This window comes from Sorex fumeus, unplaced genomic scaffold (genome assembly GCF_029834395.1).
Source record: "Sorex fumeus unplaced genomic scaffold, SorFum_2.1 ptg000006l, whole genome shotgun sequence".
NCBI lineage: Eukaryota > Metazoa > Chordata > Mammalia > Eulipotyphla > Soricidae > Sorex > Sorex fumeus.
The window spans coordinates 37,557,885-37,629,973 of record NW_026606063.1 but is presented as its reverse complement, the minus strand read 5'-3'; the positions used below and the strand labels follow the sequence as shown (position 1 = coordinate 37,629,973).

At 42.4% G+C, this 72,089-nt stretch overlaps 1 pseudogene; it reads left to right on the top strand.

Moving 5' to 3' along the window:
• The first annotated feature begins 30,536 nt into the window (after positions 1-30,536).
• Positions 30,537-59,946, top strand: LOC130031486 (uncharacterized protein C2orf78-like; annotated as a pseudogene).
• The last annotated feature ends 12,143 nt before the right edge of the window (positions 59,947-72,089 follow it).

Here is a 72,089-nt window from a genome sequence, read left to right as displayed (position 1 = left end):
CCCAACCCCACTTCCAATAAAAATAATGGGAAAAAAGGAACAAGTCTCTATGCCATCTCTGCACTTCTGGATTCTTTCTTCTTCAATAAAATTTTACTCATTCTCTTAGGACTTCCTCTTTTTAAAATGCTTCCATTATAGAAAATAACGTATGAGTTCAATAGGTGATCAAGCTACAGGTAGAGCTAAGGCAAGGAGAAACTATATAAGCAAGAAATCCATGTACAAAACACATCACCTGAGGCTCTATAGCTCTGTTTTCACTTTGGGAGCACAGCGACAAATATACAAAGTGCCAAAACGTTCCAGCCCTTCAACCATTCAAAACTCTGGACTAATGGGAATTCAGTTGAATGTTGGTATTAGAAGCTTCTCTCTAGCTAAAACTTTTAAGTTAATATTGTTCCTCTCAAACGTTGTAGGAAATTCTCAGTCTCACAGATTCTTTTCATCACCCTCTTATTCCTTACAGAAAATTTTAAAAATTCATCTGTATTGGGAATTGCACATTCTCTGCAGCTTCTGCTTCCCGTGGTGAAAAATGCAGCTTCCCTGCAATGACTCCAGAGTATGTGCTCCAGCTGGTAGTTCTGCTTGGCTCCTGCCCTCAGCTTCTGGCATCTCTTTCCAACCACTGATGGGCAGTGCCTATCTTTACCAACATTCTAGCACAACGATGCTGTCTGGAATGTCTGGTCAGAGCCACATGTCCACTGCAGCTGCTTTCTACCCGAGTATTTTGGAGTGGGGTATTGCAGGATTTGCTAAAGAGAAGTCTTCCACGGGAGACTTTACTGATTGTCCTTGACCAAGATACCACTGACTCTTCCATAACTATGGCAGCTTACTATGAGAAAACCTTAGATACCAACAACACGGTGTCTGTGTACCCATTACATTCTGCCAGTCTTGTTGAGAGGACACCATCTCAGGTTCCAAATCAGAGTCTTAGCCTGTCACTTCCCTACCAAGAATCATAGTTAGTAGCTGGCATATATTTTTTCATCTATTCTATCTTTACCCACTATCCTTTTCTGGGTGTATGTTTGCTAGCAGAATACCCGAACCTTAGAGATTTTTGATTGGGGATGATTACTCATAATATTACACCACTTTGTACCCCTAAAGTAAGTAATAGTTTATATTATAATGTATGAATATATAATTTAATTTTATTAAACATCATATAATGTATATTAGTAATAATGTAATGCTATTGATTAACGAGGCAATATAAATGATGACCTAGCAATTTTATTGATTTATTAATAAAATATGTAAGCTCAAAAGAATAATAGGAGAATTTAGCTAACATCAGAGTCTGAGGAAGATGAAACTGTCATAAATGTCCTGTAGGATTCTATCTCCTAACCTCCTTCGTTCTACCTCTCTCTCTCTCTCCAATCCGGTCTTCTTCTTGGGAATCTGACCTCCTTATTGGCTAGCCTCTACCTTTCAACTGTCTGCTTTATGACATCATTCTCCCACCAAACCTACCACCACCTAGTAGAATCTTAGGATTCCCGTGCAGCTGTTTGTAAAAAAACTTGAATCATCTTGAGAAGTGACCAGTGACCAATGACCAATCCCCAGTGACTATCATCAGTACTGGACACTTGTGGTCTTCGACTTCAGTGTTCAGACGTACTCTCGTATCGTCTCCTCTTACTGTCTACCTTTATCGGTATTTCCCCTTCTCTGACCATGTCAGGTAAGGAATAATACTTTTCAGAGCTTTTCATTAGAGTTCTTCTCTCTAAACTTAGTAGTCAAGTAAAGACGTCATGTGATAATGGAAGAAAATATTCCACGAGAATTTTATCAACCTCATTTTAGCTTGACATTGACACTTGCTGTGTGATTTTGGACGTTGACTTTCTTTCTCACATATACAGAATTTGTTCCTCATTTGTTACATTATATTTTAGTGAGAGGTGTCCTGTGACCATGGCCAAACCTAACAGCAAACTTCAGAAAGGTGCATCCAGCAGGACCAGCAAGACAAAGAGCCATGGGCATGAAAAGACAAAAAGGGTCAGAGAAAAGTCTAAGAAAGCTGAGGAGAGTAAGCAGCCATGGAACAACGTCAGGGCAGAAGAGAAGCACACCATTGCCAAGATGAAATGCAAGAAAAGTCAACCTGAGCTTTGCCAAGAGGCCATTCAAAAGCCCCGCAGCTGCCTAGGCATGCACATGCTGGAGACTGTGCAAGTGTTTCACGCTCTGGGGAAGAAGAGTGATCCAAAGCCTGGATTCTCTTCCTCCCGGGTCCTGGGTAGCTCAAAGAAGCCCATCGATTTCCAGCCATCCTTAGCTGTCAAGCCATGGCTAGGTGCTACACCAGATGAAAACGGCCTTGAGAGAACTCAGGTCAAAGCACAGAAACCAAGTAGCAGTGCTGAAGAATGCTCATCTCCATCCCAGTATGAGCTGCCACCTCCTGGGAAGGTCAAATTGGTCCCTTTGCATTTTCTAACCATGGAGAAGCCACAAACTCGGCCTGTTCCTCAGAGACCACAGTTTGTGGCCTCACATCGTCCTGCTACAACTTACCCCGCCAGGCCTGGCTCTACCAATTCAGCTCTGCCAACTGCTGCCAATTTATCCTGGCCAACCAATGCATCTTTGCCTGGTCCTGCCAAACCAACTCAGCCCATTTCGACCACCCCATCTAGACGAGGTTTGCTGAACCCTACTAGCCGATGTTCCTCAGGATGCAACTTCTAAGCCTGCTCCCTACAAGACCACAGCTAGCACTTCTCTCAAGTGGTAGCCGCTTCCCGCCTCTGTGAACAAGCGCCAGTCTCCACCGAAACGTCAGAGTCAGTTTCTCCTCCAAGACTTATGTTACCAACCAATTCTGTGGAGAAACCCCAATTTTCCTGAGCCAGTAATGTCAAAGCCCATCACAAGAGAGCAGAGACCAGAGCATGAGGCTATGAAAAGGAAGGTTCAGCAGGAGCGGGAGAACGCTGCCAAATACACCTCTTTGGGGAAAGTGCAGTTTTTTATCGAGAGAGAAAAAGAGATGGACATCTCTCTATACTATGGCTATGTAATGTGAGTAGCTGGAATGGTTGGTGCCATTTTATTTCCCGATGTTTGCCCTAGACAAACACTAGAAATACCATACACGTTTTATTTATTTTGCTAAAAACATCGAAGAGATGCATTAAAGTTAATACACTGGTAATAAAAGTTCTGAATTTTGAGATGCTGTCTTCCTCTTCACCCCCCCAAGCTGTGTTGATCTTCTCCCAAACCCAGGTCAGTTCATCTGCTGGTACTTGAACCTGGGACTTGGATTTCTCCCTGCAAGCCCCCCAGGCATCCTCTCAGACAAGCTGTGCTGGTCTTCTCCCCAATCCAGTCTTTACTACCCCCCCACACACCAGGTACCCGTGGGGGTGTGGCCTTTTAGGAGTGGGTGTGGCCTCTGTAATAGTGGGCGTGGCCTAATTATCATCAGGAAAATGCTCAAGCGGCTGCAGGTAGTTTAGCCATACCAAGGAACCTAGTCCCCAAACCTACACACCAACATGAGAAAAAAAAGGCAAATCGACACAACATGGGGAGGACAATGAAAAGAATCCAGAAGCCTCTGTAGATACTGCTCGCCTAAGGGAACTCTCTGACAAGGAATTCAGATACAAAGTCATGAAGATGTTCAATCAACTCAATGAAACAATCAGACAGATAACCAGTAACATGACAGAAAAAAATCGACAAATTACGGGAAGAAATGAGAGCAGAAATTTCATGAATAAAAGATTCCGTAGATGAAATGAAAAACTCAGTCTGTGCCTTCAACAGTAGAATGACCGCAGCTGAAGAGAGAATCAGTGAGTTGGAAGATCAGCTGCACCAAGCCAACAGGCATCAACACACAGTGGCAAGGGACCTCAAAATAGATCGACAGAGAATCAGAGTCCTAGGAGATGATTCTAAGAGGAACAACATTAGAATCATTGGAGTACCAGAAGTTCAGGGAAACAATCCCAATGAAAAAAAACACGGTTAAACAAATCATTGCTGAAAAATTTCCAGAGCTCCACAATGCAGCCATTCAGGTTTAAGGATCCCGATGGGTGCCAGCTAAAAGAGTCCCTAAGAAAAACACTCCAAGATATATCATAGTTAGAATGATAAATGCTGCCGATAGAGATATGATACTGCAAGCAGCAGGGTCAAAGAAATAAATCACATACAAAGGAGCACCCCTTAGATTTACACCAGATCTAACAGAGGAAACTCTCCAAGCCCGAAGGCAGTGGCTAGATATAGTGGAAAAACTCACTGAAATGAATGCTTCACCAAGAATACTGTATCCAGCTCAACTCTCACCCAAAATCGAAGGAATGGTACACTATTTTCTAGATAAACAGCGGCTCGGGAACTTCATAGACTCAAAACCAAACCTAAAAGAAGGACTAAAGGGGCTACTATAGGAGAAGACAAAACCTACAAGCACAACAGACCCTTACAGAAATATGACACAAAACCCCATAACAATAATCTCTCTCAACGTCAATGGTAAATTCACCAATTAAGACACACAGAGTGGCAAAATGGATTCAGAGACAGAAGCCAACATTCTGCTGCCTACAAAAAACTCATCTCAACACTCAGAGCAAACACAGACTCAAAGTGAAAGGATGAAAAACAATCCTGCAAGCAAACAGCTCCCTCAAAAAAGCTGGGGTGGCCATACTAGTATCTGACAACATTAATTTCACGTTGAAAAAGATTAGAAGGGACAGCGAAGGCTATTTTCTCTTCATCAAGGGATTCATACAACAGGAAGAAATCACACTATTAAATGTATATGCACCTAATGAGGAAACAGGTAAATATTTCAAACAACTGCTAACAGATCTTAAGGAGGACATTGCTAGCAACACAATAGTAGCTGGAGACTTCAACATCGACTTCTCACCTCTGGAAAGATCAACAAGAACAAAACTCATCAAGTAAACATTGGCTTTGAAAGAAGAAATAGAAGGGAAAGGGCTTAAAGACCGATACAGGTCTTTACATCCCAGAAAGAGAGAATACACATTCTTCTCCAGTGAGCACAGAACATTTTCCAAAATAGACCATATCCTAGGCCACAAAACATACTTCAATGGTATCTGGAAAACATAAATAGTATCAACAATCTTTTCAGACCATGATGCACTGAGAATAGAAGTGAATCACACACAGGCACGGAGAAACAAATCAAATACCTGGAAATTAAACACACAATGCTGAACAACAAGTGGATCAGGAAGGAAGTCAAGGACGAAATCAAAAGATTCTTGGAAAAAATGAGAATGAAGACACAAGCTACCAGAACATATGGGATGCAGTTAAAGTCGTTTTAAGGGGGAAATTTGTAGCTCTGCAAGCATATCTTAGGATGGAATAAAGGATTCAAATAAACAACTTAACTTCACAGCTCAAGATCTTAGAAAAGGATCAACGGAAGGAGCCCAAATCAGGCAGAGGGAAAGAGATCATAAAACTTAGAGCAGAAATCAATGACATGGAAACCAAAGAAACAATCCGAAAGATCAATGAAACCAAGAGCTGGTTCTTCGAGAAAATAAATAAGAGAGATAAACCACTAGCAACACTCACAAAGAAACAGATAAGGAGAACCCTAATAAATCGCATCAGGAATACAGTGGGGATATCACAACAGAAACCAAAGAAATTCAAAAGATCATCAGAGATTACTTTGAAAGTCTGTATGCCATGAAACAAGAGAACCTAGAAGAAATGGATAAAATCCCAGATTCCTTTAATCTCCCAAAGCTGAATGAAAAAGATCTAGAGTACCCGAATAGATTTATAAACATCAAGGAAATTGAAACTGTAATCAAAAGTCTTCCCAAAAACAAAAGCCCATGTCCAGATGGATTCACTAGCGAATTTTTCCAAACATTTAAAGAGGACCTATTGCCAGTTCTTCTCAACATTTCCAAGGAAATTGAAAAAGCAGAAACTCTCCCAAACAGTTTCTATGAAGCCAATATATCTCTAATACCAAAAGGAAACAAAGACACCACAAGAAAAGAAAACTACAGGCCGATATCCTTGATGAACACGGATGCGAAGATTCTCAACAAAATACTAGAAAATAGAATTCAACATCTCATCAAAATGATCATACACCATGACCAAGTGGGATTGATCCCGCGGATGTACGGATGCTTTAACATTCGAAATTCAATCAACATAATCCATCATATCGACAAAAGAAAAGATAAAAATCATATGATCATATCAATAGATGAAGAGAAAGCATTTGACAAGGTCCAGCACCATTTATGATGTAAACCCTCACCAAAATGGGGATAGAAGGGACTTTCTTCAATATAGTTAAAGCCATCTACCACAAGCCTACAGGAAGCATCATACTCAATGGGGAAAAGCTTAGAGCTTTCCCTCTAAGATCAGGGACGAGACTAGGATGCCCACTCTCTCCACTACTGTTCAATATCGTACTGTAAGTACTTGCAATAGCGATTAGGCAAGAAATAGATATTGAGGGCGTCCAGGTAGAAAAGAAAGAATTCAAGCTGTCACTATTTGCAGATGATATGATACTATACTTAGAGAAGCCTATAACCTCTACCAAGAAACTGCTAGAAATAATAGACTTGTATAGTAAAGTTACAGGCTACACAATCAATACCCAAAAGTCCATGGCTTTCCTATATGCAAATAATGAGAGAACAGAAAGTGACATGAGGTTAAAGAAACTTTGGTACATCTACACAATGGAGTACTATGTAGCTCTTAGAAAAGATGAAGTCATGAAATTTACATACATGTGGTACAATATGGAAAGAATCATGCTAAGCGAAATGAGTCAGAAAGAGAGGGATAGACATAGAAAAATTGCATTCATCGGGGGGATATAAAGCAACAAAATATGAGATCAATACCTAAGAATAGCTGAGATCAACACCAGGAGGATTACTCCATAGCTTAGAGGTCAGCCGGATATTCTAGGGGAAAGGGCAGTTCAGATAGAGAAGGGAACACCAAATGAAAGGTGTTTGGAGGATCCTCCCAGGAGGGGAAATGCATGTTGAAAGTAGACTATGGACTGAACATGATTGCCACTCAATGCCTCTTTTGCAGACCACAACACCCAAAAGGAGAGAGAGAACAAAGGGGAATGCCCTGCCACAGAGGCAGGGTGGGAGGGGGGGTGGGGGGAAATGGGCACTGGTGGAGGGATGGGTATTTGATCATTGTATGACTGAAACTCAAGCACAAAGATTTGTAAATCTACAACTGTACCTCATGGTGCTTCACTAATAAAAAAAAAAATTTGAGAAGAAAAAAAAAAGAAAGTGACATAAAAAAAAACAATCTCATTCACAATTGTGCCCCAGAAAACAAGTACCCAGGAATCAGCTTAACCATGAAAGTAAAGGACTTGTACAAAAAAACTATAAAACGCTACTTCAGGAAATAAAAGAGGACATGAGGAAATGGAACGATATCCCTTGCTCATGGATTGGGAGAATTAACATTGTCAAAATGGCAATACTTCCCAAAGCATTATACAAATACAATGCAGTCCCTATAACGATACCCATGACATTCTTCAAAGAAATAGAGCAAAAACTCCTGAAATTCATATGGAACAATAATCACCCACGAATAGCTAAAGAAAGTCTTGGGAAAAAGAAAATGGGAGGAATTAACCTCCCTAACTTCAAACTCTACTACAAAGCAGTAATAATTAAACAGCATGGTACTAAAACAAAGGCAAAGTTTTTGGAACAGGGTTTTATATACCAATATGCCCCTCAAATATATGATCAGCTGATCTTTGATAAGGGAGCAAGAATGGAAAATGGAGCAAGGAAAGCCTCTTTCACAAATTGTGCTGGCAAAACTGGACAGCTACATGCAAAAACTAGACTCATATTTCTGCCTAACACCATTTTAAAAAGTAAGATCAAAATGGATTAGAGACCTCAACATCAGACGGAATCCATAAGGTACATTGAAGACAAAGTGGACAGAACCCTCCATGACATTGAAGCTAATGGTAGTTTCAAACATGTCACACCACTGGCCAAGCAAGTGAAAACAGAGATAGACAAATGGGACTATCTTAAACTAAGATACTTCTGCACCTCAAAAGAAAGAGTGACCAAAATACAAAGACAGTCTACAGACTGGGAAAGGATATTTGCCGAATAGACATCTGACAAGGGGTTGATACCAAGGATATACAAAGTGCTGGTTGAAATGCACAAGAAGAAAACATCCAACCCCATCAAAAATGAGGCGACTGGGGCTGGAGAGATAGCACAGTGGGTAGGCCGTTTCCCTGCACGTAGCCTACCTGGGTTCGATTCCCAGCATCCCATATGGTCCCCTGAGCACCGCCAGGAGTAACTTCTGAGTGCAGAGCCAGGAGTAACCCCTGTGCATCAACAGGTGTGACCCAAAAAATTGAAAAAAAGAGCAAAAATGGAACAACGAAATGAACAGAAAATTTCTCAGAGAAGAAATCCGAATGGCTAAAAGGCATATGAGAAAATGCTCTACATCATTAATCATCAGGGAGATACAGATCAAAGAACAATGAGATATCATTTCATACCACACAGATGCCAGGGTAGCCCATAGCTTGCTCTGCATCCATCCAGTTCCTTGTCAGGTACCCTGATTTTGGGGTGGTAGGAACTCAGGGCAACTGAGGCATAAGTTGAGAAAACAGATGCCCAGGAGTGAATAATATTTGGAGTCAATGAATTCCCAAATTACAATTGTCTAGCACTAACTGTCTTCCTGTGTCTGTACAAGAAGGTCATTGCTCTGAAGTAAACTCTGCAAAAAGACATAAGGGAAAGAGAAAAGCTTAGGTGAAAATGGTGATTAGCTGGTTGGGGAAGAGAGCACAGAGAAGATTTTAAAGATAAACATAGAGGAATGGGAGTGTCTCAGGAGCACTGTGACTGGATGCATCCAATAAACCCAAGCTCGCTGTGGCGAGGGAGAAATGACAAACCAATATGATCCTACAATACCAATAGCAGACAGACAAAATCCTAGCAAAAAGAATCCAACGGCTCATCAAAAAGAATATACATCATGACGAAGTAGCATTAATCCTGGGGATGCAAGGATGGTTTAACATTCACAAGTCAATCAACATAATTCATCATATCAATAAAAGAAAAGAAAACAACCATATGATCAACCATAGAGGCAGAGAAAGCATTTGACAAGATCCAGCAACTGTTTACGATGAAAACGTAGAACCAATCAGCTAAGTACAAGTACTGGAAAGCCCCTCAGACTGTGGCCTAAAGGGTGGGCTCTGAAAAGTCCCTTTTATATAACCTTATGGACACTACTTCCACTACCCAGCCGTCGCCACACTCCAGGACGCTTTCCGGACCCGCGCGGCAGCTCCGGCCGAGACCCACGCACAACTGAAGACCCACAGAACAAGGTAAGCGGAACTCTCTGAGACCTTGGACTCCAGGCTCGGCGGACCCAGGGACAGAGCTTCTCTGCTTGCTCCCACCACCACAGGTGACAAAGGGATTCTAATTAGGAGCCCCACCCTACCCTGCCCTGTCTGCTTCCATCAACCACCCAGGGATCGAATTTTGCACAGGAGACCCACCCTACCCAGATAAATATCCCACTGGCAGACTTCCACTCTCGACACTACTTCCACTACCCAGCCGTCGCCACACTCCAGGACGCTTTCCGGAACCACGCGGCCGCAAGCGGCCGCGCGACACATCATAAGACACTAAATAGCCGTCTTCTGGAATTGTCGTACCATATTTGATAGGGTTCAAATATGGTAACACCTACAAGGGTGATTAGAGGTCACCCCAAAAGCCTCTATCCCTCTCGGAAAGACTGGCAAGCTACCGAGAGTATTCCGCCCGCACGGAAGAGCCTGGCAAGCTATCCGCTGTGTATTCGATATGCCAAAACCAGTAACTACAACTGGTCTCATTCACCTGACCCTGAAGGCTTCACCGACATGGCAGCACTGAGAAGGATGAGAAAGGAGAGGCCGACAAAATTTCAAGGCCGACCTAGGCTGCCACAACGAAGGAAGACAAAAATGATCGTCTGTACTTTCAATGCACGTACGCTAGCATCAGATGCATCCATCGAGGACCTGATGGTACAAGCGCGAATGATCAAGTACGACATCATTGGTCTGACCGAGACAAGAAGACACGAATCTCACCATGCCGTTTTCGACACTGGAGAAGAATTGTTCCTCGGAACATGCGATAAAAGAGGTGTTGGAGGCGTCGGTGTCCTTGTCAACACAAACTTGGCCAAGAGCATTGATTCATTTGAATGCCTAACAACCCGAATCGGACGTTTACATTTGAATAGATGTGGCTCACTGCCTGCAGTTTCTATCTTCGTTGTCTACGCACCAACATCTCATTATGATGAAAGAGAAATCGAGAAGTTCTACATGGAGCTAGAGAAGTTCTATAAAGAAGACCACACCTTCTACAAGATCATTGTGGGTGATTTTAATGCCAAGATAGGACCGAGAAGATCAGCTGAAGAACTTCACATCGGAAGCCATGGCCTAGAATGGAACGAGCAGGGTGAGAGACTGTCTGAGTTCATCATGTCGACCAAGACCATTCATGGTAACTCACAGTTCCAGAAGGCAGAATCTAAACGATGGACATGGGAGTCTCCCGGTGGACGATTCCACAACGAAATAGACCACATCATATTCAATCGACGGTTTTGCCTGACTGATGTCGCTGTTGTCCCAAAATTTCGAACGGGATCGAACCACCGTCTCCTTCGTGCAAAATTCTACTTCACAGAGCGGGGAGAAAGGGCTGCAAAGTTCAAAAAGAGAACTCCCAGAACGACCACCAACTGGGAACTCTTTGGTACTATTGCGGCAACATGGGAAGATGCCATTGTTGACAACATTGACGAGGAATACGATCGACTGGTTCAGCACCTCCATGAATGTGCGAGGAACGCCAAGAGAGAGATAGCCACAAAAAGTCGCCTATCTTCGAAAACTCTTGAGCTAATTCGCCAGCGTGGTTTGGCGCATGCCTCAGGCAACCGCAAGCTAACGTCCGAGCTTACAAAGCAGTGCAGAGATGCGATCAAGGAAGACCTCAAAGAGAGAAGAGCAGAAGTACTGGTAGATGCGGCAGAAGCCGGGAAAAGTATTCGTAACGCCCGCCTGTCCTTCGCCAACTATAAGACCAAGATGACTGCCCTCCGACGTCCTGATGGATCCATCACATCCTCCAGAACGGCAATGGAGAAGATTATCCATGACTTCTACTCAAATCTCTTCGATAGCCATGTCCACTTGCCGACATACCAAATTCCACAGGATGGGTATGTCATTCCCAACGTTCTCCCTTCCGAAATCCGACACGCCATTTCGTCAGTAAAGAAGCAAACAGCACCCGGCCCAGACAAGGTCAGACCTGAACACCTGAAGAACCTGCCGTCAGTACTCATCAATACACTGGCTCGGCTCTTCACTCGCTACCTGTCTGAATGCAAGGTTCCATCTCAATGGAAAACCAGCAGGACCGTACTACTGTTCAAGAAGGGAGACATCCATGACATTGGCAACTATCGCCCGATCTGCCTATTGTCTGTCATCTACAAGTTGTTCACTCGAGTCATCCTGAATAGGATTGGCAGAACACTAGATGAAGGACAACCATGTGAGCAAGCAGGGTTCCGCAAAGGATTCAGCACCATCGACCATATCCACACGATAACCAAACTCATTGAGGTTTCTCGGGAGTTCAAGATGCCGCTCTGCTTAACGTTCATTGATTTAAAGAAGGCCTTTGATTCTGTTGAGACGGAAGCGGTCATTGAAGCCCTAGCCAATCAGGGCATTCAAGCCCAATACATCAGGATCCTCCGTGAGCTGTATTGCGGATTCACTACCACGATCTCACCATTCTACAAAGAAGTGATCGTTGATGTCAAGAGAGGAGTGCGGCAGGGTGATACCATTTCACCGAAACTCTTCAGTGCCACCCTCGAGAACATCATGCGACGACTGGAATGGGAAGGAATGGGAGTGAAGATAGATGGTCGGCAACTACACCACCTCCGCTTTGCTGATGACATTGTTTTAATAACACCAAACATCAGCCAAGCGGCACAAATGCTGGCCGACTTTGACCGTGAGTGTGGAAAGGTAGGACTACAGCTGAATCTTACGAAGACAATGTTTATGAGAAACAGCCTTGTTCCTGACGCCCCATTCGCTCTCAATGGAACGACCATCTCCGAATGCAACAGCTATGTATACCTAGGTCGAGAGGTCAACATGACAAATGACCTGGCACCCGAGCTGCGCAGGAGGAAGAGAGCGGCTTGGAACGCCTTCAAGAACGTCGAAGAAATAGCTAAGAGGACGAAGAACCTCCGGCTCTGGGCACATCTCTTTGATTCCACTGTTCTTCCTGCATTAACATATGCCTCAGAGACCTGGGCCCTACGCAAACAAGATGAGAACGCCATTCAGGTCTCCCAAAGAAGAATAGAAAGAGCTATGCTTGGAATATCACGTTTCACTCAAATGAGAGAACGAATCCGGAGTTCTGACATCCGTCGACGATCAAGGATCAGGGACGCTGTCTCATATGCCAAGGTATCGAAAATCAGATGGGCTGGTCACGTAATGAGATTTAAAGACGACCGTTGGACTAGAGCTGTTACTGATTGGATTCCACGGGATGTCAAGAGACCGCGTGGCCGCCCACCTACCAGATGGTCAGACTTCTTTGTCAAGGTCATGAACGATCGGTTTGAGGCCCTCCATGTTCCCGGAGCGAAGAGATGCCATTGGGCTACACTAGCACGCGACAGGGACAAATGGAGACGTTACTGGTGCCCACTCGAGCAAATCGACGACTAACGGGAAGTTAAGTGATTAAGTGAATGGTCTTAAAGCCCCTCACTTTTGCGACTCAGGGTCACTCATTCAGAGAAGGCTGCCACTGTGTCAGAGAGCTGGACGAGGGCCTTACCTGTAACTAGCTGAGCTAGCTAAGAAAAACCCATTGCTTATTGCATCGCAGTTTGTTTTCGTGTGATTCTTCTGGGGAGATCTCAGTCCGGTTTAACACTTCAAGGGAATGACTAAAAGAGACAGAACTTGTACCCTATTAAAATATATATCTGCATAATATTTTTTCTTGGATTCACCACTTGACACTAACTTCAGTGGCATTTGGTATACTTGCTAGTTTTGCAATGATTACCATTATTTTGTTCATAACATTTTCATCATTGCTAAAAACAGCCTCTTCACTACCCACTGACATCTCCATTCTCTCCTTCCTTTGTTACTGGCAACACTCTCCTTTTTTCTTTTTGAATTTGCTTCCTCTGAACACTTCATATACATGAATTCTAAAATACGTGCTGTGTGTGACTGCCTTTGCCCAAACCTGATGATTTCGAAGTTCATCTGTGCTATATTGCATCAGTACTTCTTATGACTAATATTCTGTGGTATGGATCTACCATATTGGAGAGGTTTCCACACTTTAAAAATGCACAGATAAATTTCAAGAGTGTTTGCTCCATTTCTTTGAAGAATGTCATGGGTATCCTTATAGGGATTGCATTGAATTTATACAATGCTTTCGGTAGTATTGCCATTTTGACAATGTTAAGTCTCCCGACCCATGAGCAGGGGATATCTTTCCATTTCCTCATGTCCTCTTTTATTTCCTGAAGTAGCGTTTTGTAGTTTTCTTTGTACAGGTCCTTTACTTCCTTAGTTAAGCTGATTCCTAGGTACTTGATTTTCTGGGGCACAATTGTGAATGGGATTGTTTTTTTCATGTTGCTTTCTTCTCTCTCACTGTTTGCGTATAGGAAAGCCATGGACTTTTGGGTATTGATTTTATAACCTGCAACTTTACTATACGAGACTATTGTTTCTAAGAGTTTTTTGGTGGAAGTTATTGGGTTCTCTAAGTAGAGTATCATATCATCTGCGAATAGTGAGAGCTTGATTTCTTCCTTTCCTACCTGAATGCCCTTAATATCTTTTTCCTGCCTAATCGCTATTGCAAGTACTTCCAGTACTATATTGAACAGCAGTGGAGAGAGTGGGCATCCCTGTCTCGTCCCTGATCTTAGAGGGAAGGCTCTCAGTTTTTCCCCATTGAGGATGATGCTTGCTGTAGGCTTGTGGTAGATGGCTTTAATTATGTTGAGGAAGGTCCCCTCTATACCCATTTTGGCTAGGGTTTTCATCATAAAGGGGTGCTGGATCTTATCAAATGCTTTCTCTGCATCTATTGATATGATCATATGCTTTTTATCTTTTCTTTTGTTGATATGGTGGATTATGTTGATTGATTTCCGAATGTTGAACCATCCTTGCATCCCTGGGATGAATCCTACTTGGTCATGGTGTATGATCTTTTTGATGAGTAGTTGGATTCTATTTGCTAGTAGTTTGTTGAGGATCTTTGCATCTGTGTTCATCAGGGATATCGGCCTGTAATTCTCTTTCTTTGTGGTATCTCTGTCTGCTTTTGGTATCAGTGTGATATTTGCTTCGTAGAAACTGTTTGGAAGTGTTTTTGATATTTCAATTTCGTGGAAAAGCTTAAAGAGTATTGGGAGTAAGTCCTCTTTAAAGATTTGGAAGAATTCACTAGTGAATCCATCCGGACCAGGACTTTTGTGCTTGGGGAAACTTTTTATTACCATTTCAATTTCCTTGATGGTGATAGGTCTGTTCAGGTATTCCAGGTCTTCTTGGTTCAGCCTTGGGAGTCTGTAGGAGTCTAGGAATTTATCCATTTCCTCGAGGTTTTGATGTGCCGTGGCATAAAGCTTCTCAAAGTACTCCCTGAGGATCCTCTGAATTTCTGTGGTTTCTGTTGTAATGACCCCCTTTTCATTTCTGATTCGGTTTATTAGGGTTTTCTCTCTCCCTTTCTTTGTGAGTTTTGCTAGAGGCTTATCGATCTTGTTAATTTTCTCAAAGAACCAGCTCTTGGTTTCATTGATCTTTCGGATTGTTTTTTGGGTTTCCATCTCGTTAATCTCTGCTCTGAGTTTTATTATTTCCTTTCTCCTGTTCGGGTTGTGCTCCTTTTTTTGGTCCTTCTCCAAGCTCTTAAGCTGTGAGGTTAGGTTACTTATGTGTGCTCGCTCCTCCTTCCTGAGGAATGCTTGTAGAGCTATAAACTTTCCTCTTAACACAGCCTTTGCTGTGTCCCATAAGTTTTGGTAACTCGTGTTCTCATTTTCATTCGTTTCTAGGAATCTTTTGATTTCCTCTTTGATTTCCTGTCTAATCCACTCGTTGTTCAGTAGAGCACTGTTTAATTTCCAGGTGTTTGATTTAGTTTTCTGTTTTTGTATGTGATTTACTTCTAATTTCAGCGCATTATGGTCTGAGAAGATTGTCGATACAATCTCTATCATCTTAATTTTTTGGAGGCATGTTTTGTGGCTCAGCATGTGGTCTATCTTGGAGAATGTTCCATGTACGCTTGAGAAGAATGTGTATTCAGCTTTTTGTGGATGAAGTGTCCTGTATATATCTACTAAGTCCCTTTCTTCCATTGTTTCCCTCAGATGAAGTATGTCCTTGCTAAGCTTGAGTCTGGTTGATCTATCAAGAGGTGACAAAGCAGTGTTGAAGTCTCCCACTAGTATTGTGTTGCTGTTGATATCTTTTTCCAAATCTCTGAGTAGTTGTTTTAAGAACTTTGCTGGTCTTCATTAGGTGCATATACATTTATTATTGTAAGTTCTTCCTGTTGTACAGATCCTTTGGTCAATAGGAAATGGCCTTCACTGTCTCTTATGACCTTCCTCACTCTGAAATCGATGTGGTCTGATATTAGGATGGCTACCCCAGCTTTTTTATGGGAGCTGTTTGCCTGTAGGATTGTTTTCCAGCCTTTGACTCTGAGTCTGTGTTTGCTTTGACTATTGAGATGTGTTTCTTGCAGGCAGCAGAATGTTGGGTTCAATTTTCTAATCCATCCTGCCACTCTATGTCTTTTAATTGGTGCGTTTAGCCCATTGACATTGAGAGAGATTATTGTTATTGGATTTTGTCCCATTGTTCTGTTGAAATTTGGTGTATTTGAGGGGCCTTTCTTGCCTTAATGTAGCCCATTTAGTTGTTCTTGTAACCACGGTTTTGAGTCTATGAAGTTCCTGAGCTGTTGTTTGTCTGTGAAACTGTGTGTTGTTCCTTCTATTATGAATGAGAGTCTCGCTGGGTAAAGTATTTTTGGGGAGGCATTTATTTCATTGAGTTTTTTCACTGTGTCCCACCACTGTTTTCGTGCCATAAGGGTTTCATCAGAAAAATCAGCTGTGAATTTTAAGGATGCTCCTTTGTAAGAGATTTCTTTCTTCGATCTTGCTGCTTTCAGAATTTTGTCTCTGTCTAAGGTTATGGTCATTTTGATCAGAATGTGTCTTGGGGTATTTTTATTCGGATTTCTTCTAGCTGGTACCCTTCGGGCCTCCTGAATATGGTCACAAGTTTTCTTCAGCTCTTGAAACGTTGTAGCAATGATGTCTTTGACAGTTTCTTTTTCATCAAGGTTTTCTTCCTGTTCCTCTGGGACTCCAATAATTCTTATGTTAACCCTCTTGGCTTCATCCCGATCTTCTCTTGCCATCTGTTCCCGAATTGTGAGTCTCTTTTCCATTTTCTGCTCTTTTCTGGAGAGTCTCTGAACTTCATCTTCGAGGTGTGACCATTTTCTTAATGATCTTTTTTTGTTTCTTGTGTGTTTTACTGAAATTATATGCTATGTTTAATACCTGTTGTTTGCTTTTTAATCTTCAGAGTATGAATGAGAATAATAATGTCATTCTTGTACTTATTATATTTCATTCTGCTATTTACTCATCGAAAACATATTTTCGGCTACCAAATGCAATCACTTTCACTATATTTTCTGCTTGTTATGTAAGTTATGGTAAACCTTTTATATTTTATGGACTGACTAGTTGTGCACTCAATAATCGCCTTCTATTGTATTTGCTGGCTATCAATTTTTTCAAAAATACAAGTCTGTCTTTATATTGTATACATGCCACAATTTATTAATGAACTTATTGTACTGTTTTCTTGGTTTTGTTTTGGAACCACATCCAGTGTGACTCAGGTTGTACTCCTGGGTCTGCTCTCAATCACTTACTGTACTATGCTACTTACAACATAGCCCTGTCACTGTCACTGTCACAGTCCTCCCGTTGTTCATTAATTTGCTTGAGCGGCCCCAGTATCGTCTCCATTGTGACACTTGTTACTGTGATCTGCATATCAGATTTCATTAATATCTATATCTTCTTGTTTAGTTCTGTGATACATGTTTTTCATGATGTTTTTCTTTATCTTTCTGAGTTCTCCCATGTAAATCACATGAAATAGAGAAACTTTATTTATGTATCATATTATGCTTAAGTAGAGTTGTTAGTAACTACTTTGCCGGAGAGCAACTTGAGACAGAGAATTTAAATAACAGTCTTCCTTATAAAAGCTTCCAAAAGAGAAAAACTCAAGTAGTCATTTTTGAGGTAGGATCAGAAACCAGGGTAAGGTTGCCAACCTTCAATTCATCAATGAGATTGAGTCATATATGAACCGTACGTAACTGATATGAATTGCAAGAGCTAAAACAAAACCTGAAGATTACAATGGTAATAATTGTAATGACCGTGAATGCTTATATTAATGTATGGTATCTTCCTTCTAGCTTCTGCATTGCAGTGAACAAGGCACAGTTCTGGCAAGAAAGTCCAGTAACGTCTTAGAACAAATTGTGAGATTTGTTGTTACTGGTTTTGGCATATCGAATATGTCACGGGTAGCTTGCCAGGCTTTGGTGTGCAGGTGACTTGGTCTCGGTAGCTTGCCAGGCTCTCCGAGAGGGGCGAAGGATTCAAACCCGGGTCGGCCTCATGCAAAGCAAACACCCTACCCACTGTGCTATAAACGTTATATAAAATATACTAGAAATAACTTAATGTTGTTGGTAAGCAGTGCAATATAAATGATTACTTAGTAACTTTCTTGATTTACTAATGAAATGCGTAAGCTCTTGAGTATAATAGGAGTATTTCCCTAACATAAAAGTCTGAGGAAGGTGAAACTGTTATAACTGTCTTGTAGGATTCCATCTCCCTAGCCTCCTTCTTTCTAGCTCTCTCTCTATCCAATCCGGTTTTCTTCTTGGGAATCTGACCTCCTTATTGGCTAGCCTCTACCTTTCAACTGCCTGCTTTATGACATCATTCACCCACCAAACCTACCACCACCAGGTAGAATCTTGGGGTTCCCATGCAGTTGTTTGTAAACAAATTTGAATCATCATGGCAAGTGACCAGTGACCAATGACCAATCACCAGTGACCAGTCATCAGTACTGGACACTTGTGGTCTTCCGCTATAGTGTTTAGACATACTCTCGTATCGCCTCCTCTTCTCGTCTACCTTTCATCGGGATTTCCTCTTCTCTGACCATGTCAGGTAAGGAATAATACTTTTCAAAGCTTTTCATTAGATTTATCATCCCTAAACTTAGCAGTCAAGTAAAAACGGCATGTAGTAATGAAAGAAAGTATTCAAGTAGAAGTTTATAAGCCTCATTGTAGCTTGACTTTGACACTTGCTGTGTGATTTTAGACATTGGCTTTCTTTCTCTCACATACAAAGTGTTTTTCCTCATTTATTACATTATATTTTAGACATACTTACGAGCTCAAATACATGTGTATATATATGTGAGTGTTAGATTCTCTGTGTTCCTTTTCCTACATGATATTCATGAAGAAAAAGTAAATCAGAGACAGTATTTTGACAGAAACAGAAAATGTAGGTGCTGTGGAAAACTGTTAATATATACTAGCATATTTTTGCTGTAACAGTCTCTCCACTTGTATTTATACTTCATTATTTTAAATTTAGTTCTATTAAAAAGTAATAATCATTTATTTTTGAGTTTTCTATTTAATCTAGGTAATAAGGAAAAAAGGGGCATGGGGAAGGTGTGGAGTGCTGAGTGGTAGGGAGGCAAGCTCTCAAAGATAAGAAAGTTTGCGATCATTTTCATCAAGCATTGACCAATAGAAGCCAAGCCAATATGAGGGAGACTAAAATAGGAAATAAAGAAAGAATATGGATGGGAATTATCAAGGAAGGGGAACCCGTTTGGATAGAATGTTGGAGAGAACCAAAGATTTAAAATCAAAACAGAAAGAATATATGTTAAATATGCTGAGCTAACTACACTAAGAGCAAGTCAAAGGACTTTCCGTCAATAAATGCTAGGACTAGAAAGTATTCTATGCCTTGAGTAGGGTACCAGTAGGAAAACCAGTTAGTTTATCAGAAAGCCATCCTTGGTGGCCTTTTTCCTTATTATCTCTTAGAACACAGTACTTGGCGTTTGACAATTTGGAATATAAACATGCTTCAGAAATGATGCTTCCCATAAATAACTAATAGTGATTATCTAGGGGGATGGAAGAAACAGAATCTTCAATGTTTTTATTACATTCTGGTTTTTAAGTACATGTATACTCTGCCTGTCAAAATAAAGAAATGATATCTTCTAACTTGAATCAGGAGACTTGATTCATTTGTGTGGTAAGTAGGTTCCATGTTAAGACTGCTTGGCATCTTTACAAATATTACCTTCCTAACATGAGAGTATTTTGATAATAGCCAACTTGTGTTTTGAGATCCTAAGAGGAAATAGAAAAATCAAGTCTCGCATGTCTAATTACACATTTTTGACATTTTTGTGAAGTCTGAGTTTTCGTACATTCACTTAATCACTTAATCACTTAATCCCCGTTATTCATCGATTTATTCGAGCGGGTGCCAGTAACGTCCATTCATCCCGGTTGCGTGCTAGCGTAGCCCAATGGTATCTGTTCGTTTTAGGAACATGTAGAGCCTCAAACCGATCATTTAGGGTCTTGACGAAGAAGTCTGACCATCTTATAGGTGGGCGTCCACGTGATCTTTTGATGTCTCGTGGAATCCAATCAGTAATGGCTCTAGTCCAGCGGTTGTCTGTAAACCTCATTACATGTCCAGCCCATCTGATTTTTGATGTCTTGGCAAATGAGACAGCGTCCCTGATTCTTGAGCGTTGACGAAGATCAGAACTCTGGATTCTATCTCTCATTTGAGTGAATCGTGATATTCCAAGCATAGTTCTTTCGATTCCTCTTTGAGAGACCCGAATAGCGTTCTCATCCTGTTTTCGTAGGGTCCAGGTCTCTGAGGCATATGTTAATGCAGGAAGAATAGTGGAATCAAAGAGATGTGCTCGTAGCTGGAGGTTCTTTGTCCTTTTAGTTATTTCTTCAATGCTCTTGAAGGCATTCCAAGCCGCTCTCTTCCTCCTGCGTAACTCAGGTGCCAGGTCATTCATCATGTTGATTTCTCGACCTAAGTATATATAACTGTTGCATTCGGAGATGGTGGTTCCGTTGAGAGCGAATGGAGCGTCAGGAACAAGGCTTTTTCTCATAAACATTGTCTTCGCAAGATTCAGCTGTAGTCCGACCTTTCCACATTCACGGTCAAAGTCGTTCAGCATTTGTGCCGCTTGGTTGATGTTTGGTGTTATTAGAACGATGTCATCAGCAAAGCGGAGGTGGTGTAGTTGCCGACCATCTATCTTCACTCCCATGTTTTCCCATTCCAGCCGTCGCATGATGTTCTCGAGGGTGGCACTGAAGAGTTTTGGTGAAATGGTATCACCCTGCCGAAACCCTCTCTTGATATGGATGATTACTTCTTTGTAGAATGGTGAGATCTTGGTAGTGAATCCGCAATAGAGCTCACGAAGGATCCTGATGTATTGAGTTTGTACACCCTGATTGGCTAGGGCTTCTATGACCGCTTCCGTCTCAACAGAATCAAAGGCCTTCTTTAAATCAATGAACGTTAGACAGAGTGGCATCTTGAACTCCCGAGATACCTCAATGAGCTTGGTTACTGTGTGGATATGGTCGATGGTACTGAATCCTTTTCGGAATCCAGCTTGTTCACATGGTTGTCCTTCATCTAGTGTTCTGCTAATCCTATTCAGGATGACTCGAGTGAATAGTTTGTAGATGACAGACAATAGGCAGATTGGGCGATAGTTGCCAATGTCGTGGATGTCTCCTTTCTTGTATAGTAGTACAGTCTTGCTGGTTTTCCATTGGGATGGAACCTTGCATTCAGACAGGTAGCGTGTGAAGAGTCGAGCCAATGTATTGATGAGTACTGATGGTAAGTTCTTCAGGTGTTCAGGTCTGATCTTGTCTGGGCCAGGTGCTCTTTGTTTCTTTACCGACGAGATGGCATGTTGGATTTCGGAAGGGAGAACATTGGGAACGACATATCCATCATGTGGTATGTGGTATGTGGGCAAGTGGATGTGGCTATTAAAGAGATCTGAGTAGAAGTCATGAATAATCTTCTCCATTGCCCTTCTGGAAGATGTGATAGATCCATCATGATGTCGGAGGGCAGTCATCTTGGTTTTGTAGTTGGTGAAGGACAGGCGGGCATTACGAATGCTTTTCCCAGCTTCTCCCGCATCTACCAGTACTGCTGCTCTCCTGTTTTTGAGGTCATCCTTGATGGCTTCTCTGCACTGTTTTGCCAGTTCGGACGTTTGCTTGTGGTTGCCTGAGGCACGTGCCAAGCCACGTTGGCGAATAAGTTCAAGAGTGTTCGAAGAAAGACGGTTTTTTGTGGTTATCTCTCTCTTGGCATTCCTTGCACAATCATGGAGGTGCTGAATCATTCGATCGTATTCCTCATCAATGTTGTCAATGACGGCATCTTCCCATGTTGCCGCAACAGAGCCAAAGAGTTCCCAGTTGGTGGTTGTTCTGGGAGTCCTCTTCTTAAACCTTGCATTCTTTTCTCCTCGTTCTGTGAGGTAGAATTTTGCACGAAGAAGACGGTGGTCTGATCCCGTTTGGAATTTTGGGACAACAGCAACATTGGTTAGGCAAAACCGCCGATTGAATATGATGTGGTCTATTTCATTGTGGAACCGTCCATCGGGAGACTCCCATGTCCAACGTTTAGATTCAGCCTTTTGGAATTGTGAGTTACCATTACCATGGAAGGTTTTGGTTGACATGATGAACTCAGACAGTCTGTCACCCTGTTCGTTCCATTCCAGGCCATGGGTTCTGATGTGGAGTTCATCGACTGATCTTCTTGGTCCTATCTTGGCATTAAAATCACCGACAATGATCTTGTAGAAGGTGTTATCTTCTTTATAGAATTTCTCCAGCTCCATGTAGAATTTCTCAGTTTCTCTTTCACCATAACTGGATGTTGGTGCATAGACAACAAAGATAGAAACTGCCGGTAGTGAGCCACATTTATTCAAGTGTAATCGTCCGATTCGGGTTGTTAGGCATTCAAATGAATCAATGCTCGTGACTAAGTTTGTGTTGACAAGGATACCGACACTACCGACGCCTCTTTTATCACATGTTTCAAGGAACAGTTCTTCTCCAGTGTCGAAAACAGCATGATGGAATTGATGTCTACAGTTTAAAAAAATCACGTTCCCATTTCTGTTTAAAAACCTAATAAAATTTTTTCTGAAGTGAAAAAAAAAAATGCACAGAGCACTGAACGTCTCATACGTAGGCTAAAGGAAATATTGACAGAGGTTGGAGACATAGTACAAAGAACAGGGTGCTTGCCTTGCATGCAGTAGGCCTGGCTGGCTCCCTGGCACCTCATATGGCTCCATGAGCTCTGCCAGGAATGATTCCTGAGCGCAGAGCCAAGAGGAAGCTCTGAGCACCATCAGGTGTGGCTCCAACAAAAAAAAAAATAAAATAAAAGCATTTACGAACACACATAAGATACAATCCTGTTCATGTATTTTTAGATGCTTTCCACATCATGGGGTAGACAGGATAATGGCCATTCAAAAAGATTATCAATCTGCAAATGTTCATTTGTTTAGTAAAATCTTGACTGAATGGATTTGATGGCTGGGAATGGAGAGATTTGGTGCATTATCAGGTGAGTCACTGGCATAACATTTGTTTTGACAAAATGGAGGCAGAAGATGATGATGCAGATAGAAGAGAAGGTCACTTGACCATGGCGGCCAAGAAGTGAGCATATAGACACCAGACAGGCTACGTGGCAGTTTAACAAGTTAAAAGAAAACACAGGCTAAAGACCTTCTAGAGAAGCCATGTATCCTGGCTGAGACCATTGTCCCGGTGATGTGTATATTCAATTTCTGGCTTCCAGGGGTGTGGGGTGTTTTTTCTTCTGATGTTTAAACTATCCGGTGATTTGTTAGAGCACTCACAAAAAGAAAAAAAACGCACACACAACATTTCAATAACATAATAGCTTGTAAAAAGATAGTGCTCCATCAACAAATATTTGAAATCAGGACATATAAAATTTAAAAATCCCTTCCTATCTCATTCTTAAATAAACACAGTACTTGTTAATGGATCATGAGTTGCTGTTTGGCAGGATGCAACATGTAGAACTTGGGACGTAATCCTGGGACTTAAAACATGGCCAGCCTTACTTCATGCTGTATATTGATTTTGAAAGTATATTGGATTTTTATTATAATGGCTCCCCAAAATGCAGCTTTACAATGATGGAGAGCACTGAAGGGAATGTGAGATAATCTTATGTTGAAACTGGGATTTGATTAACCAGATACTCATACAGGATCTTAGAGATGTTGAGCTCTTGTAGTGCACTTGCACTGAAAAAGGTTGACCGAAATTCAAAACTGGCATCCCATACGGTCCCCTGAGACTGGCAGCAGTGATCCCTGTGCACAGGGAGTAACCCCTGAGCACCACCAACTGTGGGTCCCCCAAAGTTTTGTAAATGTCCTACTAAATTTTTTTCTTTATTTTTAAATTTTTCTTTATTTATTTATTTATTTTGCTCTTTGGGTCACACCCAGCGGATGCTCAGGGGTTACTCCTGCCTCTGCACTCAGGAATCACTCCTGGCGGTGCTTAGGGGAACATATGGGATGCTGGGAATCGAACACGGTTGGCCCCGTGCAAGGCAAACGCCCTACCCGCTGTGCTATTGCTGCAGTCCCTGTCCTTCTAAATTTTATGACTGGCTTTTGTGGCCTGGGGTTACCCCAATGTATCTTGTGACCAAAATCCTAACTGGCTTTTCTACTATCTTTTTTGACTCTAAAATTGGAAAAAAAAACCCTCATAATGTTCTTTTCAAAACATGAGATGCTACCCCTTTTCCATTCAAACTCTCCCATAGCTCCTAATTTTTCCCAAAGCCAAAGCCAACATTCTTACAATGACTGATAAGGCTCCCACTCTTTTTTTTCCTTTTTCTTTCTTTTCCTATCCTTTCCTTTCCTTTCTTTTCCCTTCCTTCCTTCCTTCCTTCCTTCATTTTTTCTCTCTCCTTCCTTCCTTTCTACATTGCTTCCTCCCTCCCTCCCCCTCCCTTCCTTCCTTCCTTCCTTCCTTCCTTCCTTCCTTCCTTCCTTTCTCTCTCTCTCTTATTTCGCTTATTAGGAATCAACAAATATTTTTTATTTGAAAAAAGACACAAAGTAAAAAGGTTAGTCTTTGAGTACCTGTCTCTGTCTCTGCTCAACCCTGCAATTCTAGTATAAATTCAGCCCTGGGGTCTTGGCTGATCCTTCACCAGCAAACTTTCTGATTTTGTCTTTGCACTGGCTCCTACTGGCTCTTCTTTTTCACTTCTAAATAATATTCCTACTCAGGGACTGAGCAATAATACAGGGGTTAATATATTAATATTCCATGTGACTGACCCTTGTTCTATCTCCAGCACCACATATGGTCCCACGATCACAACCAGGACTCACTCCTGAGCACAGAGACATTAGTACATGAGCACCACTGGCGCTGGCCCCAAAGCTTTTCTTACACACACACACACACACACACACACACACACACACACACAGAGTACAGTGATTAGGGTGCTTGGTATGTATGAGGACAATCCTCAAGGGTTCAAGCGATCATATGGGATGGATGTCAGGGATTGAACCCAGGTCCATCGTGTGCAAGGCAAATGCCTCAGCCACTGGGCTATCACTTCGGTCCAGATGACAACACTATTTTCAATCACAACGGCTTTCAAAATTCCTTGGGTACATTCTGACTCCCTTTATAGATACCCAATTATTCCATACATCTTGAGATTTTTCTAATCGGTGGTGTAATTTATCTCAATAATTGGTTTTAATTATATATCTAAATTGTTTCTCATCTGCCAAATCCAATTGTCCCTTTCAACCTCCATCCAGCAGGGGTCAGTCACAGAGAATGAGACAAGCACATACGTAGAAAAAACATCTGGATTTTTCACGTTTTAGGGTTGCCTGGACAGCCATCAGTGTTCTCACAGGAAGGTCAATCCAATTCAATATTTCTCCCCCAACCCCACCAGAACCCAATAGATGAACCACTGTTGAAGTTGAAAGAGACATCAAGGACAGTTAGGAAGTACATCAATATGCCCTAGGTACATGGAGAGTAGAGGATGGTGTAGTTCACGGAGAATCAGTAGGCACCCTTAAAATATAAAGTTGTGGGGCTGGAGAGATATCACAGCGGGTAGGGCATTTGCCTTGCACGCGGCCAACCCGGGTTCGATTCCCATCATCCCATATGGTCCCCTGAGCACCGCCAAGAGTAACTCCTGAGTGCAGAGCCAGGAGTAACCCCTGTGCGTCACCGGGTGACCCAAAAAACAATATATATATATATATATATACATATGTATATGTATATATAGAGAGAGAGAGAGAAAGAGAGAGAGTTGTTGGGGCAGGAGAGATAGTTCAGTGGGCAGGGCACCTGTCTTGCACCCAGTCCACTGAGCTCCTCCAGGAGTGATTCCTGAGTGTAGAACCAGGAGAAAGCCTTGAGCATGGCTGGACGAGGTCCCAAAACCAAACTAAATGAATAAATCCGAATGTGAACGTTTTCTATTATATTTTTGGCCATATTGTCCCCTAAATGTAGAACACCCTAAACAGTATTAGTCTATGTTTGCCTGGCACAAGTTGCCACTGGCAGATACTTTGTCATCTATTCTATCCTTGGCTGCTAATCATTCTGGGTGTATGTTTGCTAGCAAAATACTCAAACCTTAGGGATTTTTGTGAGGGGATGATTTCTTATATCAATTCATCACTTCCTAAGCCTAAAGTAAGTAATAATGTATATTATAAAGTACAAATATATAATTTAATTTTATTAAACTGGAGCGATAGCACAGCGGGTAGGGCGTCTGCCTTGCACGCAGCCAACATGGCCGACCCGAGTTCGATTCCTCCGCCCTTCTTGGAGAGCCCAGCAAGCTACCGAGAGTATTCGATATGCCAGACACTTAATCACTTAATCACTTAACTTCCCGTTAGTCATCGATTTGCTCGAGCGGGCACCAGTAACGTCTCCATTTGTCCCTATCGCGTGCTACTGTAGCCCAATGGCATCTGTTCGCTCCGGGAACATGAAGGGCCTCAAACCGATCGTTCATGATCTTGACGAAGAAGTCTGACCATCTGGTAGGTGGGCGGCCACGCGGTCTTTTGACATCCCGTGGAATCCAATCAGTAACAGCTCTAGTCCAACGGTCGTCTTTAAATCTCATTACGTGACCAGCCCATCTGATTTTCGACACCTTGGCAAATGAGACAGCGTCCCTGATCCTTGATCGTTGACGGATGTCAGAACTCCGGATTCGTTCTCTCATTTGAGTGAAACGTGATATTCCAAGCATAGCTCTTTCTATTCTTCTTTGGGAGACCTGAATAGCATTCTCATCCTGTTTGCGTAGGGCCCAGGTCTCTGAGGCATATGTTAATGCAGGAAGAACAGTGGAATCAAAGAGATGTGCCCGGAGCCAGAGGTTCTTCGTCCTCTTAGCTATTTCTTCAACGTTCTTGAAGGCGTTCCAAGCCGCTCTCTTCCTCCTGCGCAGCTCGGGTGCCAGATCATTTGTCATGTTGACCTCTCGACCTAGGTACACATAGCTGTTGCATTCGGAGATGGTCATTCCATTGAGAGCGAATGGGGCATCAGGAACAAGGCTGTTTCTCATAAACATTGTCTTCGTGAGATTCAGCTGTAGTCCTACCTTTCCACACTCACGGTCAAAGTCGGCCAGCATTTGTGCCGCTTGGCTGATGTTTGGTGTTATTAAAACAATGTCATCAGCAAAGCGGAGGTGGTGCAGTTGCCGACCATCTATCTTCACTCCCATTCCTTCCCATTCCAGTCGTCGCATGATGTTCTCGAGGGTGGCACTGAAGAGTTTCGGTGAAATGGTATCACCCTGCCGCACCCCTCTCTTGACATCAACGATCACTTCTTTGTAGAATGGTGAGATCCTGGTAGTGAATCCGCAATAGAGCTCACGGAGGATCCTGATGTATTGGGCTTGAATGCCCTGATTGGCTAGGGCTTCAATGACCGCTTCCGTTTCAACAGAATCAAAGGCCTTCTTTAAATCAATGAACGTTAAACAGAGCGGCATCTTGAACTCCCGAGAAACCTCAATGAGCTTGGTTATTGTGTGGATATGGTCGATGGTGCTGAATCCTTGGCGGAACCCTGCTTGCTCGCATGGCTGTCCTTCATCTAGTGTTCTGCCAATCCTATTTAGGATGACTCGAGTGAACAACTTGTAGATGACAGACAATAGGCAGATCGGGCGATAGTTGCCAATGTCATGGATGTCTCCCTTCTTGAACAGTAATACGGTCCTGCTGGTTTTCCATTGGGACGGAACCTTGCATTCAGATAGGTAGCGAGTGAAGAGCCGAGCCAGTGTATTGATGAGTACTGACGGCAGGTTCTTCAGGTGTTCAGGTCTGACCTTGTCTGGGCCGGGTGCTGTTTGTTTCTTTACCGACGAAATGGCGTGTCGGATTTCGGAAGGGAGAACGTTGGGAACGACATATCCATCCTGTGGAATTTGGTATGTCGGCAAGTGGACATGGCTATCGAAGAGATTTGAGTAGAAGTCATAGATAATCTTCTCCATTGCCGTTCTGGAGGATGTGATGGATCCATCAGGACATCGGAGAACAGTCATCTTGGTCTTATAGTTGGCGAAGGACAGGCGGGCGTTACGAATACTTTTCCCGGCTTCTGCCGCATCTACCAGTACTTCTGCTCTTCTCTCTTTGAGGTCTTCCTTCATCGCATCTCTGCACTGCTTTGCGAGCTCGGACGTTAGTTTGCGGTTGCCTGAGGCATGCGCCAAACCACACTGGCGAATTAGCTCAAGAGTTTTCGAAGATAGGCGACTTTTTGTGGCTATCTCTCTCTTGGCGTTCCTCGCACATTCATGGAGGTGCTGAACCAGTCGATCATATTCCTCGTCAATGTTGTCAACAATGGCATCTTCCCATGTTGCCGCAATAGTACCAAAGAGTTCCCAGTTGGTGGTCATTCTGGGAGTTCTCTTTTTGAACTTTGCAGCCCTTTCTCCCCGCTCTGTGAAGTAGAATTTTGCACGAAGGAGACGGTGGTCCGATCCCGTTCGAAATTTTGGGACAACAGCGACAGCAGTCAGGCAAAACCGTCGATTGAATATGACGTGGTCCATTTCGTTGTGGAATCGTCCACCGGGAGATTCCCATGTCCATCGTTTAGATTCTGCCTTCTGGAACTGTGAGTTACCATGAATGGTCTTGGTCGACATGATGAACTCAGACAGTCTCTCACCCTGTTCGTTCCATTCTAGGCCATGGGTCCCGATGTGAAGTTCTTCAGCTGATCTTCTCGGTCCTATCTTGGCATTAAAATCACCCACAATAATCTTGTAGAAGGTGTGGTCTTCTTTATAGAACTTCTCTAGCTCCATGTAGAACTTCTCGATTTCTCTTTCATCATAATGAGATGTTGGTGCGTAGACAACGAAGATAGAAACTGCAGGCAGTGAGCCACATCTATTCAAATGTAAACGTCCGATTCGGGTTGTTAGGCATTCGAATGAATCAATGCTCTTGGCCAAGTTTCCGGACCCGCGTGGCAGCTCCGGCCGAGACCCACGCACGACTGAAGACCCACAGAACAAGATAAGCGGAACTCTCTGAGGCCTTGGACTCCAGGCTCGGCGAACCCAGGGACAGAGCTTCTCTGCTTGCTCCCACCACCACAGGTGACAAAGGGATTCTAATCAGGAGCCCCACCCTACCCTGCCCTGTCTGCTTCCTTCCATCAACCACCCAGGGATCGAATTGTGCACAGGAGACCCACCTTACCCAGATAAATACCCCACTGGCAGACTTCCACTCTCGACACTACTTCCACTACCCAGCCGTCGCCACACTCCAGGTCGCTTTCCGGACCCGCGCGGCCGCAAGCGGCTGCGCGACACATCATAAGACACTAAATACCCATCTTCCGGAATTGTCGTACCATATTTGATAGGGTTCAAATATGGTAACACCTACAAGGGTGATTAGAGGTCACTCCAAAAGCCTCTATCCCTCTCGGAAAGACTGGCAAGCTACCGAGAGTATTCCGCCCGCACGGAAGAGCCTGGCAAGCTATCCGCTGTGTATTCGATATGCCAAAACCAGTAACTACAACTGGTCTCATTCACCTGACCCTGAAGGCTTCACCGACATGGCAGCACTGAGAAGGATGAGAAAGGAGAGGCCGACAAAATCTCAAGGCCGACCTAGGCTGCCACAACGAAGGAAGACAAAAATGATCGTCTGTACTTTCAATACACGTACGCTAGCATCAGATGCATCCATCGAGGACCTGATGGTACAAGCGCGAATGATCAAGTACGACATCATTGGTCTGACCGAGACAAGAAGGCACGAATCTCACCATGCCGTTTTCGACACTGGAGAAGAATTGTTCCTCAGAACATGAGATAAAAGAAGTGTTGGAGGCGTCGGTGTCCTTGTCAACACAAACTTGGCCATGCAAGACACAGTAACAACAAAGTCTCCAATGGAGACGTTACTGGGTCCGCTCAAGCAAATCGATGATCAACGGGAGGGCCTATATAAAATATATTAGTAATAATGTAATGCTATTAACAAGGCACTATAAATGATTACCTAGAAATTTTATTGATTTATTAATAAAATATGTAAGCTCAATAGAATAAAAGGAGAATTTAGCTAACTTCAGAGTCTGAGGAAGATGAAACTGTTATAACTGTCTTGCAGGATTCCATCTCCCTAGCCTCCTTCTTTCTACCTCTCTCTCTATCCAATCCGGTCTTCTTCTTGGGAATCTGACCTCCTTATTGGCTAGCATCTACCTTTCAACTGCCTGCTTTATGACATCAATTTCCCACCAAACCTACCACCACCTGGTAGAATCTTGAGGTTCCCATGCAATTGTCTGTAAACAAATTTGAATCATCATGGCAAGTGACCAGTGACCAATGACCAATCACCAGTGAACAGTCATCAGTACTGGACACTTGTGGTCTTCGGCTTCAGTGTTCAGACATACTCTCGTATTGTCTCCTCTTCTCATCTATCTATTGTCGATATTTCCTCTTCTCTGACCATGTCAGGTAAGGAATAATACTTTTCAAAGCTTTTCATTAGATTTCTTGTCCTAAACTTAGTAGTCAAGTAAAAATATCGTGTAATAATGGAAGAAAATATTCAACTAGAATTTATAAGCATCATTGTAGCCTGACTTTGACATTTGCCATGTGATTTTAGACATTGAGTTACTTTCTCACACCTACAAAAATTTTCCTCATTTATTACATTATATTTTAAACAGACTTAGAAGCTCAAATACACGTTTGTATGTGAGTGTTAATTCTCCTTGTTTCCTTTTCCTTTTAATGGCGATTTGTTTATGATATCCATGAAAAAAATCAGAGACAGTAACTGATAGAAAAAGAAGAAAGTAGATGCTGTAGAAAACTGTGAATGTATACCAAGATATTTTATCTGTAACGGTCTCTCCACTTGTATTTACAATTGAGTATTTTAAATTTAGTGCTATTACAAAGTAACAATCATATGTCTTTGAGTTTTCTATCTAAACTAGGTGATGAGAAAAAATGGAGGTGTGGGGAAGTTGTGAAATGCTGAGCGGTAGGGAGGCAAGTCCTCAAAGGTAAGACAGTTTAGGGTCTTTTTCATCAAACATTGACCAACAGAAGCCAAGAAGTAGAGGTTGCTGTGAGGGAGAATAAAATAGATATAAAGAAAGACTATGGAGGGGTTTATTAAGAAAGAGGAAGCAGTTTGGGATAGAATGTTGAAGAGAATCAAACGAAGATTTCAAATCAAAAGAGAAAGAATAGAGTTAAATATTCTGAAATCAAGTCAAATCAGTTTACTTTAATAACTGCTAGGACTAGAAGGTGTACTATGCCTCAAGTAGAGTACAAGTAGGAAAAACATTTAACAGAAAGCCGTGCTGGTGGTTTCTATTCTTCTTATCTCTTAGAAGAACACAGTTGACACTTATCTGTTTTGAATATAAACAAGCATCAGAAATGATGCTTCCTATAAATAACCAAAACTAGTTATCTAAGGGGATGGGAGAAATGAAATCTTCAATGTTTTTTATTAGATTCTAGTTTGTAAGCTACATGTATGCTCTGCTTGTTAAAATAAAGAAATGATATCTTTTAAATTGAATCAGGAGAATTGATTCTTTTGTGTGGTAAGTAGGTTTCAAGTTAAGGCTACTTGTCATCTTGACAAAGATTTTCTTCCTAACAGGAGAGCATTTTGATAACAGTTGACAACTGTTTTTAGATTCTAAGAAGAAGTGGAAAAGTGAAGTCTCACATGTCTAATTACACACTTATTTCAATTGTGTGGAGTCTGAGTTTTCCTAAATTAAAAATATTTAAATTGGACTTTAGTGATCATTCTTAAACATTGGGAATGACATTTTCCTCGTTGATAAAGATAACTGTATTCTAGGTTTTTGAAATGAATTTGAAATTTTTGTGACAATTTTTTTAATGATCTTTTTTTTGCTACTTGTGTGTTTTACTGAAATTGTACGCTATGTTTAATACCTGTTGTTTGCTGGTTAATCTTCAGAGGTATGAATGAGAATAAAAATGTCATTTCTTGTACTTATCATATTTCATTCTGCTATTCACTCATCGAAAATGTATTTTTGGCTCCCAAACGCAATCACATTTCTATTATTTTCTGCTTGTTATGTAAGTTATGGTAAACCTTTTCTATTTTATGGACCGCCTAGGTGGGCACTCAAAAATCGTCTTCCATTGTATTTGCTGGCTATCACTTTTTTCAAAAGTACAATTTTGTCTTCATCTTGTATACATGCCACAATTTATTAATGAACTTATTGTACTGTTTTCTTGGTTTTGTTTTGGGATCACATCCAGTGTGACTCAGGTTGTACTCCTGGGTCTGCTCTCAATCACTTACTGTACTATGCTGCTTACAACATAGCCCTGTCACTGTCACTGTCACAGTCCTCCCGTTGTTCATCAATTTGCTTGAGCGGGCCCAGTATCGTCTCCATTGTGACACTTGTTACTGTGTTCGGCATATCATATTTCATTGATATCTATATACTTCTTATTCAGTTCTGTGATACATGTTTTGCATGATGTTTTTCTTTATCTTTATGACTTCTCCCATGTAAATCACATGAAATAGAGAAACTTTATTTATGTATCCTATTATGCTTAAGTAGAGTTGTTAGTAGCTACTTTGCTGGAGAGCAACTTAAGACAGAGAATTTAAATAACAGTCTTCCTTCCAAAAGCACTACTTGAGAAAAACTCAAGTAGTCATTTTTGAGCTAGAATCAGAAACCAGGGTAAGGTTGCCAACCTGCAATTCATCAATGAGATTGAGTCATATGTGAACCGTACGTAACTGATATGAATAGCACAAGCCAAAAGAAAACCTGAAGATTACAATGGAAATAATTGTAATGACCGCCAATGCCTATATTAATGTATGTTATCTTCCTTCTAGCTTCTGCATTGCAGTGAACAAGGCACAGTTCTGGCAAGAAAGTTGCCATGCCCCCTTGCTCCCATAGCTAGGTTCCTTGACCTGGTAATACAAAAGGGACAGAGGGAGTACGGGAGGGGATAACATGCTTGTCTTGTACGCAGCCAATTCAGTTGGATCTCTGTCACTGCATACACTTTCTAAGCGTTACAAGGGGTCACTCCAGAGTACAGAGCCAGGAAGAGCTCAAGATCATTGCCGGGTTTGGTCCAAACTCCAACCTACCCCAGTCCCATTAAAGATGATGGGAAAACTTGAGCAAGTCCTATGCCATCTCTGGGCTTCAGGTTTCTTTCTTCTCCAATAAAATGTTAATCATTCTCTTAGGACTTCTGATTTTTAAATGCTTCCATTCTAGGAAATAATGTATGAGTTCAATAGGAGAGCAAGCTACAGGTAGAGCGAGGGGAAAAAGAAACTAGCTGTAAGCAAGAAATCCATGTACAAACATCACTGGAGTCTTGTATAGCGCTGTTTTCACTTTGGGAGCACGGTGACAAATACACAAAGTGCCAAAATGTTCCAGCCCTTCAACCACCCAAATGCTTTGACTTTTGGTAACCCGATTGACTGTTGGTATTAGGAATTTCTCTATAGCTAAAAGTCTAAGTTAATATTGTTCCTCTCAAACGTTGTAAGAGATTCTCAGTCTCACAGATTCTTTTTGTCACCCTCTTGTTCCTTACAGAAAATTTTCAAAATCCGTCTATATTGGGAACTTCACATTCTCTGCCGCTTCCCCTTCCCGTGGTGAACAATGCAGCTTCCCTACCAGGAAGTGTCTGCAACTACTCCAGAGTATCTGCTCCAGCTGGTAGTTCTGCTTGGCTCCTGCCCTCAGCCTCTGGCACCTCTTTCCAAACACCGATGGGTAGTGCCTATCTTTACCAACATTCTAGACAATGATGCTGTCTGGAATGTCTGGCCAAAGCCACATATCCACTTCGGCTGCTTCCTACCCGAATGTTTTGGAATGGGATATTGCAGGAAGCGCTGTAAAGAAGTCTTCCATGGGAGACTTTACTCTGACTATCATTGACCAAGACACTGCTGTCTCTTCCATGTCTATGGCAGCTCGCTATGAGAAAACCTTAGATACCGACAACATAGTGTCTGTGTACCCATCACTTTCTGCCAGTCTTGTGGAGAGGACACTATCTCAGGTTCCAAATCAGAGTCATAGCCTGTCGCTTCCCTAACAGGAAGGAAGCCAGATGTATTACTATCATCAGGAGACTCAGGAACCTCTCCTTTCTGGACAACCTGATTCATGCCTGCAATCTTATGGCTCCATGACATTCACAGGGGTTAGGGTTCTGCCCTCCAAACTTACAGCAACTTATTCCCAGAAATGGTCATGGTTCTAAAAAAAGGTCCAGCCCCCAAAGAACCGACCACCAGCCTCCACCTCTGGAATCTACTACTCTGTGTCTGCTCAACCTATCACAGAATCGGGTTATCAAGTTGAGTAAAATGGAGGTCTGCCATTCAAATGTTGGGGTCAAATCTGCATGGGAAACTGTCTATAGAGAGGTGGCATTTGAGTTTAAGAAATTGAGATTTTTAATTTATGAAACCTGAAGTTAAACTCAGTTTAAGTTTAAACTCCCCTCAATCATTTTACAGCACCTTATTTTCACACTCAACATAAGAGCTCCTAATGAAGGTTGGAAGGTATGAGAGTATAATGGCCGTTTAGGTTTCGTAAATCGAATACACAACGGATAGCTTGCCAGGCTCTTCCATGCGGGCAGGATACTCTCGGTAGCTTGCCAGTCTTTCCGAGAGGGCTAGAGGCTTTTGGGGCGACCTCTAATCACCCTTGTAGGTGTTACCATATTTGAACCCTATCAAATATGGTACGACAATTCCAGAAGATGGGTATTTAGTGTCTTATGATGTGTCCAGAAAGCATCCTGGAGTGTGGCGATGGCTGGGTAGTGGAGGTAGTGTCGATAGTGGAAGTCTGCCAGTGGGGTATTTATCTGGGTAGGGTGGATCTTCTGTGCACAATCCGATCCCTGGGTGGCTGATGGAAGAAGACAGGGCAGGGTAGGGTGGGGCTCCTGATTAGAATCCCTTTGTCACCTGTGGTTGGTGGGAGCAAGCAGAGAAACTCTGTCCCTGGGTCCGCCGACCTGGAGTCCAAGGTCTCAGAGAGTTCCGCTTATCTTGTTCTGTGGGTCTTCAGTCGTGCGTGAGTCTCGGCCAGAGCTGCCACTGGGTCCGGAAAGCGTCCTGGAGTGTGGCGACGGCTGGGTAGTGGAGGTAGTGTCGATTGTGTATTTGATATGCCAAAACCAGTAACTATAACTGGTCTCATTCACCTGACCCTGAAGGCTTCACTGACATGGCAGCACTGAGAAGGATGAGAAAGGAGAGGACGACAAAAATCTCAAGGCCGAACTAGGCTGCCACAATGAAGGAAGACAAAAATGATCATCTGTACTTTCAATGCACGTACGCTAGCATCAGATACATCCATCGAGGACCTGATGGTACAAACGCAAATGATCAAGTACGACATCATTGGTCTGACCGAGACAAGAAGGCACGAATCTCACCATGCCGTTTTCGACACTGGAGAATAGTTCCTCGGAACATGCAATAAAAGAGGTGTCGGAAGCGTCGGTGTCCTTGTCAACACAAACTTGGCCAAGAGCATTGATTCATTCAAATACCTAATAACCTGAATCGGACGTTTACATTTGAATAGATGTGGCTCACTGCCTGCAGTTTTTATCTTCGTTGTCTACACACCAACATCTCATTATGATGAAAGAGAAATCGAGAAGTTCTATATGGAGCTGGAGAAGTTCTATAAAGAAGACCACACCTTCTACAAGATCATCGTGGGTGATTTTAATGCCAAGATAGGACCGAGAAGATCAGCTGAAGAACTTCACATTGGGACCCATGGCCTAGAATGGAATGAACAGGGTGAGAGACTGTCTGAGTTCATCATCCACGGTAACTCACAGTTCCAGAAGGCAGAATCTAAACGTTAGACATGGGAGTCTCCCAGTGGACAATTCCACAATGAAATAGACCACATCATATTCAATCGATGGTTTTGCATGACCGATGTTGCTGTTGTCCCAAAATTTCGAACGGGATCGGACCACCGTCTCCTTCATGAAAATTCTACTTCACAGAGCAGGGAGAAAGGGCTGCAAAATTCAAAAAGAGAACTCCCAGAACGACCACCAACTGGGAACTCTTTGGCACTATTGCGGCAACATGGGAAGATGCCATTGTTGACAACATTGACGAGGAATACGATCGACTGGTTCAGCACCTCCATGAATGTGCGAGGAACGCCAAGAGAGAGATAGCCACAAAAAGTCGCCTATCTTCGAAAACTCTTGAGCTAATTCGCCAGTGTGGTTTGGCGCATGCCTCAGGCAACCGCAAACTAACGTCCGAGCTCGCAAAGCAGTGCAGAGATGCGATGAAGGAAGACCTCAAAGAGAGAAGAGCAGAAGTACTGGTAGATGTGGCAGAAGCTGGGAAAAGAATTCGTTACGCCCGCCTGTCCTTCGCCGACTACAAGACCAAGATGACTGCCCTCCGATGTCCTGATGGATCCATCACATCCTCCAGAACGGCAATGGAGAAGATTATCCATGACTTCTACTCAAATATCTTCGATAGCCATGTCCACTTGCCGACATACCAAATTCCACAGGATGGATATGTCGTTCCCAACGTTCTCCCTTACGAAATCCAACACGCCATTTCGTCGGTAAAGAAACAAACAGCACCCGGCCCAGACAAGGTCAGACCTGAACACCTGAAGAACCTGCCGTCAGTACTCATCAATACACTGGCTCGGCTCTTCACTCGCTACCTGTCTGAATGCAAGGTTTCGTACCAATGGAAAACCAGCAGGACCGTACTAATGTTCAAGAAGGGAGACATCCATGACATTGGCAACTATCACCCGATCTGCCTATTGTCTGTCATCTACAAGTTGTTCACTCGAGTCATCCTAAATAGGATTGGCAGAACACTAGATGAAGGACAACCATGCGAGCAAGCCGGGTTCCGCAAAGGATTCAGCACCATTGACCATATCCACATGATAACCAAGCTCATTGAGGTTTCTCGGGAGTTCAAGATGCCGCTCTGTTTAACGTTCATTGATTTAAAGAAGGCCTTTGATTCTGTTGAGACGGAAGCGGTCATTGAAGCCAATCAGGGCATTCAAGCCCAATACATCAGGATCCTCCGTGAGCTCTATTGCGGATTCACTACCAGGATCTCACCATTCTACAAAGAAGTGATCGTTGATGTCAAGAGAGGGGTTCGGCAGGGTGATACCATTTCACCAAAACTCTTCAGTGCCACCCTCGAGAACATCATGCGATGAATGGAATGGGAAGGAATGGGAGTGAAAATAGATGGTCGGCAATTACACCACCTCCGCTTTGCTGATGACATTGTTTTAATAACACCAAACATCAGCCAAGAGGCACAAATGCTGGCCGACTTTGACCATGAGTGTGGAAAGGTAGGACTACAGCTGAATCTTACGAAGACAATGTTTATGAGAAACAGCCTCGTTCCTGACGCCCCATTCGCTCTCAACGGAATGACCATGTCCAAATGCAACAATTATGTGTACCTAGGTCGAGAAGTCAACATGACAAATGACCTGGCACCCGAGCTGCGCAGGAGGAAGAGAGAGGCTTGGAACGCCTTCAAGAATGTCGAAGAAATAGCTAAGAGGATGAAGAACCTCCGGCTCCCGGCACATCTCTCTGATTCCACTGTTCTTCCTGCATTAACATATGCCTCAGAGACCTGGGCCCTATGCAAACAGGATGAGAATGCTATTCAGATCTCCCAAAGAAGAATAGAAAGAGCTATGCTTGGAATATCACGTTTCACTCAAATGAGAGAAAAAATTCGGAGTTCCGACATCCGTCAACGATCAAGAATCAGGGACGCTGTCTCATTTGCCAAGGTGTCAAAAATCAGATGGGCTGGTCTCGTAATGAGGTTTAAAGACGACCGCTGGACTAGAGCTGTTACTGACTGGATTCCACAGAATGTCAGAAGACCGCGTGGCCGCCCACCTACCAGATGGTCAAACTTCTTCGTCAAGATCATGAACAATCGGTTTGAGGCTCTTCGTGTTCCCAGAGTGAACAGATGCCATTGGGCTACACTAGCACGTGACAGGGACAAATGGAGACGTTACTGGCGCCCGCTCGAGCAAATCGACGACTAACGGGAAGTTAAGTGATTAAGTGATTAAGGTTTCGTAAAGAAACCTTCAAGAGCTTAACAAGGAATGCCACATTTTCATAGATGATCAGTCCCCAATATTACCACAGCCAAATTAGACACCATTTCTTAAACTATAGATTTTGTGATTTCTAAAGATATTTCAGAACTCTGATTGTGATGGTGGCACAGTAAATTTCCCTTACTTTATTGTACAACCTGGGCTGGAGCGATAGCACAGTGGGTAGGGCGTTCGCCTTACAAGCGGCCAACATGGCCGACCCGAGTTCGATTCCTCCGCCCCTCTCGGAGAGCCCGGCAAGCTACCGAGAGTATTCGATATGCCAGACACAGTAACAACAAAGTCTCCAATGGAGACGTTACTGGGCCCGCTCGAGCAAATCGACGATCAACGGGAGGGCCTTTACCTTTACCTTTACCTTTATTGTACAACAAGATTCTAATTACACCATGTAATCAGAAATCCTATCCAAAGTTATCAAACCTAGAATCTCTAATTGAGCACAGATTTCATGATGAAGTGGTGCTTCATTCCTTCTCCTATTCCATGATATGAACTGTCCTTTTATTTATTTTCAAAAACGTGAAGAATTGACTATTTTATGCTAAGATCTGTATAGCATTTTATAGTTTAAAAATCTCTAGCTTGAAAAATATCTTTAGCTTGGGAAGGGGCTGGAGCTACAGCACAGCAGGTAGGATTCTTGCCTTGCACGAGGCTGACCTGGGTTTAATTCTCAGCATCCCATATTGCCCACTGAGCACAGACAGAAGTGATTCCTGAGTGCAGAGCCTGGAGTAACCCCTGAGCATCGCCAGATGTGACCCAAAGGGAAAAAATCTTTAGTTTGGAGGAGGCAGAAAGTGGGTAACCACCACAGTGCTCAGGGGTTATACCTGGCTCTGTGCTCAAGGATCACTGCTGAAACTGCTTGAGAAATCGTATGTGATGCTGAGGATCAAACTGAGGTCATCAGTGTGCAGGGCAAGGGATTTACTGACTTCAATATCCCTCTGTCCCACGTCACTTATTTTTAAGTGTGGTTGACACAAAACACTTTGAAACAAAGAAAGTCAAGAAAAATGGCACAACATGAACAACAGTGAGAACTACAGCATGTAATCTTTGGGCACAGGGCCTTGTCAATAATCCTTAGAAGAGCAAGTAACAATGCCTTGCCCATTGCTGGTAGGTGCACAATGGTGGCACCACTAGTTGTGTGGAGGGAGAATCTCATTTACCAGAGACTGATTTATTCCTTGGTTCCTTTGTAGTGATGGATTCCCTGGGAATGGAGACTTCCCTGGCATTGCGACCTTTGGGTCAGACATTTGGTCTGACACAATATTCAGCACTGCCCACATCTTTCAGTAACAGGATTCAAATATTTGAGAGTAACCCACCACCAGAGCTTAGGGATGTTCCCATAATAGCGCCATCCCATAGTAATCTGGCTCTGCTTCCAGCTTGAACTGAGGAACAAAGAGATGAGAATTTGGATGAGATGAAAATTAACTTTCAAAGTCTCTGGAGACCTACCAAATCCTAATAGAAAACCAAGATCCTCCACTGTGCCCTTTAGAAATCGCTGATATCCATCAGCTCTTGGCCTGCATTGATCCCATCAGCCAAGAGCAACAGCCTGGTACTGAAACTTACTGGTCAGGAAAAGAATGGTCTACGTTTGGAGGACCCAGGGCCACTTGAAATGGGGATTGAATCTGGCAGTAGGTTTGCAGACATCACGACACTGGTGGAAGATATACATATTCCCCAGCTCTTTGATTGCTTAAAAGACCTAGACCAATGCAAATATCTGCAGGTAATGAACACCACGGACATCATCACTCTGAATCAGGTGCAAGAAAATGCAAGTGGCACTAAGGGTAACTCCCATCCAACCCAGAAGAACAAAGGTGAGGCCTCTGAGCCTCTTGAGGGAAAACCCAAGGCCAAAATCCAGCTAAAAGACCCAGAATGCTTGGTACGGGGAGCAGTGCTTATTTGTAATGCTGCAGTCAGTGAGAGGTGTCCAGTGACCATGGCAAAACATAACAGCGAACCTCAGAAAACTGAATCCAGCAGGATCAGTGAGAAAAAGAGCCATGGGCAGGAGAAGACAAAAAGGGCCAGAGAAAACTCTAAGAATGCTGAGGAGAGGAAGCGAACAGGGTACAAAGTCAAGGCAGAAGAGAAGCCCACCATTGCCAAGATGAAACGCAAAAAAAGTCAACCTGAGCTTTGCCAAGACACCTTTCAAAAGCCCCACAGCTGCCTAGGCATGCACATGCTGGAGTCTGTGCAAGTGTTTCATGCTCTGGGGAAGAAGAGTGATCCAAAGCCTGGATTTTCTTCCTCCCGGGTCCTGGGTAGCTCAAAGAAGCCCAGCAATTTCCAGCCATCCTCAGCTGTCAAACCTTGGCTAGGTGCTACACAGAATGGAAAAGGCCTTGAGAAAACTCAGGTCCAAGTGTAGAAACCAAGTAGCAGTGCTGAAGAACGTTCGTCTCCATCCCAGTATGACCTGCCACCTCCTGGGAAGGTCAAATTGGTACCTCTGCCTTTTCCAACCATAGAGAAGCCACAAGCTCGGCCTGTTCCTCGGAGACCACAACTCAGATCCGCCAACTGCCGCCAATTCATTCCTGCCAACCACTGCATCTTTGCCTCGTCCTGCCAAACCAGCTGAGCCCATTTCGACCAATCCATCTCGTTCAGGTTTGCTGAACCCTACTAGCTGACCTATGCCTCATCCCGCAACTTCTAGGCCTGTTCTCTACAAGACAATAGCTAGCACTTCTTTCCAGCAGGAGCCCCTTAACTCTTTGTGCACAAGCGCCAGTCTCCACCCAAACATCAGAATCAGTTTCTCCTCCAAGACTTCCGTTTCCAACTGATTCCATGGAAAATGCCCACTGTTCCCGAGTCAGTAATGTCAAGGTCCATCACAAGAGAGCAGAGACCAGAGTGTGTCGCTGTCAAAAGGAAGGCTCAGCAGGAGCGTGAGAACGCTGCCAAATACACCTCTTTAGGGAAAGTGCAGTTTTATATTGAGAGAGAAGAAGAGATGGACATCTCTCTATATCATGGCTATGTAATGTGAGTAGCTGGAATGGTTGATGTCACTTTAGGTACTAGATGGTTGCCCTAGACAAACGCTTGAAATCCCATACACATTTTATGTGTTCTGATATATTTTTCACAAATTGAAGAGATGCATTATAGTTCATTGGTTTGTAATGAAAGTTCTGAATTTTGAGAAGCTGTCAACTGTGGTTGTTATTTGTACGGGCTGGGGGTTGAAGGATGGCATGAGAAAGAATGGTAAGTTAGAGAGAGAATGAAGGGGAAACAGGTAAGACTCTGAGAAAGAGAAACTTGGTCCAGGGTTATAAAGTCCAGTAAAAGGAGAAATTTCTTGGGCCTAATGAAGAGTGGGGGAGGGTCAGAGCAATAGTATAGCTGCTAAGGCATTTGCCCTGCAAGAACTCACGTTCAATTCTTGCAATCCTATATGGTCCCCAGAGTCCCACCAGATTTGAAACTTGAGTGCACATATGCTTCCACTCTCGGTCTCCTCCAAAGAAGAATGGGAGAAAAGCAAGGTCTGGGGGTTGGGTTAAAAGAATAAATTTGGCATAGGCTGAGGAAGTCAGAGAAGTTTAAGATGACCAGAAGAAATCTAAAAGTTCTCTCATGGAGGCTGTTTTTATGTCTTATGGCCACCTTCGGAAAATAAAGAAATTTGAGACACATCTCCAAAAGGTTTGGGTGGCCTATCCATAAATGATACCTGGGAGATGCAAACACATATACTGGGGAATGAACTTACCCGATGAGTGATCAACGCCCTCTTAACAGGGACCAAGCCAAGAGAAAAGTTGTAGCATGAAGCCAGAAGATCAGCTCCTGGGAAATGTAAACATAAATCACAGTGTACTCAGGCCCACTGTTCAGCACCCCTAGATGCACCATTTCACTTATTCCCAACAATATTCAGAGTCTGTATCACGGTGACACCCTGCTAGCGAGTTTCAACATTGAGGTCCATTGCCTATGTAAGTTCTTTTACCTTGCAATCTCCCCAAGGTGGCCAAGCCGGCTTTCAGGCTATGACATCCGGACATTACTGGCAGGAGCAGCTCAAATTATATTAGCTTGAGGGGCTGCTCTGTGGTCTTCCACGGTCCCTGGTGCCTGTAGCCTGCTCAAAACATCATTGTTAACTGAAGCTCACACAAGAACCATCGTTATAAATGGCGTTGCGGCTGGGTCGTGGGCAGTACCGGACTAGGGCATGCGCACTAGGTTACCACTCCAAAGCGGTTGGTACCGGTTCTCCTTGAGCCTGGAAGGTGGTGGAGGGAAGAGATGGTCCTAGGAGAGTTATGGGTGATGGATGGGAAAGAAACCGGGAAGGGTAGGCAACCGGACAGCTGGTGATCATCATGGGATAGTTGGTGGATGTTTTTAAATACATTAAAATGATATTCGTAGATGAGAGGCAAAACAAAAATATGAAAATAAAATAGGTTCCAAATAACAGGTTCCATAGAAGACCGAGAGAGCTGAAAGGGCTGACATTCCTTCTGGAGCTTTTAGCTGGAACTGAGCAGGCAGCCTCGTCCCTCTCAGCTCCACGTGGTTTGATCCCAAAACAATCCCAAAAGTTATACATGCAAAGACCAAAGAAACCGAAAATAAGCTGCAGAACATTGAGAGTGGTGACATCATTTTTCATTTGCTGGGCTTTGGGAAGGGGTTTGAAGTCAAGTGTTTTAAGTATTTCTTAAAGGGGAAAATAGTAACAGCACTTTGGCCAGCATAGGGATTAGGGACCCAAAACGGGAGTGTAGTAATGACCTCATCTACCTACAAAGAACAAGGTAAGTTATACTATGTTTGTCATTTAGTGTTTACAAAGAAAAAACTTGGTCACAGCCTGACAGATATCCCCAATTATCCTACTAACTTGTAGGGAATGAGTGAAGAGAGAGAACTTGGACATTTTTCAAACATTCATCTGCATAAAGATTTTTTGATTGGATCCACCATTTGAGACTAACCTCAGTGGTATTTGGTATACTTGCTAGTTTTTCAACTATTACCATTATTTTATCCATACGATTTTCATCATTGCCAAAAAAAAGACTCTTGACTAAAGCAGGCAACATTCATCTTTTTATTTTTATGAATTTGCTTTCTCTGAACAATTCATATACAAGTATCCTAAATTATGTGACCTTTGACACTGCGTTTTTCCAAACTTGATGCTGTAGTGTGTGCTATAGTGTGTTAGTACGTCACATGACTAATATTCTGTTGTATGGATCTACCATATTGGAGAGGTTTTCACACTCCCTGAATGCACAGAACCCTGGATGTCTCATACATAGGCTAAAAGAAAGATTGACTGTGGCTGGAGACATAGTACACAGGGTAGAATGCTGCCTTGAGTGCAATAGACCTGGATTGGCTCCCTGGCACCCCATTTGGTCCCCCGAGTCCTGCCAGGAGTGATCCATGAGCGCAAAGCCAAGAGGAAGCTCGGAGCACCATAAGGTGTGGCTCCAACACAAAAATTAAAAGCATTCATGCTCACACACAAGTACATTCCAATTCATGTGTAACAACATCATGTTGTAGACTGGATAATGGCCATTCAAAGAGATCATCAATCCTGCAAATGTTCTTTTGTTTAGTAAAAACGGGATTGAATGGTTGCGATGGCTGGCGATGGAGAGATTTGGTGCATAATCAGGTGAGTCAACGGCATAAAATGGAGGCAGAAGTAGATGATGCAGATATAAGAGAAAGTCACTTGACCATGGCGGTCAAGAAGTGAGTGTATTATACACCAGACAAGCCAAGTGGCAGTTTACAGAAGTTAAAAGAAAATACAGCCTAAAGACCTTCTACAGAAGCCATGTGTCCTGGCTGACACTAGTGTCCCAATGATGTGTATATTCCAAATTTCTGGATTTCAGTAGTGTGAATTTTTTTCTTCTGATGTTTAAGTTACCAGGTGATTGGTTACAACGCTCACAGAAAAAGAAAAAAATCACAATATTTCAATAACATAATAGTTTGTAAAAAATAAAGTACAGTGTTCTAGCAACAAATATTTGAATCCAGTACATATAAAATTTTTAAGTGGTAGGGTGTTTGCCTTACAAACGGCCAACATGGCTGACCCGAGTTTGATTCCTCCACCCCTCTCCGAGAGCCTGGCAAGCTACCGAGAGTATCTCGCGCACACGGCAGAGCCTTGCAAGCTACCCGTGATGTATTCGATATGCCAAACATGGTAACAACAAATCTCATGATGGAGATGTTACTGGGCCAGCTCGAGCAAATCGATGAACAATGGGAGGACCGTTCCTATTTCGTTTTCAAATAAAAGAGTACTTGTTAGTGGAACCTGTGTTGCTGTTAAGCAGGTAGCAACATCTAGAACCTCGGACTTAAAGTAGACACAGCCAGTCTTGTTTACCGATCCACATTGATGTTCAAACAATTCTGGCTGTTTATTATAATGATTTCCAAAATGCAGCTTTATAATGGTCGAGAGCACGGAAGGGAATGTAAGATGGTCTTACGTCGAAACTGGGTTTGACTAACTAGATGCTCACACAGGATTTTAGAGATGTCAAGTGCTTGTAAGCGCTTGCATTGAAAAAGGTTGAGTAAGTTCAATATCTGGCATCCCATATGGTCCCCTGAGCCTGCCAGTAGTGACCCCTGTGCAGGGAGTAATCCCTGACCACCACAAATTTGGGTCCGCAAAATGTTTTGTAAATGTACTACTAAATTTTATGAATGACTTTTGTAGCCTATAGTTACCCAATGTATCTTGTGACCACAATCCTACTGGTATTTCTTCTGTCTTTTTGTGACCCTAAAATTGAAGGGGGGGAAAGCCACCATAATGTTCCTTTCAAAATATGAGATATTACCCCAGTTCCAATCAAACTCTCCCATAGCACCTGATTTTTCTCAGAGCCAAAGTCACATTATTACAATGGCCTATAAGGCCCCGACAACTTTCCTTTCGTTTTTCTTTCTTTGTTTTCTGTTTCATTTTTCCTTTTTTCCTTTCATCTTTCCTTACTTTATTTCTTATGTCTGTCTGTCTTTCTTTCTTTCTTTCTTTCTTTCTTTCTTTCTTTCGTTCTTTCTATCTATCTTTCTTTCCTTCTTTCTTTATTTCTTCATTTCTTTCTCTTTTCTCTCTTCATTTTATTAATTAGGAATCAGAAAATATGTTCTATTTTAAAAAGGAAACACATTAAAAAGGTTGGTGTCTCTGTTCAGCTCTGCAATTCTAATATAAAATCAGCCCTGGGGCCTTGGCTGCTCCTTCATCGACACACTTTCTGATACTGTCATTGCACTGGCTCCAACTGGCTCTTATTTTTTCATGTCTAAATAATATTTCTACTCCAGGGACTGAGCAATATACAGAGCTTAATATATTAATATTCCATGTGATTGACCCTGGTTCTATCTCCAGCATCACCTATGGTCTCATGAGAACCACCAGGAATCACTCCTGAGCACAGAGAGAGGAATACATGAGCACCACTGGGGCTGGTCCAAAACCTTTCCTTACACACACACACACACACACACACACACACACACACACACACACACACACCCCACAGTCATTTCTGGAGCTGGAGTGATAGTACAGTGATTAGGGTGCTTTTCATGTATGAGGACAATCCTCAAGGGTTCAAAGGTCCATATGGGATCGGATTCCAGGAATTGAACCCAGGTCCACCATGTGCAAGGCAAATGCCTCAGCCACTGAACTATGACTTTGATCCAGATGACAACACTATTTTCAATCACAACGGCCTTCAAGTTTTCCTTGGGTTCATTCTGACTCCCTTTATAGATTCCCAATTATCCCATACATCTTGAGATTTTCTAATCGGTGGTGTAATTTGTTTATCCCCATATTTGGTTATAATCTGTCTAAATTGTTAGTCATCTGCCAAATCCAATTGTCACTTTCAACCTCCATCCAGCAGGGGTCAGTCACAGAGAATGAGACAAACACATAATTAGACAAACACCTGGAATGCTCAAGCTTCAGGGTCTACTGTGCAGCCATGTGTGGTCTCACAGGAAGGTCAATCCAATTCAATACTGCTCCCAAACCCCACCAGAGCCCAATAGGTGAACCATTGTTGAAGTTGACAGAGACATCAAGGACAGTTAGGAAGTACATCAACATACCCTAGGTACATGGAGAGCAGAGGCTAGTATAGTTCACAGAGAATCAGTAGGCATCCTTAAAATATAAAGTTGTTTTGGCAGGAGAGATAGTTCAGAGGGCAGTGCACCTGTTATGCATCCAGTCGACTGAGCTCCTCCAGGAGTGATTTCTCCGTGCAGAGCCAGGAGCAAGCCCTGAGCATGACCAGGTGATGCCCCAAACTGAAAATAAATGAATAAATCTGATTGTGAATGTTTTCTATTCTGTTTTTTGGTAATTTATCCCCTAAATCGAAAAGACCCTAAAGATTATTAGTCTATGTTTGCCTGGCACAAGTTTGTAGGTGGCAGATACTTTTTCATCTATTCTATCTTTACCTACTATTCTTTTCTGGGTGTATGTTTGCTAGCAGAATACCCGAACCTTAGGGATTTTTGTTTGGGGATGATTCCTCATAATAATCCATTACTTTGTAACCCTAAAGTAATTAATAATGTATATTATAAAGTAAAAATATATGATTTAATTTTATAAAACATTATATAAAATATATTAGTAATAATGTAATGCTATTGATTAACAAGGCAACATAAATGAGTACCTAGAAATTTTACTGTTTTATTAATAAAATATGTAAGCTCAATAGAATAATAGGAAAATTTAGCTAACATCAGAGTCTGAGGCAGATGAAACTGTTATAACTGCCTTGTAGGATTCCAGCTCCCTATCCTCCCTCATTCTCCCTCATCTCTCTCTATCCAATCCGGTCTTCTTCGTGGAAATCTGACCTTCCTATTGGCTAGCCTCTACCTTTCAACTGCCTGCTTTATGACATCATTCTCCCACCCAACCTACCACCACCTGGTAGAATCTTGGGGTTCCCATGAAGTTGTCTGGAAACAAATTTGAATCATCATGGCAACTGTCCAGTGACCAATGACCAATCACCAGGGACCAGTCATCAGTACTGGACACTTGTGGTCTTCTGCTTGAGTGTTCAGACGTACTCTCGTATCGTATCGTCTTCTCGTCTATCTTTTGCCGACATCTCCTCTTCTCTGACTATGTCAGGTAAGGAATAATACTTTTCAGAGCTTTTCATTAGATTTCTTGTCTCTAAACTTAGTGGTCAAGTAAAAATGTCATGAAATAATAGAAGAAAGCATTCAATGAGAATTTTATCAGCCTCATTTTAGCTTGACTTTGACACTTGCTGTGTGATTTTAGACACCGACTTTCTTTCTCACATATACAGAGTTTCTTCCTCATTTGTTACATTATATTTTACACAGTCTTAGAAGCTCAAATATGTGTTTATATATCAATGTTCATTCTCTGGTGTTTCCTTTTCCTTTAGTGGTTTTTACGTGAAATTCATATGTAGGTGCTGTAGAAAATTGTTAATATATAACAGGATGCTTTATCTGTAATAGTCTTTCCACATATATTTATAATTTAGTATTTTAAATTTAGTGCTATTCCAAAGTAATAATCATGTGTCTTTGAGTTTTCTATCTAAACTATGTGATAAGACTAAATGGGGCATTGGGAATGTGTGGAGTGCTGAGCAGTTGAGAGGCAAGTCCTCAAAAGTAAGGAAGTTGAGGGTCTTTTTCCTCAAGAATTGACCACAGAGGCCGAGAAGAAGAGGATGCTATCAGGGAGAATCAAATAGGAAATAAAGATTATGAGGGAGATTTATCAAGTAGGGGAAACAGTTTGGTATCGAATGTTGAAGAGAGCCAAAGATTTTAAATCAAATCAAAGAGAATATAGTTAAATATTCTGAGAGTAAGTCAACTCAGTTTATTTTAATAACTGCTAGGACTAGAAAGTGTACTATGCCTCGAGTAGAGTACAAGTAGGAAAAAACATTTAACAGAATGTCGTGTTGGTGGCTTTTTATCTAATTGTCTCTTGAAACACGGTTGGCACTTGACAATTTGGCATATAAACACGCTTCAGAAATAATGCTTCCTATAAATAACTAATACTGGTTATCTAAAGGGGGTGGAGGAAACAGAATCTTCCGTGTTTTTATTATTTCTAGCTGTAAACTGCATGTATGCTCTGCCTGCTAAAAAAAAGAAATGATGACTTCTAACTTGAATAAGAAGAACTGATTCATTTGTGTGGTGAGTAGATTCCAAGTTAAGGCTGCTTGTTACCTTCACAAATAGTTTCTTCCCAACATGAGATCATTTTGATAACAGTCGACATCTGTTTTTATATTCTAAGAAGAAATAGAAAAGTCAAGTCTCACATGTCTAATTACACATTCATCTCAGTTGTGTGGAGTCTGAGTTTTCCTACATTAAAAATATTTAAATTGGATTTTGGTGATCATTTCTTAAACATTGGGAATGACGTTTTCCTGCTTGAAAAAGGTACTCGTAATCTAGGTTTTGAAAATGAATTTGAAATTTTTGGTGACCATTTTTAATGATCTTTTCTGCATCTTCTGCGATTTACTGAACTTGTATTCTATGTTGAATACCTGTTGTTTTCTGGTTAATCTTCAAAGTTATGAATGAGAAAAATAATGTCATTTCTTGCACTTCTTACATTTCATTCTGCTTTTTACTCATTGACAACATATTTCTGGGTACTAAATACAATCACTTTTATTAAATTTTCTGCTTATTATGTAAGTTACTGGTAAATGTTTTCTGCTTTACGCAATGGTAATGTTTGCGCTCAAAATCACTTGTTAGTGTATTTTTCGGTTATGACTTTTTGCAAAAATAGAATACTGTCTTCATCTTGTATACATGCCACAATTTATTAATAAACTTATTGTACTGTTTTCTTTGGTTTTGTTTGGGATCACATCCAGTTTGACTCAGGGCTTACTCTTGGGTCTGCCCTCAATCAGTTACTGTACTAAACTGCTTGCTGAATAGCCCAGATTGCATTCTTATCTATATACATTTTTTTCAGTTCTTTGATACATATCTTATATGATTTTTTCTTTATACATCCTTCCATGTGATTACATGAAATAGACAGACTTTTTATGCATGCACAGCACTGTAGCACTGTTCTGTAGCACTTTACTATCATCGTTCATCGATTTGCTGTAGTGGGCACCAGTAACGTCTCCATGTGAGACCTGTAGTTACTGTTTTTCGCACATCAAATACATCGTGGGTAGCTTGCCAGGTTTTGCCATGCAGGCAGGATACTCTTGGTAGCTTGCTGAGCTGTCCAAGAGGGACAGAGTTATCGAACCCAAGTTGGCCACATGAAGAGCAAACGCACTATCCCCTGTTCTATAGATCCATCCTTAAGTTTGCAGATTATTTTTAATTAGAGTTGTTAGTAACTACTTTGCTGGAGAGCAACTGGAGACTGAGATTTTAAATAACAAACTTCCTTCTAAAAGCACTTCTTGAGAAAAATTCAAGTACTCATTTTTGAGGTAGGATCAGAAACCAGGGTAAGGTTGCTATCCTTCAACTCATCAAGGAGATTGAGTCACATATGTGAACCGTAAGAAACCGATGTGAATTCCACAAGTCAAAATGAAAATCTGAATACTACAATGCTAATAGTTGTAATCACTGCAAATGCCTATATTAATGTAAGTTATCTTCCTCCTAGTTTCTGCAGAGTCCTGGCAAGAAAATCCACATTCTTAGGTTCTGTAACCCGGCAAAACATAAGGGACAGAGAGATAGTACAGGAGGAGATAAGGTACTTGATGTGTACGCAGCCAATTCAGTTGAACCTCTGTCACTACACAGAGTCTCCTGAGCACTACAAGGCACCTCTCCACAGTACAGAGCAAGAATTAGCCCCAGATCATTGCCGGGTATTGGTCCAACCTGCACCCTACCCCACTTACAATTTAAATAATGGGAAAAATGGAACAAGTCTCTATGCTATCTCTGCACTTCTGGTTTCTTTCTTCTCCAATAAAACGTTACTCATTCTCTTAGGACTTCCTCGTTTTAAAATGCTTCCAATTCCAGGTCAGAACAGCTGCCGGCTCGCGACCCTGGGACCTCCATCTTTCCCTGCAGGACCCCAGGTGTCCCCCGTGATGCCTGAAGAGAAGCAGTTTTGAGCGTCTGCCCTGCCCTCTTCACTCCTGACCTGAGGCGGCGCCCATCTCATCTTAATTCCAGGTCAGAACAGCTGCCGGCTCGCGACCCTGGGACCTCCATCTTTCCCTGCAGGACCCCAGGTGTCCCCCGTGATGCCTGAAGAGAAGCAATTTTGAGCGTCTGCCCTGCCCTCTTCACTCCTGACCTGAGGCGGCGCCCATCTCATCTTAATTCCAGGTCAGAACAGCTGCCGGCTCGCGACCCTGGGACCTCCATCTTTCCCTGCAGGACCCCAGGTGTCCCCCGTGATGCCTGAAGAGAAGCAGTTTTGAGCGTCTGCCCTGCCCTCTTCACTCCTGACCTGAGGCGGCGCCCATCTCATCTTAATTCCAGGTCAGAACAGCTGCCGGCTCGCGACCCTGGGACCTCCATCTTTCCCTGCAGGACCCCAGGTGTCCCCCGTGATGCCTGAAGAGAAGCAGTTTTGAGCGTCTGCCCTGCCCTCTTCACTCCTGACCTGAGGCGGCGCCCATCTCATCTTAATTCCAGGTCAGAACAGCTGCCGGCTCGCGACCCTGGGACCTCCATCTTTCCCTGCAGGACCCCAGGTGTCCCCCGTGATGCCTGAAGAGAAGCAATTTTGAGCGTCTGCCCTGCCCTCTTCACTCCTGACCTGAGGCGGCGCCCATCTCATCTTAATTCCAGGTCAGAACAGCTGCCGGCTCGCGACCCTGGGACCTCCATCTTTCCCTGCAGGACCCCAGGTGTCCCCCGTGATGCCTGAAGAGAAGCAGTTTTGAGCGTCTGCCCTGCCCTCTTCACTCCTGACCTGAGGCGGCGCCCATCTCATCTTAATTCCAGGTCAGAACAGCTGCCGGCTCGCGACCCTGGGACCTCCATCTTTCCCTGCAGGACCCCAGGTGTCCCCCGTGATGCCTGAAGAGAAGCAGTTTTGAGCGTCTGCCCTGCCCTCTTCACTCCTGACCTGACGGCGGCGCCCATCTCATCCCAAACCCAGGGTTCTGTAGAGGCGTGGCCTCCTCAAAGTGGGCGTGGCCTCAAAAGTGGGCGTGGCTTAATTTCCAGCGGGCGGCCGCTAACGCGGCCGCAGGTTGTTTTCCTACACTAAGGAACCTACTACCCAAGGAATCTAGTAACCCAATCTACTCAGCAATATGAAGAAACAAAGAAAATCTCCAACACAAGGGGAGAACAACGAAAACAATCTAGACCATTCTGTCAATACAGCTCACCTAAGGGACCTCTCTGACATAGAATTCAGGTTCGAAGTCATCAAGATGTTCAATCAACTCAATGAAACAGTCAGACAGACAGCCAGTAACACCACAGAAAAAATAGACAAATTACGAGAAGAAATGAGGGCAGAAATGTCACGATTAAAAGATTCCATAGATGAAATGAGAAATTCAGTTTCTTCTCTTAAAAATAGAATGACCGCAGCTGAAGAGAGAATCAGTGACCTGGAAGATCAGCTGCAACAAGCCAACACGCAACAACAAACACTGGCAAGGGACCTCAAAATGGCTCTACAGAGAATCAGAGTCCTAGCAGATGACTCCAAGAGGAACAATATTAGAATCATGGGACTACCTGAACCTCAGGGAAACAATCCCAATGAAAAAAACACCGTCAAACAAATCATTGCTGAAAACTTCCCAGAGCTGCACAATGCAGACATTCAGGTTCAAGGAGCCCGAAGGGTGCCAGCTAAAAGAGACCCCAACAAAAACACTCCAAGACATATCATACTTAGAATGATTGATACTGCCGATAGAGACACAATACTGCAAGCAGCAAGAGCAAAGAAGGAAATCACATACAAAGGAGCATCCCTTAGATTCACAGCAGACCTATCAGAGGAAACCCTACAAGCCCGAAGGCAGTGGCGAGATATAGTCAAAAAACTCATGGAAATGAATGCTTCCCCAAGAATACTCTACCCGGCTAAACTCTCCCTCAAAATCGAAGGAACAGTACATTATTTTATAGATAAACAGCAGCTCAGGAACTTCATAGACTCAAAACCAAACCTAAAGCAAGGCCTAAAGGGGCTACTATAAGAAAAGACAAACCCTACAACCACAACACACCTGCACAGAAACATGACACAAAACCCCATAACCATTCTCTCTCTCAATGTCAACGGTCTAAATTCACCAGTTAAGAGACACAGAGTGGCAAAATGGATACAGAGACAGAACCCAACATTCTACTGCCTACAAGAAACTCACCTCAACAGCCAGAGCAAACACAGACTCAAAGTCAAAGGATGGAATACAATCCTGCAAGCAAACAACTCCTTCAAAAAAGCTGGGGTGGCCATACTAGTATCTGACAACATTAATTTCACCTTGAAAAAGATTAGAAGGGACAGTGAAGGCTATTTTCTCTTCATCAAGGGATACGTACAACAGGAAGAAATCACACTCTTAAATGTATACGCACCTAATGAGGGAACAGCTAAATATTTAAAACAACTGCTAACAGATTTTAAGGAGGACATCACTACCAACACAATAGTACTTGGAGACTTCAACATCGCCTTATCACCTCTGGATAGATCAACACGAACAAAACCCAGCAAGGAATTATTGGCTTTGAAAGAAGTAATAGAAGAGAAAGGGCTTATGGACTTATACAGGGCTTTACACCCCAAAAAGAAAGAATACACATTCTTCTCCAGTGCGCACGGAACATTTTCCAAAATAGACCATGTGCTAGGACACAAAACATACCTCAACAGAATCAAGAAGATAGAAATAGTATCAGCCATCTTTTCAGACCATGATGCACTGAGGATAGAAGTGAATCACACACAGACACGGAGAACCAAATCAAACACCTGGAAATTAAACAACTCGATGCTGAACAATGAGTGGGTCAGGAACGAAGTCAAGGATGAAATCAAAAGATACCTGGAAACAAATGAGAATGAAGACACAAACTACCAGAACTTATGGGATGCAGCGAAAGCTGTATTAAGGGGAAAATTTATAGCTCTGCAAGCCTATCTTAAGTCGATAGAAACGATGCACATAAACAATTTGACCTCACAGCTCAAGACCTTAGAAAAGGATCAACAGAAAGAGCCTAAATCAGGCAGAAGGAAAGAGATCATAAAACTTAGAGCAGAAATCAACGACATGGAAAACAAAGAAACAATCCGAAAGATCAATGAAACCAAGAGCTGGTTCTTCGAGAAAATAAATAAGATAGATAAACCACTAGCAACACTCACAAAGAAACAGAGAGAGAGAACCCTAATAAATCGAATCAGAAATAAGAATGGGGATATCACAACAGAAACTAAAGAAATTCAAGAGATCATCAGAGACTACTTTGAAAGTCTCTATGCCACGAAACACGAGAACCTAGAAGAAATGGATAAATTCCTGGATCTCTACCATCTCCCAAAGCTGAATCAAGAAGATATAGAGTACCTGAATAGACCCATTCACATCAAGGAAATTGAAACTGTAATCAAAAGTCTTCCCAAAAACAAAAGCCCAGGCCCAGACGGATTTACTAGCGAATTTTTCCAAACATTTAAAGAGGACCTATTGCCAATTCTTCTCAAGCTTTTCCAGGAAATTGAAAAAACAGAAACTCTCCCAAACAGCTTCTATGAAGCCCATATCTCTCTAATACCAAAAGGAAACAAAGACACCACAAGAAAAGAAAACTACAGGCCAATATCCCTGATGAACACGGATGCGAAGATTCTCAACAAAATACTAGCCAATAGAATACAACAACTCATCAAAAAGATCATACATCATGACCAAGTAGGATTCATCCCAGGGATGCAAGGATGGTTCAACATTCGGAAATCAATCAACATAATCCATCATATCAACAAAAGAAAAGATAAAAATCATATGATCATATCAATAGACGCAGAGAAAGCTTTTGACAAGATCCAGCACCCATTCATGATGAAAACCCTTGCCAAAATGGGGATAGAGGGGACTTTCCTCAATATAGTTAAAGCCATCTACCACAAACCTACAGCAAACATCATCCTCAATGGGGAAAAACTGAGACCCTTCCCCCTAAGGTCAGGGACGAGACAAGGATGCCCACTCTCTCCACTACTGTTCAATATAGTACTGGAAGTACTTGCAATAGCGATTAGGCAAGAAAAAGATATTAAGGGCATCCAGATAGGGAAAGAAGAAATTAAGCTCTCACTATTCGCAGATGACATGATACTATACTTAGAGAACCCTAAAACCTCTACCAAGAAACTCCTAGAAACAATAGGCTTGTATAGTAAAGTGGCAGGCTATAAAATCAATACCCAAAAATCCATGGCATTCCTATACGCAAATAGTGAAAGAGAAGCAAGTGACATCAAGAAAACAATCCCATTCACAATTGTGCCCCAGAAAATCAAGTATCTAGGAATCAGCTTAACTAAGGAAGTAAAGGACCTGTACAAGGAAAACTACAAAACGCTACTTCAGGAAATAAAAGAGGACACGAGGAAATGGAAAAATATCCCCTGTTCATGGATGGGGAGAATCAACATCATCAAAATGGCAATACTTCCCAAAGCACTATACAAATTCAATGCAATCCCTATAAGGATACCCATGACATTCTTCAAAGAAATGGAGCAAACACTCCTGAAATTTATATGGAACAATAAGCCCCCACGAATAGCTAAAGCAATTCTTGGGAAAAAGAAAATGGGAGGAATCAACCTCCCTAACTTCAAACTCTACTACAAGGCAGTAATAATTAAAACAGCATGGTACTGGAACAAAAGCAGAGCTGCAGACCAATGGAACAGAGTTGAATATACTGACATTTCCTCCCAAACATATAATCATCTAATTTTTGATAAGGGGGCAAGAAAAGTGAAATGGAGCAGGGAAAGCCTCTTCAACAAACTGTGCTGGCAAAATTGGACGGCTACATGCAAAAAAGTGGGCTCAGATCTCTGCCTAACACCATGCACAAAAGTAAGATCAAAATGGATTTATGACCTCAACATCAGACCAGAATCCATAATGTTTATTGAAGACAAAGTCGGCAAAACTCTCCATGATATTGAAGCTAATGGTATCTTCAAAGATGTCACGCCACTAGCCGAGCAAGTGAAAACAGAGATAGACAAATGGGACTATCTTAAACTAAGAAGCTTCTGCACCTCCAAAGAAACAGTGACCAAAATACAAAGACAGCCTACAGAATGGGAAAGGATATTCACCAAGTACACATCCGACAAGGGGTTGATATCAAGGATATACAAGGTACTGGTTAAACTCCACAAGAAGAAATCACCCAACCCCATCAAAAAATGGGGTGAGGAAATGAACAGAAACTTTCGCAAAGAAGAAATTCGAATGGCAAAAAGGCACATGAGAAAATGCTCTACATCACTAATCATCAGAGAGATGCAGATCAAAACAACAATGAGATATCATTTCACACCACAGAGACTGGCCCACATCCACAAGAACAAAAGCAACTGGTGCTGGCGCGGATGTGGCGAGAAAGGGACCCTCCTTCACTGCTGGTGGGAATGCCGGCTGGTCCAACCCTTTTGGAAAACAGTATGGACGACTCTCAAAAAATTAGAATTTGATCTCCCATTTGACCCAGCTATAGCACTCCTGGGAATATATCCCAGAGAGGCAAAAAGGTATAGTCGAAGTGACATCTGCAATTGTTTGTTCATTGCAGCACTCTTTACAATAGCCAGAATCTGGAAAAAACCTGAGTGCCCAAGAACAGATGACTGGTTAAAGAAACTTTGGTACATTTACACAATGGAGTACTATGTAGCTGTTAGAAAAGATGAAGTTATGAAATTTACATACAAGTGGTACTACATGGAAAGTATCATGTTAAGCGAAATGAGTCAGAAAGAGCGGGATAGACACAGAAAGATTGCATTCATCTGGGGAACATAAAGCAACAAAAAGGGAGAGTGACACACAGGAATGGCTGAGATTAGTACCAGGAATTTTGCTCCATGAATGGAAGGCCAGCCACAGGCTCTAGGTGAAAAGGAAGCTCAGATAGAGAAGAGAGTACCAAATGAAGGGTGTTGTGAGGGCCCTCCCAGGGTGGGAGAAGCATGCTAAAAGTAGTCGATAGACCAAACATGATTGCCACTCAAAGCCTCTCTTGCAAAACACAGTACCCAAAAGAAGAGAGAGAGAACAAGGGGGAATACCCTGCCACAGAGGCAGGATGGGACGGGGGGGGGGGGATGAGGGTGGGGGGGATGCTGGGACCCATTGGGATGGATGACGGGCACTGGTGGAGGTATGGGGACTTGATCATTGTATAACTGAAACCCAAGCACAAAATTTGTAAGCCTATAACTGTACCTCATGGTTTTTCACTAATAAAAAAAAGAAAAAAAAATAAATAAAATGCTTCCATTCTAGAAAATAACACATGAGTTCAATAGGTGATCAAGCTACAGGTAGAGCTAAGGCAAGGAGAAACTATCTATAAGCAAGAAATCCATGTACAAACCACATCACCTGAGGCTCTATAGCTCTGTTTTCACTTTGGGAGCACAGCGCCAAATACACAAAGTGCCAAAACGTTCCAGCCCTTCAACCACGCAAAACTCTGGACTAATGGGAATTCAGTTGAATGTTGGTATTAGAAGCTTCTCTCTAGCAAAAACTTTAAGTTAATATTGTTCATCTCAAACGTTGTAGGAGATTCTCAGTCTCACAGATTCTTTTCATCACCTCTTATTCCTTACAGAAAATTTTGAAAATTCATCTGTATTGGGAACTGCACATTCTCAGCAGCTTTCGCTTCCCGTGGTGAAAAATGCAGCTTCCCTGCAACTACTCCAGAGTATGTGCTCCAGCTGGTAGTTCTGCTTGGCTCCTGCCCTCAGCTTCTGGCATCTCTTTCCAACCACTGATGGGCAGTGCCTATCTTTACCAACATTCTAGCACAACGATGCTGTCTGGAATGTCTGGTCAGAGCCACATGTCCACTGCAGCTGCTTTCTACCCGAGTATTTTGGAGTGGGGTATTGCAGGATTTGCTAAAGAGAAGTCTTCCACGGGAGACTTTACTGATTGTCCTTGACCAAGATACCACTGACTCTTCCATAACTATGGCAGCTTACTATGAGAAAACCTTAGATACCAACAACACGGTGTCTGTGTACCCATTACATTCTGCCAGTCTTGTTGAGAGGACACCATCTCAGGTTCCAAATCAGAGTCTTAGCCTGTCACTTCCCTACCAAGAATCATAGTTAGTAGCTGGCATATATTTTTTCATCTATTCTATCTTTACCCACTATCCTTTTCTGGGTGTATGTTTGCTAGCAGAATTCCTGAACCTTAGAGATTTTTGATTGGGGATGATTACTCATAATATTACACCACTTTGTACCCCTAAAGTAAGTAATAGTGTATATTATAATGTATGAATATATATTTTAATTTTATTAAACACCATATAATGTATATTAGTAATAATGTAATACTATTGATTAACAAGGCAATATAAATGATGATCTAGAAATATTATTGATTTATTAATAAAATATGTAAGCTCAAAAGTATAATAGGAGAATTTAGCTAACATCAGAGTCGGAGGAAGATGAAATTGTCATAAATGTCCTGTAGGATTCTATCTCCTAACCTCCTTCGTTCTACCTCTCTCTCTCTCTCTCTCCAATCCGGTCTTCTTCTTGGGAATCTGACCTCCTTATTGGCTAGCCTCTACCTTGCAACTGTCTGCTTTATGACATCATTCTCCCACCAAACCTACCACCACCTAGTAGAATCTTAGGATTCCCGTACAGTTGTTTGTAAAAAAAATTTGAATCATTATGGCAAGTGACCAGTGACCAATGACCAATGACCAGTGACTATCATCAGTACTGGACACTTGTGGTCTTACACTTCAGTGTTCAGACGTACTCTCGTATCGTCTCCTCTTATTGTCTACCTTTATCGGTATTTCCTCTTCTCTGACCATGTCAGGTAAGGAATAATACTTTTCAGACCTTTTCATTAGAGTTCTTGTCTCTAAACTTAGTACTCAAGTAAAAACATCATGTAATAATGGAAGAAAATATTCCACGAGAATTTTATCAACCTCATTTTAGCTTGACTTTGACACTTGCTGTGTGATTTTAGACACTGACTTTCTTTCTCGCATATACAGAAATTTTTCCTCATTTGTTACATTATATTTTAGTGAGAGGTGTCCTGTGACCATGGCCAAACCTAACAGCAAACTTCGGAAAGCTGAATCCAGCACGACCAGCAAGACAAAGAGCCATGGGCAGGAGAAGACAAAAAGGGTCAGAGAAAAGTCTAAGAAAGCTGAGGAGAGTAAGCAGCCATGGAACAAGGTCAGGGCAGAAGAGAAGCACACCATTGCCAAGATGAAATGCAAGAAAAGTCAACCTGAGCTTTGCCAAGAGGCCTTTCAAAAGCCCCGCAGCTGCCTAGGCATGCACATGCTGGAGTCTGTGCAAGTGTTTCATGCTCTGGGGAAGAAGAGTGATCCAAAGCCTGGATTCTCTTCCTCCCGGGTTCTGGGTAGTTCAAAGAAGCCCAGCGATTTCCAGCCATCCTTAGCTGTCAAACCATTGCTAGGTGCTACACCGGATGAAAAAGGTCTTGAGAGAACTCAGGTCAAAGCACAGAAACCAAATAGCAGTGCTGAAGAACGCTCGTCTCCATCCCAGGATGAGCTGCCACCTCCTGGGAAGGTCAAATTGGTCCCTTTGCCTTTTCTAACCATGGAGAAGCCACAAACTCGGCCTGTTCCTCGGAGACCACAGTTTGTGGCCTCACATCGTCCTGCTGCAGCTTACCCTGCCAGGTCTGGCTCTACCAATTCAGCTCTGCCAACTGCCGCCAATTCATCCTGGCCAACCAATGCATTTTTGCCTGGTCCTGCCAAACCAACTCAGCCCATTTCGACCACCTCATCTAGACGAGGTTTACTGAACCCTACTAGCCGACCTATTCCTCAGCCTGCAACTTCTAAGCCTGCTCACTACAAGACCACAGCTAGCACTTCTCTTCAGCAGTAGCCCCTTCCCGTCTCTGTGAACAAGCGCCAGTCTCCACCCAAACGTCAGAGTCAGTTTCTCCTCCAAGACTTCCTTTACCAACCAATTCCGTGGAGAAACCCCAATTTTCCTGAGCCAGTAATGTCAAAGCCCATCACAAGAGAGCAGAGACCAGAGCATGAGGCTATGAAAAGGAAGGCTCAGCAGGAGCGTGAGAACGCTGCCAAGTATACCTCTTTGGGGAAAGTGCAGTTTTTTATCGAGAGAGAAAAAGAGATGGACATCTCTCTATACTATGGCTATGTAATGTGAGTAGCTGGAATGGTTGGTGCCATTTCATTTCCCAATGGTTGCCCTAGAGAAACACTACAAATACCATACAAGTTTTATTTATTTTGCTATATTTTTAAAAAATTGAAGAGATGCATTAAGTTAATACACTGGTAATAAAAGTTCTGAAGTTTGAGATGCTGTCAACTGTGGTTGTTATTTGGAGGGGATTGGAGTTGAACGATGATATGAGACAGAATGGGAAGTTAGAGAGAGGACAAAGGGGGAACAGACAAGACTGTAAGAAAGATAAACTTGGTCCAGGGCTATAAAGCCCATAAGAGGAGAAATTTCACGGGCCTGATGAAGAGTGGGGGAGGGTCAGAGCAATAGTATAGCTGATAGGATATATCCCTGCACACAAGACTGACCCAAGTTCAATTCTTGCAATCCTATATTGTCCCCAGAGTCCCACCAGATGTGAAACTTGAGTGCAAAGCCAGGAGTAAAGCCAGAGCACAGTCATGTATGCCCCATCCACAGTCTCCTTCAAAAAAGAATGGGAGAAATGGCACAGAGAGAATGTTTGGGTTAGAATAAATTTGGAATAGGCCGAGGAAGCAGATGAGTCTAAGATGACCAAAAGGAAATTAAATTCTTTCATGGAGGCTGTGTTATGCCTCATGACCATTTTGGAAAATAAAGAAATTGGAGACACATCTCCAAAAGGTTTGGGTGGTCTATCCACAAATGATCATGGCTGGGGAATGAGACCACATACACTGGGGAATGAGCCTGCCAGATGAGTGGTCAACGGTCCTCAGAGGTATTCAGTAGCGACTGTTAACAGGAACGAAGCCAAGAAAACAGTTGTAGCATGAAGCCTGAAGTTCAGCTCCTGGCATATGTAAAGATAAATCACCATGTAGTCAGGCCCTATGTTCAGAAACCCTAGATCCACCATCTCACTTCATCTTCCCAAAAAATACTCAGAGCTGGTAAACGGTCCCACTGTGTTAGCGAGTTTCAACAATGAGGTCTATGTGACTAAGTTCTTTGGATTTGCAAACTCACCAAGGTGGCTAAGCCGGCTTTCAGGCCACAGCATCCTGACATTACTGGCATGGCGAGTTCAAAATATAATCGCTTAACGGGCCACTCGATGGTCTTCCATGGTCCCTGGTGCCTGCCGCCTGCTCTAAATGTCGCTGTTAACTGAAGTTCACACAAGAACCAACGCAATAAATGGCTTGGGGCTCTAGGTTGCGGGAGGTACCGGACTGGGACATGCACACTAGATCATCACTCCCAAATCAGTTGGTACCGGTACTCCTTGAGACTGGGAAGGCAGAGGTGGAAAGAGGTGGTCCTTGCAGAGTTATGGGGTGATGGATGAAAGGGAAGGAAACGGGGAAGGGCAGGCACAGGGACAGCAGATGGTCATCATGGGAAAGTGGGTGGATGTTCTTTAAACATGTTATAATGGTTTTTAGTGAAAAACTGTATTCCATAAATGAGAGGAACAGCAAAAACAGGAAAAGAAAATAGGTTTAAAATAACAGGTCACATCCAAGGCCAGAAAGAGCTCCAAGGGCTGGAGTTCTCTCTGGAGCTCCTGACTGCATCTTGGGCAGGCAGCCTGGTCACCCAAGCATCACTTGTATGTGACCACAAAACTCCCAAGTGTTATACATAAAAAAATAATAAAGAAACAAAGTGCAAGCTGCATACTATTGAGAATGGTTGACTCTCTTTCCTTTTGCGGGGACAGTGGGAGGGACTTTGAATTGAAGTGTTTTCATTATTTCCTAAGGGGAAAATAGTCAGAACACCTCGGTCAGCACCGGGATTAGAGGCCCAAAAAGGGAGGGTCTCATGTCCTTATGTTGCTACAGTGAAAAAGGTAAGGTTTATTAGTTTATGTAATTTAGAGTTTGCAAAGAAAAAACTCAGTCACAGCCCTACAGTTATTCCCAATTTTCGTAGGTGCTTGTAGGGAATGAGTGAAGGAGAGAGAACTTGCACCCTTTTACAATACTCATCTGCATAAACTTTTTTTGTGTGTGGGAACCACCATTTGAGACTAACATCAGCGGCATTTGGTATACTTGCTAGTTTTGCAACTATTACCGTTTTCTATCCATAACATCTTCATCATTGCCAAAAAGACCCTCTACACTACCCGCTGACCTCTCCATTCTCTCTTTCTTCTGGTTTCTGGCAACACTCATCTTTTTGTCTATGAATTTGCTTACTCTGAACACTTCATATACATGGATCCTGAGATATGTGACCTTTGGACAGCCTTTTTCACACCCTGATGCTTTCAAACTTCATCTGTGCTATAGTGTGTCATTATAGTATTCGTAATGCCCGCCTGTCCTTCGCCAACTACAAGACCAAGATGACTGCTCTCCGACGTTCTGATGGATCCATCACATCCTCCAGAATGGCAATGGAGAAGATTATCCATGACTTCTACTCAAATCTCTTTGATAGCCATGTCCACTTGCTGACATACCAAATTCCACAGGATGAATATGTCGTTCCCAATGTTCTCGCTTCCGAAATCCGACACGCCATTTCGTCGGTAAAGAAACAAACAGCACCCGGCCCAGACAGGTCAGACCTGAACACCTGAAGAACCTGCCGTCAGTACTCATCAATACACTGGCTCGGCTCTTCACTCGCTACCTGTCTGAATGCAACGTTCCATCCCAATGGAAAACCAGCAGGACCATACTACTGTTCAAGAAGAGAGACATCCATGACATTGGCAACTATCGCCCGATCTGCCTATTGTCTGTCATCTACAAGTTGTTCACTCGAGTCATCCTAAGTAGGATTGGCAGAACACTAGATGAAGGACAACCATGCGAGCAAGCCGGGTTCCGCAAAGGATTCAGCACCATCGACCATATCCACATGATAACCAAGCTCATTGAGGTTTCTCGGGAGTTCAAGATGCCGCTCTGTTTAACGTTCATTGATTTAAAGAAGGTCTTTGATTCTGTTGAGACAGAAGCGGACATTGAAACCCTAGCCAATCAGGGCATTCAAGCCCAATACATCAAGATCCTCCGTGAGCTGTATTGCGGATTCACTACCAGGATCTCACCACTCTACAAAGAAGTGATCGTTGATGTCAGGAGAGGGGTTTGGAAGGGTGATACCATTTCACCGAAACTCTTCAGTGCCACCCTCGAGAATATCATCTGACGACTGGAATGGGAAGGAATGGGAGTGAAGATAGATGGTTGGCAACTACACCACCTCTGCTTTGCTGATGACATTGTTTTAATAACAGCAAACATCAGCCAAGCGGCACAAATGCTGGCCGACTTTGACCGTGAGTGTGGAAAGACAGGACTACAGCTGAATCTTACAAAGACAATGTTTATGAGAAACAGCCTCGTTCCTGATGCCCCATTCGCTCTCAACGGAATGACCATCTCCAAATGCAACAGTTATGGGTACCTAGGTCGAGAGTTCAACATGACAAATGACCTGGCACCCGAGCTGCGCAGGAGGAAGAGAGCAGCTTGGAACGCCTTCAAGAACGTCGAAGAAATAGTAAGAGGATGAAGAACCTCCGGCTCCGGGCACATCTCTTTGATTCCACTGTTCTTCCTGCATTAACATATGCCTCAGAGACCCGGGCCCTACGCAAACAGAATGAGAATGCTATTCAGGTCTCCCAAAGAAGAATAGAAAGAGATATGCTTGGAATATCACGTTTCACTCAAATGAGAGAAAAAATCCGGAGTTCCGACATCCATCGATGATCAAGAATCAGGGACGCTGTCTCATTTGCCAAGGTGTCAAAAATCAGATGGGCTGGTCATGTAATGAGATTTAAAGACGACCGCTGGACTAGAGCTGTTACTGACTGGGTTCCACGGGATGTCAAAAGACCACGTGGCCGCCCACCTACCAGATGGTCAGACTTCTTCGTCAAGATCATGAACGATTGGTTTGAGGCTCTTCATGATCCCAGAGTGAACAGATGCCATTGGTCTACACTAGCACGCGACAGGGACAAATGGAGACGTTACTGGCGCACGCTCGAGCAAATCGACGACTAACGGGAAGTTAAGTGATAAGTGATTAAGTGATAATTATCATTACTTCCTATGACTAATATTCTTTTGTATGGATCACCCATATTGGAGAGATTTCCACACTTCCTAAATGCACAGAGCCCTGGACGTCTCATACATAGGCTAAATGATATACTGAAGTGTTTAGAGACATTGTACAGAGGGTAGGGTGCTTCCCTTGCACGCAGTGGGCCTGAATTGGCTCCCTGGCACCCCATGTAGTACCCTGATCCCTGCCAGGGGTGATCCCTGATGGCAGAGCCAAGAGGAAACTCTGAGCACCATCAGGTGTGGCTCCAACACAAAAAATAAAAGCATTCACATACACACACAAAATACCATCCCGTTCATATATTTTAGATGCTAATGACATCAGGGTGTAGACTGGATAATGGTAATTGAAAAAGATCATCAACCCTGAGAATGTTCCTTTGTTTCATAAAAACTCGACTCAGTGCATGCTATGGCTGGTGATGGAGAGATTTGGTGCATTATTAGGTGAGTCACTGACATAACATTTGTTTTGACAAAAGGAGGCAGGAGAAGATGATGCAGATAGAAGACAAGGTTATGTGACCCTGGTGATCAAGACGGAGTGTATTAACTACCTGCTTCTCAGTTAGCTACTTGACTAGCTGCTTGTTCGTTATCAGAAGTTAGCAGAAAATACAAGCTAAAGACCTACTAGAGAAAGCATATATCCTGAATGACACCTTTGTCCCAGTGATCTTTTTAATAAATTTCTGGCTTCTAGAAGTGCAGATATTTTTTCTTCTTCTGATGTTCAAGCTATCAGGTGATTAATTAGAGCAATCACAGAAAACTAAACAAAACAACACATCAAAAACATAACAGTTTGTAAACCAGTACAGTGCTACAGGAACAAATCTTTGAAACCAGTACATATAAAACTTAATATTCTTTTTTCCTATTTCACTCCTAAATATACACAATAATTGTTCATGGAAATAGTGTGGCTATTTGGAAAGTAGCAACATCTTGAACTTGGGACTTAAATTAGACACAGCCAGACTTGTTCTTTGCTCTACTTTGATTTTCAAACTATTTTGGCTTTTTATTATAATGACTCCCCCAAATGGAACTTTACAATGATGGAGAGCACTGAAGGGAATGTAAGATGATCTTAGGTTGAAAATGGGATTTGACTAGCTAGATGCTCATACAGGATCTAAGATATATCAAGCACTTGTAGGGCATTTGCACTGGAAATGGTTGACCCAAGTTCAAAACCTTGCATCCCAATGGTCCTCTGAGCCTGCCAGAAGTGATCGCTATGCACAGGGAGTAGGCTCTGAGCACCACCAATTGTAACTTCAGGAATTCCTTGTGTTAATCTGATTCTTTTTATAGCTCCCCAATTATCCCACTCTACTTGGGATTTTCTAATAGATGGTGTAATTTGTTTATCACAATAATTGGTTATAATCTATCTAAATTCTCATCTGCCAAATCCAATTGTCAATTTCAACCTCCGTCCAACAGGACTCTGTCAGAGAGAATGAAACAAACACATAAGTACACAAACATGAAGATTGTCCAAGTTTAGGGTCACATGGGCAACCATCAGTGGTCTCACAGGCAGGGCAATCAATGCAATATTGCTCTCCCAGCCCCACCAGCCCACAGGTGAGACATTGTTGAAGTTCACAGAGACATCAAGGAGAGTTAGTAAGTACAGCAAAATTCCCGAGGAACATGGAGGCCAGAGGCTGGGGTAGTTCACACAGCAGAGCAATAGGCATCCTTAAAATATAAAGTTGTTGGGGCAGGAGAGATAGTTCAGTGGCAGGGCACCTGTCCTGCACCCAGTCGACTGAGCTCTTCCAGGAGTCATTCCTGAGTGCAATCAGGATTAACCTCTGAGCATTGCCAGGTGTTGTCCCCCAAACCAAAATAAGTAAATAAATAATAAATAAATAAATCAGGTTGTGACCGTTTCCTATTCTATTTTTCGCCATATTATCCTCCAAGCCTCAAAGATCCTAGACAGTATTAGTCTACATTTTCACAAGTTTGCAGCTGGCAGATACATTGTCATCTTTTCTATCTTTGCAGACTATTCTTTCTGGGTGCATATTTGCCTAGGGAAATATGAGAACTTCGCGTTTTTCTTCTTAGGGGATGATTTCTCATAATAATCTGTCACTACCTCACCTTAAGTAATGTAATTATGTATATTATAATCTATGGACAATATAATCTAATTCTATTAAATGTTGCTTAAAATATATTAGTAATAATTTATTGTTGTTGGTTAACTGTGCAACATAAATGATTAAGTAGTAACTCTTTAAATTTATTAATGAAATATTTAAGCTCGTTAGTAAAATAGGAGTATTTCACTAACATAAGAATCTGAGTAAAGTGAAACAGTTATAAGTGTCTTGTAGGATTCCATCTCCCTAGCCTGCTTAATTCTACCTCTCTTTCTATCCAATCCTGGCCTTTTCGTGGGAATGTGACCTCCTTATTGGCAAGTCTCTCCTTTTGGAATTCTAGAGAAACAACTTAGCATGTTTTGATTAATTCCTATTATGAAGTAAATTTTGCTAGTTTGCTTTGAAGTTAAGGAATTGGTATCTAAGTGTAAAAAGTTTTTAATGCTTTTTGAATGGAGTAACTTCCTCTTTCCCTCAAATGGAGTTAAAGTTCAAAGGATTCTGGCAGAAAAGTTTCATCTAAAGCCCCACGAATAGCTAAAGCAACCCTTGGGAAAAGAAGATGGGTGGGCTCTTCCTCTTCGCCCTCCAAGCTGTGTTGATCTTCTCCCAAACTCAGGTCAGTTCACTTGCCGGTACGTGAACCTGGGACTTGGATTTCTCCCTGCAAGCCCCCCAGGCGTCCTCTCGGACAAGCTGTGCTGGTCTTCTCCCCAACCCAGTCTTTACTCCCTCCACACACACCAGGTACCCGTGGGGGTGTGTCCTTTTAGAAGTGGGTTTGGCCTCTGTAGAAGTAGGTGTGGCCTAATTTTATAAGGAAACCACTCAAGCGGACACAGGTAGTTTAGCCATACCAAGGAACCTAGTCCCCAAACCTACACACCAACATGAAAAAACAAGGCAAATCGACATCACATGGGAAGGACAACGAAAAGAGTCCAGAACTCTCTGTTGATACTGCTCGCCTAAGGGACCTGTATGACAAGGAATTCATATACAAAGTCATAAATATGTTGAATCAACTCAATGAAATAGTCAGACAGATAACCAGTAACGTGACAGAAAAAATCGACAAATAATGGGAAGAAATGAGAGCAGAAATTTCATGAATAAAAGATTCCGTAGATGAAATGAAAAACTCAGTCTGTGCCTTCAACAGTAGAATGACCACAGCTGAAGTGAGAATCAGTGAGCTGGAAGGTCAGCTGCACCAAGCCAACAGGCAACAACAAACAGTGGCAAGGGACCTCAAAATAGCTCTACAGAGAATCAGAGTCCTAGGAGATGGTTCTAAGAGGAAGAGCATTACAATCATTGTAGTATGAGAAGTTCAGGGAAACAATCCCAATGAAAAAGAAATACGGTTAAAAATCATTGCTGAAAAATTCCCAGAGCTCAACAATGCAGCCATTCAGGTTCAAGGAGCCCAAAGGGTACCAGCTAAAATAGACCCTAACAAAAACACTCCAAGATATATCATAGTTAAAAAGATCGATGTTGCCAATAGAGATACAATACTGCAAGCAGCAGGGTCAAAGAAATAAATCACATGCAAAGGAGCACCCCTTAGAATCACACCAGATCTAACAGAGGAAACCCTCCAAGCCCGAAGGCAATGGCGGTATATAGTGAAAAAACTCACTGAAATGAATGCTTCACCAAGAATACTCTATCCAGCTCAACTCTCACTCAAAATCGAAGGAATGGTACACTATTTTCTAGATAAACAGCGGCTCGGGAACTTCATAGACTCAAAACCAAACCTAAAAGAAGGACTAAAGGGGCTACTATAGGACAAGACAAACCCCACAAGCACAACAGACATTTATAGAAAGAAGACACAAAACCCCATAACAATAATCTCTATCAACGTCAATGGTAAATTCACCAATTAAGACACACAGAGTGGCAAAATGGATTCAGAGACAGAACCAAACATTCTGCTGCCTACAAAAAACTCATCTCAACACTCAGAGCAAACACAGACTCAAAGTGAAAGGATGGAAAACAATCCTGCAAGCAAACAGCTCCCTCAAAAAAAGCTGGGGTGGCCATACTTGTATCTGACAACATTAATTTGACGTTGAAAAAGATTAGAAGCGACAGCGAAGGCTATTTTCTCTTCATCAAGGGATACATACAACAGGAAGAAATCACACTCTTAAATGTATATGCACCTAAAGAGGAAACAGGTAAATATTTCAAACAACTGCAAACAGATCTTGAGGAGGACATTGCCAGCAACACAATAGTAGCTGGAGACTTCAACATCGACTTCTCACCTCTGGATAGATCCACAAGAACAAAACTCAGCAAGGAAACATTGGCTTTGAAAGAAGAAACAGAAGAGAAAGGGCTTATAGACCTATACAGGGCTTTATACCCCAGAAAGAGAGAATACACATTCTTCTACAGGGAGCACAGAATATTTTCCAAAATAGACCATGTCCTAGGCCAAAAAACATACCTCAATGGAATCTGGAAAACATAAATAGTATCAAAAATCTTTTCAGACCATGATGCACTGAGAATAGAAGTAAATCACACACAGGCACGGAGAAACAAATCAAACACCTGGAAATTAAACCACTCAATGCTGAACAAATGAGTGGATCAGGAAGGAAGTCAAGGACGAAATCAAAAGATACTTAGAAAAAATGAGAATGAAGACAGAAGCTACCAGAACTTATGGGATGCAGTTAAAGCTGTATTAAGGGGAAATTTGTAGCTCTGCAAGCATATCTCAGGATGCAATAAAGGATTCACATAAACAACTTGACTTCACAGCTCAAGATCTTAGAAAACGATCAACGGAAGGAGCCCAAATCAAGCAGAAGGAAAGAGATCATAAAACTTAGAGCAGAAATCAATGACATGGAAACCAAAGAAACAATCCGAAAGATCAATGAAACCAAGAGCTGGTTCATCGAGAAAATAAATAAGATAGATAAACCACTAGCAACACTCACAAAGAAACAGATAAGGAGAACCCTAATAAATCGAATGGGGAATGCAATGGGGATATCACAACAGAAACCAAAGAAATTCAAAAGATCATCAGAGACTACTTTGAAAGTCTGTATGCCACGAAACAAGAGAACCTAGAAGAAATGGATAAATTCCCAGATTCCTATAATCTCCCAAAGCTGAATGAAGAAGATCTAGAGTACCCGAATAGACTTATTAACATCAAGGAAATTGAAACTGTAATCAAAAGTCTTCCCAAAAACAAAAGCCCAGGTCCAGATGGATTCACTAGCGAATTTTTACAAACATTTATAGAGGACCTATTGCCAGTTCTTCTCAAACATTTCGAAGGAAATTGAAAAAGCAGAAACTCTCCGAAACAGTTTCTATGAAGCCCATATATCTCTAATACCACAAGGAAACAAAGACACCACAAGAAAAGAAAACTACAGGCCGATATCCCTGATGAACACGGATGCGAAGATTCTCAACAAAATACTAGAAGATAGAATTCAACAACTCATCAATAAGATCATACACCATGACCAAGTGGGATTCATCCCGGGGATGCAAGGATGGTTTAACATTCGAAATTCTATCAACATAATCCATCATATCAACAAAAGAAAAGATAAAAATCATATGATCATATCAATAGATGCAGAGAAAGCATTTGACAAGATCCAGCACCCGTTTATGATGAAAACCCTCACCAAAATGGGGATAGATGGAACTTTCCTCAATATAGTTACAGCCATCTACCACAAGCCTACAGGAAGCATCATACTCAATGGGGAAAAGCTTAGAGGCTTCCCCCTAAGATCAGGGACGAGACTAGGATGCCCACTCTCTCCACTACTGTTCAATATCGTACTGTAAGTACTTGCAATAGCGATTAGGCAAGAAAAAGATATTAAGGGCATCCAGGTAGGAAAGAAAGAATTCAAGCTCTCACTATTTGCAGATGATATGATACTATACTTAGATAATCCTATAACCTCTACCAAGAAACTGCTAGAAACTATAGACTTGTATAGTAAAGTTACAGGCTACACAATCAATATCCAAAAGTCCATGGCTTTCCTATATGCAAATAATGAGAGAACAGAAAGTGACATGAAAAAAAACCAATCTCATTCACAATTGTGCCCCAGAAAACAAGTATCCAGGAATCAGCTTAACTATGAAAGTAAAGGACTTGTACAAAAAAAACTATAAAATGCTACTTCAGGAAATAAAAGCGGACATGAGGAAATGGAACGATATCCCCTGCTCATGGATTGGGAGAATTAACATTGTCAAAATGGCAATACTTCCCAAAGCATTGTACAAATTCAATGCAATCCCTATAACGATACCCATGACATTCTTCAAACAAATAGAGCAAACACTCCTGAAATTTATATGGAACAAAAAGCACCCACGAATAGTTAAAGAAATTCTTGGGAAAAAGGAAATGGGAGGAATCAACCTCCCTAACTTCAAACTCTACTACAAAGCAGTAATAATTAAACAGCATGGTACTGAAACAAAGGCAAAGTCAGAGATCTTTGGAACAGGGTTTTATATACCAATATGCCCCTCAAATATATGACCAGCTGATCGTTGATAAGGGAGCAAGAAATGTGAAGTGGAGCAAGGAAAGCCTCTTTAACAAATTGTGCTGGCAAAACTGGACAGCTACATGCAAAAACTAGACTCATATATCTGCCTAACACCATTTTAAAAAGTAAGATCCAAATGGATTAGAGAACTCAACATCAGACCGGAATCCATAAGGTACATTGAAGACAAAGTGGACAAAACCCTCCATGACACTGAAGCTAATGGTATCTTCAAAGATGTCACACCACTGGCCAAGCAAGTGAAAACAGAGATAGACAAATGGGACTATCTTAAACTAAGAAGCTTCTGCACCTCAAAAGAAACAGTGACTAAAATACAAAGACAGTCTACAGACTGGGAAAGGATATTTGCTGAATACACATCCGACAAGGGGTTGATACCAAGGATATACAAAGTGCTGGTTGAAATGCACAAGAAGAAAACATCCAACCCCATCAAAAATGGGGCGACTGGGACTGGAGAGAGCACAGCGGGTAGGGCGTTTCCCTGCACGTGGCCTACCCGGGTTCGATTCCCAGCATCCCATATGGTCCCCTGAGCACCGCCAGGAGTAACTTCTGAGTGCAGAGCCAGGAGTAATCCCTGTGTATCAACAGGTGTGACCCAAAAAATAGGAAAAAAAGAGCAAAAATGGGGCGACGAAATGAACAGAAAATTTCTCAGAGAAGAAATTCGAATGGCTAAAAGGCATATGAGAAAATGCTCTACATCATTAATCATCAGGGAGATACAGATTAAAACAACAATGAGATATCATTTCATACCACACAGATGCCAGGGTAGCCCATAGCTTGTTCTGCATCCATCCATTCCCTTGTCAGGTACCCTGATTTTGGAGTGGTAGGAACTCAGGGCAACTGAGGCATAAGTTGAGAAAACAGATGCCCAGGAGTGAATAATATTTGGAGTCAATAAATTCCTAAATTGCAATTGTTTAGCACTGTCTTCCTGTGTCTGTACAAGAAGGTCATTGCTCTGAAGTAAACTCTGCAAAAAGACATGTGAAAGAGAAAAGCTTAGGGGAAAATGGTGATTAGCTGGTTAGGGAACAGAGCACAGAGAAGATTTTAAAGATAAACATAGAGGAATGGGAGAGTCTCAGGAGCACTGTGACTGGATGCATCCAATAAACCCAAGCTCCCTGTGGCGAGGGAGAAATGACAAACCAATATGATCCTACAATAACAATAGCAGACAGAGATAAAACAAAGAAAAAGAATTGCAGGCCGATATCCCTGATGAACACACAGATGCAAAGATCCTCAACAACATCCTAGCAAAAAGAATCCAACGGCTTATCAAAAAGAAT